The sequence below is a fragment of the Coffea arabica genome, chromosome 7c, assembly GCF_036785885.1.
Source record: "Coffea arabica cultivar ET-39 chromosome 7c, Coffea Arabica ET-39 HiFi, whole genome shotgun sequence".
Taxonomy (NCBI): Eukaryota; Viridiplantae; Streptophyta; class Magnoliopsida; order Gentianales; family Rubiaceae; genus Coffea; species Coffea arabica.
The window spans coordinates 23976284-24037231 of NC_092322.1; the positions used below are offsets into that span (position 1 = coordinate 23976284).

General features: G+C 37.2%; 2 protein-coding genes across 4 annotated transcripts; both read left to right on the plus strand.

The window, feature by feature from the left end:
* The first annotated feature begins 48315 nt into the window (after window positions 1-48315).
* On the plus strand, window positions 48316-49464 carry LOC113699756 (zinc finger BED domain-containing protein RICESLEEPER 2-like). The gene has a single exon (XM_027220104.1). The coding sequence runs from the start codon at window positions 48316-48318 to the stop codon at window positions 49462-49464; it is 1149 nt and encodes a 382-aa protein (XP_027075905.1).
* A 1492-nt stretch (window positions 49465-50956) lies between these two features.
* On the plus strand, window positions 50957-60433 carry LOC113698863 (lysine--tRNA ligase-like). Of its 3 annotated transcripts, none has more exons than XM_027218812.2 (18): window positions 50957-51091; window positions 52102-52145; window positions 53275-53343; window positions 53433-53598; window positions 53690-53783; window positions 54572-54657; window positions 55350-55462; window positions 55539-55601; window positions 55691-55816; window positions 55916-56198; window positions 56307-56403; window positions 56495-56651; window positions 57357-57500; window positions 57606-57674; window positions 57765-57908; window positions 58959-59014; window positions 59805-59896; window positions 60108-60433. In XM_027218812.2, the coding sequence occupies exons 2-17, from the start codon at window positions 52125-52127 to the stop codon at window positions 59860-59862; spliced, it is 1746 nt and encodes a 581-aa protein (XP_027074613.1). In that variant the 5' UTR covers window positions 50957-51091; window positions 52102-52124; the 3' UTR covers window positions 59863-59896; window positions 60108-60433. The 3 variants fall into 3 exon arrangements, 2 of the variants coding, with proteins under 2 accessions (XP_027074613.1, XP_027074612.1); XM_027218811.2 differs by lacking the exon at window positions 50957-51091 and adding an exon at window positions 51181-51542; XR_011817423.1 differs by lacking the exons at window positions 50957-51091; window positions 58959-59014; window positions 59805-59896; window positions 60108-60433 and adding an exon at window positions 51271-51542 and having other exon boundaries at window positions 57357-57504; window positions 57765-57901.
* Window positions 60434-60948: the final 515 nt, after the last annotated feature.

Here is a 60948-nt window from a genome sequence, read left to right on the forward strand (position 1 = left end):
TGCTCATATATTGATGCTAATAAATTTTTTTAGATATATTTCTGAATTGATTAGTTGGGAAGTTGACACTGCTCATCATGTGAAAACCCGCAAGGGCACCTTTGAAGAAAAAAAGAAGGAAAAGAAAAGGAAAAGAAGAAAGCAAGAAAATAAATGCAAAGGAAATGAAAAAGATTTGATGGTGAAGTCCTCGTTAAGTGATGGTGAAAGTCACCAAATTTAAGATCTTTGAATTCAAAATAAGGGCAATTTTGGAAAAATGTGATCTTTGGTGCAATGTCCTTGAAAGTCTTATTTTTTAACTATCGTTTTCAAGCCACATTACAAGCTCATAAAGTCCATCGCTGACTTATCCTTCATGACAACCCAAAGTAGGGATTATGTTTCTAAGGAATCCATCAATCATTTGTGATCTTAAGGCTATAACCTATTTCTACATGTTTAACTATCGTTTCTACCCATATGTTGCAAGTTTAAATCTTACATGTTGACTAAGTTTTCTTAAGAAATGAGGGTGACAAACTATTTGCTTTCACTAAGATGTGATATTGAACGGATTACATACAATTTGGGCACAAGAATAAGACAGATCCTAACCTCTCATTTTTCCTCAGCCATCTCAAAAGCAGAAATAACACCCACTTGATTGGTCCTGAAAGACGTACTAACAAGAAGTGGTAACCCATTACTCTAAGCGTCGATGCTAAGGTGAGGAAAAAATCTTCTGTAATGTGGTCTTATTTCGAGAGATTCATCATGAAATTTTCTGTTAGGAAACATAGTTTCTTACATTGTTCAAATAAATGGAGAGTCATCGAAATAAATTTTTGCAATTAAATGGACCCAACTGGGGCAAATTTTCATTTGAAGGATTTTGAAAATGGGCCCATACTGGGGCAGGTTTTTATTTGTGAGATTTCACAAAATAAACCCATGCTGGGGTAAATTTTTGTAACACGTTTGAGGATTTTGCCCAAGAGTCAAGCAAGACATTTTTGAATCAATCACGCTGCTCTTTTCATGAGTAGTAGTTGCATTAATTTTCAAAATAAGAAATTTAAGTGCATATTGTACTTTGGTAATCTCCCTGTGCACGTATTCATGGCTGAAATCGATGAAGAAACATCTAGTGATGTGGAAGGCCGATACCAGAAAAAGAGAAAAAAGAAGAAAGAAAAAGACCCTACACTGGGGCAAATTTTTGTTGAAAAATTCTCTCGAAAGAATCAAAAGACAAAAAAAAATCAAAAATCAAGTTTAATTTCTTATTTATTTTTGAAACATCACGTTGGGACCGGGTTTTATCCTGTCAACCTCTACAGGACCGGATTTAATCCCGCTGACCGCTTATATCACGTTGGGACCGAGTTCAACCTCGCCAACCTCGGTAGGACCGGGTTTAATCCCGCTGACCGTTTATACCTCGGCAGAACTGGATTTTATCCCGCTGACCCAATGAGTGGCAGGACCGGATGTAATCCCGCTGACCAATGAATGGCAGGACCGGGTCTAATCCCGTTGACCAATGAATGGCAGGACCCGGTGTAATCCTGCTGACCAAATGAATGGCAGGATCGGGTCTAATCTGGCTGACCAATGAATGGCAGGACCGAGTGTAATCCCGCTGACCAAAGGAATGGCAGGACCGGGTCTAATCCCGCTGACCAAATGAAAGGCAGGCTCGAGTGTTATCCCACTGACTGATTATCATGGCAGGCTCGGGTTTAATCCCACTAATCAATTCTCACTGCAGGTTCGGGTGTTATCCCACTGACCAATTCTCAAGGCAGGTTCAAGTTTAATCCCACTGACCAATTCATCACACTGGGCAAATTTTTGGATAGCTTTCCAAGCAAGTCTTATACAGTTTCTTCACACATACTAGCATTTCATTTTGCACTGCCACTAGCCGTGGGTCAGTCCCACTAGTGAGCATTTCATTTTTGCACCGCCACTAGCCGTGGGTCAGTCCCACTAGTAATTATTTCATCTTCATTGACCGCTAAACATGAGTCAGTCCCACTAGCGTGCATTTCATCTTTATTGCCACTAAACATGGGACAGTCCCACTAGTGTGCATCCTGTTTAAATTTCTGTTCGGATCAGTCCCATGATTTTAAATTTTGTTCTCAGTCCCATGATTTTAAATTTTGTTCGAGTCAGTCCCATGATTTAAATTTTATTCGAGTCAGTCTCATGATTTAAAGTTTTGTTCGGGTCAGTCCCATGATTTAAATTTTCTGTTCGGGTCAGTCTCGATTTAAATTTTTTATTCGGATCAATCCCGATTTCAAAGTCCTGTTGGGGTCAGTCCCCCCTTAAATTTCTTGTTGGGGTCAGTCCTATTTTAAATTTTTTTTCATTAACGGGGTCAGTCCTCATTTCAAAACGTCAGTCATTTGAGTAATTTGCAACCGGATAACACAGGTAAGTATTTGGTGTCTATTTTTTTGTCTCAAGTTTTTCCAAAACTCAGACAAAGAGGGGCAAACTGTAGACACCAAATTTTTTATTTTTTAACTTTATTTGTTTGATTAATTTAATCTTAGTTTTATTTGTTACAATTCTACGGTTTTTATTTTATTTTGTTTTATTTTATTTTTATTTTGTTCTAGTTTATTTTATTTTATTGTTTATTTTGGTCTTCCTACTAAATTTCAGGAAAAAAAAAGAAAAGAAAAATTGACAAGTGGAAACTTGCATGTGGGACAAGTGTCCCTTCTTGTTTTTTAACAACACATCACCTATGTGGCAGGGTGTAGACACTTGGTAGGTTTTAAGATTTTTTGGGGAAAAGAAAAAGAGGGGACAGACCAAAAAAAAAGAAAGGAAAGAGGGGCTAGGTGAAAGGGAGTTGGACGGAGCAAAAGGAGAGAGCAAAAAAAAGGGGGGGCTAGGGTTCTTGGAAAGAAGCTTCGAGAACAGCAGATGGGAAAAAGGGAAGAGGTGACGGCGGAACAAGGCAGAGGAGAAAAGGGAAAACAAGGGAGAGAATAGAGTGGACGGCGAGAGGGCTGAGCACAAGAAAACCAGAAGAGAGAAAATCTGGTGGTGACGAGCAAAATAACAAAAGAAAATTGGAGGGAGGCTGATAGCGAAGGAGCTGGAAAAGCTACGAAGAAAACCGAGAGAGCTCTTGGACGGAGGACTAAGTAGGGAACGGCAGCAGCAGCACCGCCACCGCCTTCATCCCCTGCTGCCATTCCCAAGACCATCGTTCCAGAAACCGCCATCGCTCGCCGAGCCATTGCCACCTCATCAGACATCCATCACCATCGTCTGCAAATCTTCAACCGAACAGATGCGGTAAGTCATCTTTCCCCCTTTTAAATAAAAAATTTTTCTGTCTTCTCTCCAAGCTTAGACCCATAAGAATCTCAAAACAGAGATTAGCCTATTGCGATTTTTATGTTGATTGTGCGCAATTTTGAGCATACATGCTTCCTGTGTTGATTGGGATTGAATGGGATTGAATGTTGTCGCGCCCCATTTTTTGTTGAAATAAATAAATGGTTTAAAAATGTATTTTGATTCAATTTTTTATTGGAAAATGAATTTTGATTTAAAAGAAAAATGGGTCTAAATGGGGGTTTGAGAATGCGACGATTTGACCCAAAATATAGTTTAAAAAGGGTTTTTGAAACAATTGGAGTCGCCACTTGGTAATGAATTAACGTGTACCAAGTCACCTAAAAAAAATGAATTTTTAGAAAAAATAGGAAAAAGTAGTAAGAAACCCCTTTTAAACGACTCTTAGTCCACGTAAACCAACGAAAAAGGTTCGAGAGTCACATTTGACGAAGGGGAAGGCAAGGATAAAAATCCAAGGCACCCCTTCGACCTAGCCAAGGCTAGTTGCGTTGATTTAATCAAAGATTTTCTTGTTTTAACCAAAGAATTTATTACATTTGGATGTACTACATGAATGCAAACCCTAGACCTAGGGGTATTGGGAAAATTTCTCTTCAAAGGTTGAGTGGTACCAATCACATCAATTGTGAAGCCCAATAACGATCCTTTGAAGAAGTCACGAATAATGCGAGTGGGATGCAAATGAATGGAATGTATGTATGCAATGTGAGGACATGAGTTTGAAAAAGTAATAAAAGACAATAAATATGTAAATGAAAATGTGCACGTGAGTGGGTAAGGTACGGTATGTGAAATGATAATATGAAGTGCATGTGTGCAAGTGATGATAAAAAGTGTTCGTGTGCAAGTGAAGAAACATAAAGGTGCACGTGTGCAAAATGGGAGGAAAAATGAAAGTGTGATGAGGGTATAAAATAGTAGAGTGGATTAAAAAATGCATGAGCCTAGGGAATTCATGCATATTGGGTATGGGGAGACCTAAATCGTGACTCAATTTGCCCTTTTATAGAGGAAATACAAGCGTGCTAAGGCTTAGAAAAAGCCACACTCGTCTATATCCCGTATTTAAGGGGACTCTCAAGCAAATGAACCCTATAACTAGCATGAAATGCAAAAATCCTAAAATGGAGGGAAAAGGGGTTCGAGGGGCATGCAAAATGATAAAACTAAAAAAAGAATGCATGACATGTAATGAACATGCAAACATGTACTAACGAGGGGAAATTCCTAAGGGTCTAGCGTTAGACTAGCCCATTCTATGAATTCCTACTAGCGTTGGACTAGCGGAAACGAACATTCATCCGTCCCATTCATTCATGGCTATGGAAAGCGAGTAGACATGCCAAACACTCATAAACACATAGCACGTAACATTTAGCATGCTCGACTAGATGCAAGGCCCTAACAAAGCAAATTAACACGTAGCACGTAAGCATGCAAGTCACACAAAGCGATTAAGGCCCTAACTATTACATTATTGGGGGGAGAAGGCCTACTACAATCTAAAAAGGGGGAATAAGATGGAATAAAACAATTAAATCCCTAACTATTACAAGCCAAGAGGTGTACACATACCCCATAAAAGAATAACTTAATGAAAACAAAAGTAAATGACATAAGTAAAAAGAATTAAGGAAAAGCTAGGAAAGCAAAGTAGGCATGCAATTCACTTAACACGTTGGGTCACATAGGAGAGAAACAAAAGGGATAAAAGAAATTATACCGCCCCTTTGAATGGTGTCCAAATGAAAGAAAAATGGCTTCAAAACAATAAAAAGGTCAAGGTACCTCAAATAGTAAAGTATAACAAAGTCACCAAATCTCTCCTAATTGCAATTTAAATGAAATCAAATAATGCATAAGTTTCAAGAAAAGGACCCACCAAGGACCCAATTACCAACTAAAGACCCAATTGCAAACCTTAGTCAACCATTCGAATTCAATCGAAACATTTAAGCACTCCAAAGGTCCCAAGAGCCAAGAAAAGGTCAAACAACCAATTTATTTAGGGAAATTAAAGAAAATAGGCAAACGTGAGCTCATTCGGTCATAAAACCCCTAAAGTCATGACTTAAGTGCAATTGACAAAGCATGGTAGTTAATTGAAACAAAACAAGCCATGAAGTTGTAGAGTTAAAACTTCCAAGGACCAGATTGAGGAAATTATTCAATTGGTTGGGTCATAGCGGCATTAGTTAGAAGCCAAGGGGTCAAATTGATTAAGTATTCCAATTACTTGGGCCATAGTGAGTCAAAAGGGGACTTGGGGGCCGAAGTGCAATTTTTCTTTTGATTTTTCATGCAGCTCATGCAACTCACGTAAGAAAATCGATTTCTGCAACATTTTCTCTCATGCTTGCTCAAACGAAACCCAACTCAAACTCACATCTTATTTCCAAAAAATCAGATTTCAAGTTCACATACATAGAAGCTGCAAACTATGTCATTACCATCACCTCAACAGGTAGAAAACTTAGAAGGAAAAAACATGCAAGTTCTATGCAATAGCCATGAAACAAGTTTCTACAATTACTTCACATACTCTAGCAACCGAAGACTGCTGCACTTTCTTCTCAAGCTCAAGCTTCTTAATCACAACCGTGATCAAATTTTCCAAACCAACCAATTTCATTCAGACCCAACAAACAGAAAACTTAGCAACTTTATTCAGACAAACAGAAAAATTAGCAACTTCATTCAAACAGAAAAATTAGCAAAACATCAAAGGTTTGAAACTTCAGCAAACAAATCTTTTGAGCTTAGGCAGTTCGCATGGAAGCTGCACTCAAGCATTTCAAATCACAAACCCATGCTCAAAATCCTGTTAAGCTTCTCATGCATACAAACTACAACTTTCGGTCAAGGCTGGAATTTCTTTTGCTTATGTGAAATGCTGCTACAACTTTAGAGTTCGGAAAGATGGCAATCCGGAGAGATGGCAGTCATCATCGATATAAAGTTAAGTGTGCTAACAGTGAGGAAACCCAATTCATAAACTATGGAGGGAATCAAAACATGAGAACTACGCGGCTTTATGCAACACAAAAAAAACAATCATGAGAAAAGTTCATACAATCTGGGAGATAGAGCCTGCTGCAATAAATCGGAAGACTTAATCTTGTTGCAATAGAAAAATCGATCTAAGGATTCTAGCAAACTGTCTACGAATCAAAACAAAGGGTCGCACTCCCATGGAAGGAAAGAAAAACACATTCGGCCACCAAAACTCTGGACAAACCCATGATTCTCACGGACCCATCATTCATCAGTAGAAGCTACTGGTAAAAAAAAAAAAATGCTTACAGTACCGTTTCTGATGAAGCTTGCGGCAAGAATGGTGGCGGCGGGTCCCTTTTCTATGGTCGCAATCAGTTCCAAACTCCCTCCTTTGGTGGCTTCTACCTTTTCCTTCAGATTCTCCATCCCATCCGCCAAATAGATTTTCCCTTTCTTTTCTGGTTTCCTCTCCAACAAATCCAGCCCAAAGCTTCCTTCTTTTTCTGTTTTTCCTCAGTCCCGACACTCTATCTCTCTTGACTTCCGCCCCTTTTTGATGTCTCCCTTTCCTTTTCTTTATCTCACGGTGGTTCTTACCCTAACCTAGCCGTCACTTTCCTCTTCCAAAAACTCCTCCGCTATCTTCGCCGCTCTCTTTTTCTTTTCTTTCAGTTTGCCGCTGCCAACCCTCTCTCTTGCGGCTGTTGTTCTTTTCCTTCCCTCTCACTCTCTCTTTGCCTTTCTTTCACTCAGCCACCAACTCCAGCCCTCTCTGGTTTTCTCTTCCCAGCCCCCCTTAGCCGTCACTTTTCATCTCCTGCCGTTCCCACTCTCCATCTTTCTCCCTCCGCTGTTTTTTTTCTTTTTCTGCTCATCCCCCCAACTCCTTCTCTCTCTAGTTCTAGCCGTCAATCCAAAAACTTCCCCCTAACTCCCCGTTGCGGCTCCCTTTTCTTTTCTATTTATATGGGACATTCAACCCTAAAACCCCCAGCCACTTCCTCTGAAATTACAGCCAAAGGGCTGCCAAGTCCTTCTTTGCAAGCTGCGGCAACACGCAGCTTTTGGCATGCGTGACCTTTTTTTTTTTTTTTAGATTAATTAAAACAATATAATAATAAATAATAATAATAATAACAAAAACAACTTAATTAATATTAAATAAAAATAAACTAGAAACAACAAAAATGCAACTTTCCATCTTTCCCTTTTTCATTTTTCTCATTTTGCATCATTTTCCATTTTCCCTTTTTCCATTTTTCATTTTTTTGCTTTTTTTTTTCTTTTTCCTTTTTTTCTTTTTTTTTATGATTTTTTCCTTTTTTTCTCTTTTTTCAAGAAATTCTATGCTAAAACTTAAAAATAAAAATAAAACTAGAAACTAAAAACTAACAATCGAATAAAACTAACACGATAAATAAAAAACTAAAAATAAACAGTAAATGAAATTAAACCAAAAATTTGGTGTCTACAAATGTCTTTATGTTTCTTACCAATTCTTGGGCTGATTAACTTCAAATTGAACAAAGAATCGGTGAAATTTCTTATGCTCATTTGGTATTTAACGAAATACCTAACCGAAAGTCTTGCTTGAAGATGATTTTTGCTTGCGTTTTGCGTGTTCTTATACTAGAAATTTTGTTTACCAGAGTTGGGTAGTTGATGTTTTTGGCAATTATGCTAGAGGTTGGGTTTTGATTACGTTCTATGTCATGCATATTTTTTCATTTTTTAGGATTCTTATCATTTTTACATAATATTTTCCCTAATAAAATATCCCTTACCCCTATGTATATATAACATTTGGATTTGCATTTCATTTAGGAAATTAGGGGGTAGATTAGTGCATTTCGCTTGATTAGCTTAGAGATAACCCCTTGGGTATGGGATATGGACGAGTTTGGCTCTTTACCCTTAGCACGCTCGTATTCCCTCTATTAAAGGGAACATTGGAGTCACGAATATTAGTTCCCCGCACCCGACATGATGCATTCCTTTAGGTCATACACATTTGTATATTATTATTATTTTCTTTCTTTCGAGTCTCATGACTTACATTATTCGTGACTTCTTCGAAGAGTCTTTATTGTGTGTCACAACTAATGTGATTGGTACTAAGTAAGCTTTGAAGAGAAATTTTGACCCTCCGATACTCTCTTAGGTCTAGGGTTTGCATTCATATAGTACATCCAAATGTGATAAATCTCAAGATTAAAATAAGAAAATATTTGACTAAATCGCGCAACTAACCTTAGTTAGATTGAAAGGGTGCTTTGGATTCTTATCTTTGCCTTCCCTTTCTTCAAATGTGACTCCCGAATCTTTTTCTCTGATTTTTGTAGATTTGGAGTCATTTAAAAAGGGTTTTCCACTTTTTTTTCTTTAAAAATTCATTTTTAGGTGATTTGGTACATCTTAACTCTATATCAAGTGGCGACTCCATTTTTCATTCAAAAACCCTTTTTAAACTATATTTTGGGTCAAATCGTCGTATTTTCAAGTCCCATTTAGACCCATATTTTTCATTCTCTTTTTAAATCAAAAATTAATTTTCCAATCAAAAATTGAATCAAAAGCCATTTTTCCTAAACTCGTCTTTTATTTTCTTATTTAAAAAATGGGGCGCGACAGCTGGCGACTCCACTGGGGACTTAGAGAGTCCGAGCAAATTTGATTTAGTCAATCTTTTTCTTCTTTCTAATCTTTTTATATATCGCATTTGGATGTTTAGGGTTGCATTTTCCTTTTTTTAGGATTTTTGCATTTCGCGCGTATCAACTCACTCCCTCACACATTTACGTACGATTGATTTGATGGATGAATGGTTTATTCATGTGATCTCGCGCTTTGCATTGCATTTGGGTGGGAGAATATTACCCTAGAGTCTCGTATTGGTTTTCGATCCCTCCCCTCAAAACGAAGTATTTCATACGTGTATGTATAGTTTTATTTACCCTATTTTTTTCCTTTATCGTGGGCGCTATCCCACATCTCCTTGTAGGATTAGGATTGATTTCCTTAGGTAGGTGGATGATGTGCACTGCGCCCATAGCGATGCCTAAGGGATCACTCGAGCCACCGACCGAAGGCCCTGGGAGTGATGACCCTTCGCCTTTAGGTCTGAAGGCTTGGGAGCCGAAGCCTTATCGAGTTTAAATGCATTAGTGAGCCAAACCTCATGCATCCATACTAGAATTGCCTTAGGGCAGAGTCGACCTTACCCTAGTAAGGACACTATTCACGAGGGGAGGGATCCAACCCCTCTATTTCTTTTATTGCTTATATCTCTTTGTATTGCTTCGCTATAATGTGTTATGTGTATTTGTCTAATTGAACTAACTTTTCTTGGGTTTTGTCTTCATTGCATTCATAAGCTTAGATAATAAGAGTCCTGGCATGGTACTCTTTAGGAGCCTATCTTATTTGATGTGACACGTTTAAATTTAATGCTTCGTATTTTCAGCATAAATACATGTCATTTTAGGCTCACCCCGACATACAAAAGGGGGTTCCCTTTAGGTCATGTTTTCATTTGTATACTACATGTTTACGCGCTTTAATAAACTGGCATCATGAATAAACCCTAGAAAGGGAATGCCATATAGGGGATCCCGTGTTAGGAATAAACCACCTCATGTCTCGGATACCAAGGAGACTTGCACGTTCACATTTTGTACCATCCAAAGGGGTAGTGCACGAGGTAAGGTAGGATCCGATCATTTTCAAGAGCGATCTTTGGAATATGAGCATCTAATAATCACTTTTTGGCCATTTTATCAAAGGTGGTAAAAATCCCTTGCTTAAATGGCATTGACTTGAAGAAATTCACAAATAATTCCTCATTGTTACGACGATAAATGTATTAAGGCCAAATTTTGATTTTAGGAGACTCATAGACTAATGCATCGCAATGATTTTCTTGAAACTACCAATGGGTAGACAATTCAATCAATTTTTGGAATAAACCATCAATTTCATTGGACCATTTTATTCATCAATTTCATCCAGTCCGTTTTATCAATTTGTTCATTTTTAGGGCAATCTAGTCGATTTTAAATAGATCATCAATTTCCTTCAATTCATTTGATTAGTTTACCCATTCTTAGGGCAATCTTATCGATTTTGAATAAATCATCAATTTTGTCCGCTCCATTTGACCAGTTTACCTATTTTTAGGGCAATTCGGTCAATTTTGAATAAATCATTATTTCACTCGATCTGTTTAGGGCAATTTGGTCAATTGATTTCATTCAATTCATTTGATTAGTTTAATTCATTTTTAGGGTTATCCATTCAATTTTGAATAAATAATCAAATTTCATTCAATGCATTTGACCATTTTACTTTTTATAAGGTAATCTAGTCAATTTTGAATAAATTATCAATTTCATCCTATCCATTTGACTTGTTTATTCCCTTTAGGGTTTAAGTTTAAGGTTCACTGAATAAATTGGTCAAGACATTGCCATCCTTTCAAGAGTAAGCTCTCTTTCACATATCATATGTTAATCAAAGCAAGCAATTCATTCGGACTTTGTCCTCATTTTTTAGACAAATGTCTCTTCTCACTCCAATTGGCCAAAATTTTCAAATCATTTGATCGGATTCATCAGGTATTGTATGGTGTCTACCCTAGAGGATTGTATTTTCATACTAGGCCTACCCTTGGCATAAAAGGGCTCCCCCATAGGACATGCATACCGATTTTATAGTCTTACTTACTAACTCAGGGTGTTTTTTTTTCTTTTTCTTTTTCCCCCTTCCCCTGCATTCATAAAAATGTTTCAATAAGGTGAAAATATTTTTTTATATCTGATAACAATTTTGATCCGATAAAATTTAAAAAGTATTACTTGATTCTTGGACAGATCCTACAATGTAAAGTATGAAGGATCAATTTGGAAGCGTTAGGAGACTTCATAATTGTTTGTCAAAGAAAATTTTGTTTGTTAATACATTTTTGTTCCAAAAGAAAAGGAGACAAAAAGTGTATATGTGGAGCTTTTTAGAGATTTTTCTCATTTGTATTGTAATTGAACAAGAAATTTTGTTTCAAACTTTTCAGCAATAAAGTTTGTATATAATCATGTACATTTCATTCTTTATTGCGCTCATTAGAGATTTCATGATGAATTTTAAGAAATAACACCAAATTGAGATTTTTTCAACCTCTTGCTTGGAAATTCATAGATGTATGCTTTCTAAAATCCTTACGTACACTAGATTGGTGATCCAAACTGTACAATAAGAGTGTCCGGAATTAAAAGAACCCACTCAAACTGATCGGTCACTCAAAATGCCCAAAGAGATACCTTTTTTCCTTCACAAGAGCACCCCAAAATAAAATTAGTCGCATTGATTGATAAATTACAAATTGGGGCAATCTTTGCTTGAGAAATGCCCACTGTGCCTAATTATATTCAATTCACATCTAAGTGAAAGTAAAAATGGTGCATTATCCTGGTTTATTTTGAAAATTTGGAATGATATTTCGAGCGTTCATTTCTCTACCCATACAGATTTTATCATTTGCTCTTCCATTTGAACCTTTAAAAGAATAATTTCGTTTCAAATGAGAGCCTTAATGATCAATACCCTGTATCGGAAGATTTTCAAATATCAAAAGGGAGTGGATTCTCAATGAGCGTTTCGTTACTTTGGTTGTCATAAAGCGTAAGAAAGATGCTTTGGCCATCGCTTCTACAACCTAAACACTATTTACCTCTTGCATCCTCCTTTGAGCTAAAAATGGATGGTTCTTTTCACTGCACCTATGATCGCACCCCACGTTGGGGAAGGGAATGAGGAAATTTTGCAAGAGAAAGAGAAAAGGCAAAAATTAAAAGAAAATAGGGAATTGCAAATTGGGGAAATTTGATTATATCTGGACTTCAATTTTGAAAAAGGAGAAAAAGAAAAGGAAGAGTTTTGTCCGGCGGATCACATATGTTTCACAGATATGGATGAACAAGAGTCTTTCTCAGTCAGTTAATTCAGATACATGCAACAAAATTCGCATTAATGAAAGTTTCCTTTCAGGGTTAATGTAAGGAACGGAAAAAAGTCAGGCCCTCTTCTTTTTCAGTCAAACATTCTATCACTAATTATCCCTTTTGAGCTTTCAGAATCAACTACTTCATTTGGCAACCCCTGAGACTCGCAAACCCCACACTGCGGCAAATTTGAGTTGAAAAAAGAGAAAAGTCGCAAGAGGTGAAAAGTGATAAAGCAACAAAATCAAAAGAGAAAAAGAAAAGAGAACATCGGTTAAGTATAAACTGGGGCAAATTTTGGAAAAATTCAAAAGAATGGCAAAAGGCCGAAAAGAGAACAAAATGAAAGAGAAAAGAGCCTCAATTGAGAATAAACTGGGGCAAGTTCTGATTTAACCCTAAAAGAGGGTTGATACAATAATCCGATCTCAAGTCATTCAAACCGCTTTTGAAATCCGCTTTCAAGCATTAACCTTTCTAAGCACCCCACCAGACCCCAGTACAAAAATCGAAAGTCCTGACTTCTGTTCTTTGCAATATTTCTGTCAGGAAATTTTCTAATTAATTGGCAAGTGATGCTCATATATTGATGCCAAGAAATTTTTTTAGATGCATTTCTGAATTGATTAGCTGGGAAGTTGACACTGCTCATCATGTGAAAACCCGCAAGGGCACCTTTGAAGAAAAAAAGAAGAAAAAGAAAAGGAAAAGAAGAAAGCAAGAAAATAAATGCAAAGGAAATGAAAAAGATTTGATGGTGAAGTCCTCGTTAAGTGATGGTGAAAGTCACCAAATTTAAGATCTTTGAATTCAAAATTGGGGCAATTTTGGAAAAATACGATCTTTGGTGCAGTGTCCTTGAAAGTCTTATTCTTTAACTATCGTTTTCAAGCCACATTACAAGCTCATAAAGTCCATCGCTGACTTATCATTCATGACAACCCAAAGTAGGGATTATGTTTCTAAGTAATCCATCAATCATTTGTGATCTTAAGGCTATAACCTATTTCTACATGTTTAACTATCGTTTCTACCCATATGTTGCGAGTTTAAATCTTACATGTTGACTAAGTTTTCTTAAGAAATGAGGATGACAAACTATTTGCTTTCACTAAAATGTGATATTGAATGGATTACATACAATTTGGGCACAAGAATAAGACAGATCCTAACCCCTCATTTTTCCTTAGCTATCTCAAAAGTAGAAATAACACCCACTTAATTGGTCCTGAAAGACGTACTAACAAGAAGTGGTGACCCATTACTCTAAGCGTCGATGCTAAGGTGAGGAAGAAATCTTCTGTAATGTGGTCTTATTTCAAGAGATTCATCATGAAATTTTCTGTTAGGAAACATAGTTTCTTACATTGTTCAAATAAATGGAGAGTCATCGAAATAAATTTTTGCAATTAAATGGACCCAACTGGGGCAAATTTTCAATTGAAGGATTTTGAAAATGGGCCCATACTGTGGCAGGTTTTTATTTGTGAGATTTCACAAAATAACCCCATGCCGGGGGAAAATTTTGTAACACGTTTGAGGATTTTGCCCAAGAGTCAAGCAGGACATTTTCGAATCAATCACGCTACTCTTTTCATGAGTAGTAGTTGCATTAATTTTTAAAATAAAAAATTTAAGTGCATATTGTACTTTGGTAATCCCCTGTGCAGGTATTCATGGCTGAAATCGATGAAGAAGCATCTAGTGATGTAGAAGGCCGATACCAGAAAAAGAGAAGAAAGAAGACAGAAAAAGGCCCTACACTGAGGCAAATTTTTGTTGAAAAATTCTCTCGAAAGAATCAAAAGAAAAAAAATGAAAAATCAAGTTTAATTTCTTGTTTCTTGACAAATCAAATTTAATTTCTTATTTGTTTTTGAAACATCACGTTGAGACCGGATTTTATCCCGCCAACCTCGGCAGGTGGGGTTTAATCCCGCTGACCGCTTATATCACATTGGGATTGGGTTCTACCCCGCCAACTTCGGCAGGACCGGGTTTAATCCCGCTGACCTTTTATGCCTCGGCAGGACCGGGTTTAAGGACCAGGTTTAATCCCGCTGACCGTTTATACCTCGGCAGGATCGGATTTTATCTTGCTGACCAATGAATGGCAGGACCGGATCTAATCCCGCTGACCAATGAATGGCAGGATCGGGTCAAATCCCGTTGACCAATGAATGGAAGGACCCGATGCAATCCCGTTGACCAAATGAATGGCAGGACCGGGTCTAATCCCGCTGACCAATGAATGGCAGAATCGGATATAATCCCGCTGACCAAAGGAATGGTAGGACCGGATCTAATCCCGATGATCGAACGAAAGGCAGGCTCGGGTTTAATCTCACTGACTGATTATCATGGCAGACTCGGGTTTAATCCCACTAACCAATTCTCACGGCAAGTTCGGGTGTTATCCCGCTGACCAATTCTCATGGCAGGTTTGGGTTTAATCCCACTAACCAATTCATCATACTGGGGCAAATTTTTGGACAGTTTTCCAAGCAAGTCTTATACAATTTCTTCACACAAACTAGCATTTTATTTTGCGCTGCCACTAGCCGTGGGTCAGTCCCACTGGTGAGCATTTCATTTTGCATTCCGCTAGCCGTGGGTCAGTCCCACTAGTGAGCATTTCATCTTCATTGACCGCTAAACATGAGTCAGTCCCACTAGCGTGCATTTCATCTTTATTGCCACTAAACATGGGACAGTCCCACTAGTGTGCATCCTGTTTAAATTTCTGTTCGGATCAGTCCCATGATTTTAAATTTTGTTCGGGTCAGTCCCATGATTTAAATTTTCTGTTCGGGTCAGTCCCGATTTAAATTTCTTATTCCGATCAATCCCGATTTCAATGTCCTGTTGGGGTCAGTTCCCCCTTAAATTTCTTGTTGGGGTCAGTCCTATTTTAAATTTTTTTTCATTAACGGGGTCAGTCCTCATTTCAAAACGTCAGTCATTTGAGTAATTTGCAGCCGGATAACACAGGTGAGTATTTGGTGTCTACTTCTTTGTCTCAAGTTTTTTCAAAACTCAGACAAAGAGGGGCAAACTGTAGACACCAAATTTTTTATTTTTTAACTTTATTTGTTTGATTAATTTAATCTTAGTTTTATTTGTTACAATTCTAGGGTTTTTATTTTATTTTGTTTTATTTTATTTTTATTTTGTTCTAGTTTATTTTATTTTATTGTTTATTTTGGTCTTCCTACTAAATTTCAGGAAAAAAAAAGAAAAAAAGAAAAGAAAAATTGACAAGTGGAAACTTGCATGTGGGACAAGTGTCCCATCTTGTTTTTTAACAACACATCACCTAGGTGACAAGGTGTAGAAACTTGGTAGGTTTTCAGATTTTTTGGGGAAAAGAAAAAGGGGGGACGGACCAAAAAAAAAGAAAGGAAGGAGGGGCTAGGTGAAAGGGAGTTGGACGGAGCAAAAGGAGAGAGCAAAAAAAAGGGGGGCTAGGGTTCTTGGAAGGAAGCTTCGAGAACAGCAGATGGGAAAAAGGGAAGAGGTGACGGCGGAACAAGACAGAGGAGAAAAGGGAAAACAAGGGAGAGAATAGAGTGGACGGCGAGAGGGCTGAGCACAAGAAAACCAGAAGAGAGAAAATCTGGTGGTGACGAGCAAAATAACAAAAGAAAATTGGAGGGAGGTTGACAGAGAAGGAGCTGGAAAAGCTACGAAGAAAACCGAGAGAGCTCTCGGACGGAAGACTAAGTAGGGAACGGCAGCAGCAGAGCCGCCACCGCCTTCATCCCCTGCTGCCATTCCCGAGACCATCGTTCCAGAAACCGCCGTCGCTCGTAGAGCCATTGCCGCGTCATCAGACATCCATCACCATCGTCTGCAAATCTTCAACCGAACAGATGCGGTAAGTCATCTTTCCCCCTTTTAAATAAAAATTTTTCTGTCTTCTCTCCAAGCTTAGACCCATAAGAATCTCAAAACAGAGATTAGCCTATTGCGATTTTTATGTTGATTGTGCGCAATTTTGAGCATACATGCTTCCTGTGTTGATTGGGATTGAATGGGATTGAATGTCTTTATGTTTCTTACCAATTCTTGGGCTGATTAACTTCAGATTGAACAAAGAATCGGTGAAATTTCTTATGCTCATTTGGTATTTAACGAAATACCTAACCGAAAGTCTTGCTTGAAGATGATTTTTGCTTGCGTTTTGCGTGTTCTTATCCCAGAAATTTTGTTTACCAGAGTTGGGTAGTTGATGTTTTTGGCAATTATGCTAGAGGTTGGGTTTTGTTTTTTTGCTAAGATGGCATGCTGTAGCTCCCTGCTTTTCCCTTCTGGTTGTGCAATAGATTTGAAATGATGAATTAGAAGAAAGCCACGGTTGGAAATAAAATTATTGCAGAGAATAGTTGTTGTTCAAAAGAAAAGTTCATCATGGCTTTGTACGTTCTTTTCAAAGGATTCTTCACTTGGCATGTGAACAATTTGACCCATATCAGCTCTCCTCTAGTAGAATGTGTTTTCAGCTTTGCCGTTGTCGTTTAATTTGTGCCATTTTGGATGAAAGCTGTCAGTTTCCTCCATCCGATGACCTGGGGGGCTGTTTTGCTGTGAATGCTGAAGTTTTATTTGCAAGATTATGGTTGGACCTTAGATTCTTATCTTGTGAATTTGTTTGAAGTTCCGGCAGAACTTAAACTATCTTGGTTGCCCTTTGATGGGCTGCAAGAACTTGCAGCAGAACAAAAGCTTTTGCATTATCTTTGCTTTTTCTTCTCTGCAACTGCTCATTAAGTTTCGGCCATCCCATTTGTCCACTGATCTTATGTTGGAAAGAAGAAATTGGATGAGTAAAGTTGAGTTCGCATGATAAGGTCTAAAACACTTGAATCAAGTTAGAATGCTTGTTGGAAAAAAAACAACCAGTTTTGCCGAACCTTTGTTGCATGTTTTTCCAGATTTTTGCACTAGATCTTGCGAAGTTTTTTGTTTGTTTGAATGGTGATGACTACAAAGTTGGTTGCTTAGTCTGAATTTGTGATGTTGGTTGTAATTAAGAAATCTGGGTTTGAGGAAAAGTGCAGTAGATTTTCTTTTCGGTTGCTAGAGCATCTGGAGTTGCAGAAGCTTTCCTTCAGTCACATTGAAGAAGAAAGATTCAGCGAACCATTTGTTTGCAAAAATCTGGAAATTTGTAAATTGACCCCTGGACTTTACTTTTCTTTAATTTTGACCCTAAAACATTCATATTTCATTCAGTTAAGTCCCTATTTGGTTGCATTTGAACCCCTCAAGTGTTCCCTTATTCTGATTTGACTCAAAGATTGGAAAACTTGGCCTTACTTCACCTTTTTAGATTTTATAATCTTTCTTTTTATGTTTTTAAGTAGTCTTTTGGGTACATTGATTTTTGATTTTATGACATTATTAGGATTAAATTTTTTTAGTTGATTTTATGGTTTGCATGGTTGGGCTTGAATATAAGATGTGGTTCATTCTTGTTGGGTTATAGAAAGTGGGTCTTGGATTATTTTTATGGGCTTCAGCATGGGCTTGGGAGTGGAAGCCCACTCTTTTTCGTTAGGCTTGTTTGGGTACAAGAGATAGGCTGGCTTGCTGGTGTTCTTAGGATTTTTGGTTGGGCTTAGGGGGTTTTGGCCCAGCCAAAATGTAAAAATGGCCCAAGTGGCCCGTTTGGTCAAAAGTCTGGTGATGATTTTTCATTCCAGTTCCCCAACTTTTGAGTATCTTCACTACAGCCCTAAAATTTTAAGCTTCTTTCCATTGGGTCCCTGATTTAATTGCAAATAGGTCCTTGAACTTTATTTTTCTTTAATTGTGACCCCGGATTTTTGTGATAATTATAAATGTCCCCCCAAAATTTTGTTGATTCTTGCAATTAGGTCCTTTCTTGTTTTAATTGCTTGAATGCAGGTGGTTTACATGATTTAGTGGATTCAATTTCATGTTTATTTTTATTCTTTGGTGATTATTTGTTAATTAAAGTGATGCCTTTACCTTTTCTTTTATTTTGGAGGGCAAATAAGTCATTTCACTTTGTTAGGGACCCCAACTCAAGGGCAGTACACTCTATCCCTTACTTCTTACTTTATTTGACCCTACGTGCCCTATGTGACTTTACGTGTTTAATTGCATGCCTCTTGGATGTTTATTTATTTATTTGCTTTATTGGCTTTAACTTTGTATATCTATCATTTGAAAGGCACTTGAACGCCAAATTTGTAATAGTTAGGAATTTATTTTTTTATTTATTTTATTTCCCCTTTTAGATTGTAGTAGGGTTCCCTGAATGTAATAGTTAGGGCTTTATTTGCTTTATTTGCCTTGTGTGTTTTTGCATGCCTATGTGTTATGTGTTACTCGCTTTCCAAGGGTCTTGCATCTAGATATCATGCTTACGTGTTATGTGTTTTATGTGATTTATGTGAGACCCCGGTTGTCCTAAAATATGATTATATGTGAAAATAATGAATTTTAGGGTAATTTTTATACCAAATAATTCGAAAATCCCTAATTGGGAATTTGTGAAACCCTAATTGTGCAAAAATTGAAAATTTTTAAGCGAAGCCCTAGTTAGCTATTTCTAATGCAATTGCATGTTCGGATGTGTATTAGATATGTGTATGTATGTTTTCGTATAGTATTATATAGGGTTAAGTGGGTTTAAAAAGGTTAGAAAGCCCTAATCGAGGAAAAACCCTAGTTAAGTGGTGAATTAGAATGAGTAAGTTGGAATTATACCCTAATTTTAGATGTGACATGAAAGTGTTTACTTGTTGGATTTTAAGTGTGATAAGGATTGGTATAGACTAGGTAAGTAAGGTTTAAGGGTGATTAGTGCAATTGCTAAGTGTGATTAGGAATTGTAGACTAGATTAATTATATGCTCTATGGAGTAATTTGAAAGAAATGGAAAGTGAGTTGGGCAAGAGTTGAGGAAGTAAGAAATCATGGAAGCAAGGACTTAAAGGCAATTGGCATACTTTCTTGTGATTGGCCAAGACTTCAAAATATCTATAGTTGTTAGGAGTTGTTATGTCTTATAATCTTAAGACATAAGAAACCATAGAAGCATAAGTCTTAGAGTTAAAAACAACAAAGGAAAGAAAAGAGCAAAGGAACCGTGAGAGAGAGAGAGAAAAGAGAAGAGAACCGTGAAGAGAAGAAGGAGAAGAAGAAGAGCCGTGACTTGTTTCTTGCTTCCCCCTTGCATTTGAAGCTTCCATCTTGAAGTTTGAGGCTTGCTAGCCCTACTTGAGGCTTGGTAGAGGTTGTCTTGACCTTATCCTTCTTCCTTGTTCAAGGTAAGAACCTCTCATGAAACCCTCTTGGATGATCAAGGCTTGTAGCCTTTGAATTTGTTGTGGCTTGATGTTATTGTCTTGGTTAATGTATTGGAGATGATTCTTGGTGGTTGTATATGAAGTTTCATGGTTTAATTTGAAGGAAATGTGTACCTCTAAGTTTCGGCCATGGCTATGGAACTTAGGGTTCCTTGTGGCTTTGATTATCTTGTTGGTTGTGCTTGGTTATTGGCTTGATTATGGAGTAATTTTATGGTTTAAATTTGCTTAAATTTGATTGCATGATAACCGGCCAAGAGGAAGAGAAATTAGGGTTGTTGGAGTTTGATGTTGGTTCATGTTTGATTGATATTATTGGCTTACAAATGGGTTGTGTGAGATGTTAATTTGGTTGGTTAGGTTGAGGAGGTAAGGTACGAGATTTTGGGTGAGAAACCCTAGTGTGAGGGACTGCTAAGTTGGGTTTAATTAAGGCTTAGATAGTTAGGTTATGGTTAGTGAGATTTTAGATTAAGTTCATTGGATTAAGGAAAGGGGAATTTGAGATTTGGTTGGTTTGGATTGGGGTTAGGGGCTGTTCGTGTGAGGGCATTTCGGGAGTCTTGATAGGGCAGTCAGAGAGTGTTGTGTATGTGTTAGAATGGTATAAATTTGCCTTAGAAACTTGCATGTGTTATGTGAATTCGTTCCACGCGATTGCGCGCGTTGTTCTTGCGAAACAGCAAAACAGGACAGTTTAGAACTGGAACTTTGCCTTCGAATTTTGACCAAGTTACAAGCTGATTGAGCTTGTGACTAAAACACAAAACTTGTAGCTCTATAAGTGTTTTGTGTACCTGCAAAGTTTCAGACCTAACCGATTCATGTGGCCTGAGATATGGTCAGTGCAAGTTTGCTGTGCACAACTCTCTGATTCCAATTCAATTCTGGTAGGCATTCTGACCGTATCTGGTTCGTCTAGATGCCATGCGAACTGGGTCTTGTTGCCTTCATAAAAAAATGTAGCACTTGGTTTCAGCATCGAAACGGTGTAAAGTACACCTCAAACGGAGTGGTGTAGCCTGAGTTATAGCCGTTCAAAGTTGGTTTGTCCGAGGAAATGACCATATTCTGGTCAAATCTGTTTTGATCTTGATGACCAGCTTCCGTTCAGAATTTGGGTTTCCGGCCTTCATGAAAGTTGTTCCATTTGGAATGAACTACCTAACTGCCAATTTTCAGCTCATTTGACCTTGTGCAGCATAGAAAACAGTTTGCGCCCCAAAACTGACCATTTGTGCATTGGCCAGATTCCGTGGGTGACTTTGTTTGGTTCTTTTGGGACTGAAGCTTCTAGTTTCAGTTCTGGATGTCTTCATAACAATTGTTGTTCATCCTTTAAGCTTCGAAATGGCATCTCATACGCCTTAATCCGATATTCGTAGCTCAACTTATGATCAAAATGGGAACAAGTGTCAAATCTACCTTTTCTCACAAACGGCCGTTTCCGTTTTCGCCGGCCGTTTCCATCTACGTTTGGTCGTTTGCGCGCGCGCATGCCATTTTTTTTTGCCGTTTTGCTTGTGATTTGCTAGATGTTAGCCGTTTTTAGTCTAATGTGATGCAATTTACTATTGCAGACAGCGGCGAGCTTGACGGAGCAGCTGGGACCTACTAGCGGACCCCACGACGTCTAGTTCCTTGTTTTGCTCATTTTTGTACTTTAGTAAGTATCTGGACTATGTGTATAAGTTAAGGGCCTTATGTGATACATTTTAAATGAAAGGGACCTTAGGCGAGAGTGTACTTTATCACGCTCGACCTAAACCCTCATTTGTACTGGAATGGGTACATGAAATGTGTGAATGACATGTTGTTGGGCTGAACCCCTAGAGCTTGTAGCTCGGGGTGACATTTGTGATATGCATGATATAAGATAATTGTGGGGCCCGATCTCAGGACCTAGTTAGACCATTCGAGCCGGCAGGGGCTTGGTCGGAGTTAGTCTAACCTAGGCATGAGATCACTGTAATATTTAGACATGCAAAATTAGTTATATGAGAACCAAACATGTAAGCCTCAGAGCATGAACCCTATTGCTCGAGCCATTATCTGTCTGTGGTGACTGGCCAGTGTGGGTGTTAAGGTGGTTAGCGGTTGACGAGTGGAGTTCTACGGACCATAAATTGTGGTCGACGGAGTGTCGGCAGGCGGTCAACAGTGGCAAACTATTTGGCTTTAAAGCCAATCTGTATCCTACACTTATGTTATATCCTGCCTTTAACTTGGCAATCTGTGATCATATTTGCTCCGACTCTGTGAAATTTACGCTTTTACACCTGCATACTTACTAAGCGTTTAGCTTACCCCTCCCTCTGTTTTCCTTACAGGGGTTCGACGCGGGGACCACTTTTGGACGCCGAACTAGCTTAGTTAGGTTTTAATACTTTGATTTGGACTTCTCGAATGAGTGTAATAGTAATAGTAGTTCGAGTTCGGACCCACCTTAGGGTCCACCTTTTGGTTGTAATTATCATAATAGGATAATGCAGTAAGCTGAGCTGCTACTTTTGAATTGTACATGGGGCACTTTTGCTGCTGTATATGAGGTACATAGTAAACTTTTGGGCGTGTGTATAATGTGTATAGCAACTGTTTGGGTGTGATTAGTATTGCGTAGTTTTAGTTTTTTTTGTTATTTCGAGTCCTGGCGCGAGTTAGGCAGACGGCCTGCTAAGCCCTTTGGTACGCCTCTGGGTACGGTGGGATCGTCACAGTTTATATGTTTATTTGCTTTATTATATTTTACATGATTTATTTGACTGTAATGAACGTGTGACGTCACCACACTAGTCCAATGCTAGTTGTGGTCCTTTTTCCGTCACCACACTAGTCCAATGCTAGTTGTGGCCCGTTTGTTCCGATTTTCCACTAGCCCAATGCTAGTAGGAATTCATAGACATGGGTTAGTCCAACGCTAGACCCTTAGGGACCATCCTAGCTAGATCATGTTTGTATGATTACATTCTATGTCATGCATATTTTTTCATTTTTTAGGATTCTTATCATTTTTACATAATATTTTCCCTAATAAAATATCCCTTACCCCTATGTATATAAAACATTTAGATTTGCATCTCAATTAGGAAATTAGGGGGTAGATTAGTGCATTTCGCCTGATCAGATTAGAGATAACCCCTTGGGCATGGGATATAGACGAGTTTGGCTCTTTAGCTTTAGCACGCTCGTATTCCCTCTATTAAAGGGAGCATTGGAGTCACGAATATTAGTTCCTCACACCCGACATGATGCATTCCTTTAGGTCATACACATTTGTATATTATTATTATTTTCTTTCTTTCGAGTCTCATGACTTGCATTATTCGTGACTTCTTCGAAGAGTCTTTATTGTGTGTCACAACTAATGTGATTGGTACTAAGTAAGTTTTGAAGAGAAATTTTGACCCCCCGATACCCTCTTAGGTCTAGGGTTTGCATTCATATAGTACATCCAAATGTGATAAATCTCAAGATTAAAATAAGAAAATCTTTGACTAAATCGCGCAACTAGACATAGTTAGGTTGAAAGGGTACTTTGGATTCTTATCCTTGCCTTCCTTTTCTTCAAATGTGACTCCCGAATCTTTTTCTCTAATTTTTGTAGATTTGGAGTCGTTTAAAAAGGGTTTTCTACTTTTTTTCTTTAAAAATTTATTTTTAGGTGATTTGGTACATCTTAACTCTATACCAAGTGGCGACTCCATTTTTCATTCAAAAACCCTTTTTAAACTATATTTTGGGTCAAATCGTCGCATTTTCAAGTCCCATTTAGGCCCATGTTTTTCATTCTCTTTTTAAATCAAAAATTCATTTTCCAATCAAAAATTGAATCAAAAGCCATTTTTCCTAAACTCGTCTTTTATTTTCTTATTTAAAAAATGGGGCGCAACAGCTGGCGACTCCACTGGGGACTTAGAGAGTTCGAGCAAATTTGATTTAGTCAATCTTTTTCTTCTTTCTAACCTTTTTATATATCACATTTGGATGTTTAGGGTTGCATTTTCCTTTTTTTAGGATTTTTGCATTTCGCGCGTATCAACTCACTCCCTCACACATTTGCGCACGATTGATTTGATGGATGAATGGTTTATTCATGTGATCTCGCGCTTTGCATTGCATTTGGGTGGGGGAATATTACCCTAGAGCCTCGCATTGGTTCACGATCCCTCCCCTCAAAACGAAACATTTCATACGTGCATGTATAGTTTTATTTACCCTATTTTTTTCCTTTATCGTGGGCGCTATCCCACATCTCCTTGTAGGATTAGGATTGATTTCCTTAGGTAGGTGGATGGTGTGCACTGCACCCATAGCGATGCCTAAGGGATCACTCGAGCTACCGACCGAAGGCCCTGGGAGTGATGACCCTTCGCCTTTAGGTCTGAAGGCTTGGTAGCCGAAACCTTATCGAGTCTAAATGTATTAGTGAGTCAAATCTCATGCATTCATATTAGAATTGCCTTAGGGCAGAGTCGACCTTACCCTAGTAAGGACACTATTCACGAGGGGAGGGATCCAACCCCTCAATTTCTTTTATTGCTTATATCTCTTTGTATTGCTTCGCTATAATGTGTTATGTGTATTTGTTTAATTGAACTAACTTTTCTTGGGTTTTGTATTCATTGCATTCATAAGCTTAGATAATAAGAGTACTGGCATGGTACTCTTTAGGATCCTACCTTATTTGATGTGACACATTTAAATTTAATGCTTCGCATTTTCAGCATAAATACATGTCATTTTAGGTTCACCCCGACATACAAAAGGGGTTCCCTTTAGGTTATGTTTTCATTTGTATACTACATGTTTACGCGCTTTAATAAACTGGTATCATGAATAAACCCTAGAAAGGGAATGCCATATAGGGGATCCCGTGTTAGGAATAAACCACCTCATGTCTCGGATACCAAGGAGACTTGCACGTTCACATTTTGTACCATCCAAAGGGGTAGTGCACGAGGTAAGGTAGGATCCGATCATTTTCAAGAGCGATATTTGGAATATGAGCGTCTAATAATCACTTTTTGGCCATTTTATCAAAGTTGGTAAAAATTCCTTGCTTAAATGGCATTGACTTGAAGAAATTCACAAATAATTCCTCATTGTTAAGACGATAAATGTATTAAGGCCAAATTTTGATTTTAGGAGGCTCATAAACTAATGCATCGCAATGATTTTCTTGAAACTACCAATGAGTTGACAATTCAATCAATTTTTGGAATAAACCATCAATTTCATTGGACCATTTTATTCATCAATTTCATCCAGTCCGTTTTATCAATTTGTTCATTTTTAGGGCAATCTAGTCGATATTAAATAGATCATCAATTTCCTTCAATTCATTTGATTAGTTTACCTATTCTTAGGGCAATCTTATCGATTTTGAATAAATCATCAATTTTGTCCGCTCCATTTGACCAGTTTACCTATTTTTAGGGCAATTCGGTCAATTTTGAATAAATCATTATTTCACTCTATCTGTTTAGGTCAATTTGGTCAATTTATTTCATTCAATTCATTTGATTAGTTTAATTCATTTTTAGGGTTATCCATTCAATTTTGAATAAATAATCAAATTTCATTCAATGCATTTGACCATTTTACTTTTTTTTAAGATAATCTAGTCAATTTTGAATAAATCATCAATTTTGTCCGCTCCATTTGACCAGTTTACCTATTTTTAGGGCAATTCGGTCAATTTTGAATAAATCATTATTTCACTCTATCTGTTTAGGGCAATTTGGTCAATTTATTTCATTCAATTCATTTGATTAGTTTAATTCATTTTTAGGGTTATCCATTCAATTTTGAATAAATAATCAAATTTCATTCAATGCATTTGACCATTTTACTTTTTTTTAAGGTAATCTAGTCAATTTTGAATAAATCATCAATTTCATCCTATCCATTTGACTTGTTTATTCCCTTTAGGGTTTAAATTTAAGATTCACTGAATAAATTGGTCAAGACATTGCCATCCTTTCAAGAGTAAGCTCTCTCTTTCACATATCATATGTTGATCAAAGCAAGCAATTCATTCGGACTTTGTCCTCATTTTTTAGACAAATGTCTCTTCTCACTCCAATTGGCCAAAATTTTCAAATCATTTGATCGGATTCATCAGGTATTGTGTGGTGCCTACCCTAGAGGATTGCATTTTCATACTAGGCCTACCCTTGGCATAAAAGGGCTCCCCCATAGGACATGCATACCGATTTTATAGTCTTCCTTACTAACTCAGGGTGTTTTTTTTTTCTTTTTCTTTTTCCCCCTTCCCCTGCATTCATAAAAATGTTTCAATAAGGTGAAAATATTTTTTTATATCTGATAACAATTTTGATCCGATAAAGTTTAAAAAGTATTACTTGATTCTTGGGCAGATCCTACAATGTAAAGCATGAAGGATCAATTTGGAAGCGTTCGGAGACTTCATAATTGTTTGTCAAAGAAAATTTTGTTTGTTAATACATTTTTGTTCCAAAAGGAAAGGAGACAAAAAGTGTATATGTGGAGCTTTTTAGAGATTTTTCTCATTTGTATTGTAATTGAACAAGAAATTTTGTTTCAAACTTTTTAGCAATAAAGTTTGAATATAATCATGTACATTTCATTCTTTATTGCGCTCACTAGAGATTTCATGATTAATTTTAACAAATAAGACCAAATTGAGATTTTTTCAACCTCTTGCTTGGAAATTCACAGATGTAAGCTTTCTAAAATCCTTACGTACACTAGATTGGTGATCCAAACTGTACAATAAGAGTGCCCGGAATTAAAAGAACCCACTCAAACTGATAGGTCATTCAAAAGGCCCAATGTGATACCTTTTCTCCTTCACAAAAGCACCCCAAAATAAAATTATTCGCATTTATTGATAAATTACAAATTGGAGCAATCTTTGCTTGAGAAATGCCCACTGTGCCTAATTATATTCAATTCACATCTAAGTGAAAGTAAAAATGGTGCGTTATCCTGGTTTATTTTGAAAATTTGGAATGATATTTCGAGCGTTCGTTTCTCTACCCATACAGATTTTATCATTTACTCTCCCATTTGAACCTTTAAAAGAATAATTTCGTTTCAAATGAGAGCCTTAATGATCATTACCCTGCATCAGAAGATTTTCAAATATCAAAAGGGAGTGGATTTTCAATGAGCATTTCGTTACTTTGATTGTCATGAAGCGTAAGAATAATGCTTTGGCCATCGTTTCTACAACCTAAACACTATTTACCCCTTGCATCCTCCTTTGAGCTAAAAATGGATGGGTCTTTTCACTGCACCTATGATCGCACCCCACGTTGAGGAAGGAGATGCGGAAATTTTGCAAGAGAAAGAGAAAAGGCAAAAATTAAAAGAAAATAAGGAATTGTAAATTGGGGAAATTTGATTATATCTGGGTTTCAAAATAATCTGGGCTTCAATTTTGAAAAAGAAGAAAAAGAAAAGGAAGAGTTTTGTCCAGCGGATCACCTATGTTTCACAGATATGGATGAACAAGAGTCTTCCTCAGTCAGTTAATTTAGATACATGCAAGAAAATTCGCATTAATGAAAGTTTCCTTTCAGGGTTAACGTAAGGAACGGAAAAAAGTCAGGCCCTCTTCTTTTTCAGTCAAACATTCTATCCCTAGTTATCCCTTTTGAGCTTTCAGAATCAACTACTTCATTTGGCAACCCCTGAGAATCGCAAACCCCTCACTGGGGCAAATTTGAGTTGAAAAAAGAAAAAAGTCCCAAGAGGTGAAAAGTGATAAAGCAACAAAATCAAAAAAGAAAAAGAAAAGAGAACCTCGATTAAGTATAAACAGGGGCAAATTTTGGAAAAATTTAAAAGAATGGCAAAAGGCCGAAAAGAAAACAAAATGAAAGAGAAAAGAGCCTCAATTGAGAATAAACTGGGGCAAGTTCTGATTTAACCCTAAAAGAGGGTTGATACAATAATCCGATCTCAGGTCATTAAAATCGCTTTTGAAATCCGCTTTCAAACCTTAACCTTTCTAAGCACCCCCACCAGACCCCATTACAAAAATCGAAAGTCCTGACTTCTGTTCTTTGCAATATCTCTGTCAGGAAATTTTCTAAATAATTGGCAAGTGATGCTCATATATTGATGCCAAGAAATTTTTTTAGATGTATTTCTGAATTGATTAGCTGGGAAGTTGACACTGCTCATCATGTGAAAACCCGCAAGGGCACCTTTGAAGAAAAAAAGAAGAAAAAGAAAAGGAAAAGAAGAAAGCAAGAAAATAAATGCAAAGGAAATGAAAAAGATTTGATGGTGAAGTCCTCGTTAAGTGATGGTGAAAGTCACCAAATTTAAGATCTTTGAATTCAAAATAGGGGCAATTTTGAAAAAATACGATCTTTGGTGCAATATCCTTGAAAGTCTTATTCTTTAACTATCGTTTTCAAGCCACATTACAAGCTCATAAAGTCCATCGCTAACTTATCCTTCATGACAACCCAAAGTAGGGATTATGTTTCTAAGGAATCCATCAATCATTTGTGATCTTAAGGCTATAACCTACTTCTACATGTTTAACTATCGTTTCTACCCATATGTTGCGAGCTTAAATCTTACATGTTGACTAAGTTTTTTTAAGAAATGAAGGTGACAAACTATTTGCTTTCACTAAGATGTGATATTGAATGGGTTACATACAATTTGGGCGCAAGAATAAGACAGATCCTAACCTCTCATTTTTCCTTAGCCATCTCAAAAGCAGAAATAACACCCACTTGATTGGTCCTGAAAGACGTACTAACAAGAAGTGGTGACCCATTAATCTAAGCGTCGATGCTAAGGTGAGGAAGAAATCTTCTGTAATGTGGTCTTATTTCGAGAGATTCATCATGAAATTTTCTGTTAGAAAACATAGTTTCTTACATTGCTCAAATAAATGGAGAGTCATAGAAATAAATTTTTGCAATTAAATAGACCCAACTGGGGCAAATTTTCATTTGAAGGATTTTGAAAATGGGCTCATACTGGGGCAGGTTTTTATTTGTGAGATTTCACAAAATAAGCCCATGCTGGGGCAAATTTTTGTAACACGTTTGAGGATTTTGCCCAAGAGTCAAACAAGACATTTTCGAATCAATCACGCTGCTCTTTTCATGAGTTGTAGTTGCATTAATTTTCAAAATAAGAAATTTAAGTGCATATTGTACTTTGGTAATCCCCCTGTGCACGTATTCATGGCTGAAATCGATGAAGAAGCATCTAGTGATGTGGAAGGTCGATACCAGAAAAAGAGAAGAAAGAAAAAGGCCCTACACTGAGGTAAATTTTTGTTGAAAAATTCTCTCGAAAGAATCAAAAGAAAAAAAAAACCAAAAATCAAGTTTAATTTCTTGTTTCTTGACAAATCAAATTTAATTTCTTATTTGTTTTTGAAATATCACGTTGGGACCAGATTTTATCCCGCCAATCTCGGCAGGTGGGGTTTAATCCCACTGACCGCTTATATCACGTTGGGACCGGGTTCTACCCCGCCAACCTCGGCAGGACCGGGTTTAATCCCGCTGACCATTTATGCCTCGGCAGGACCGGGTTTAAAGACTGGATGTAATCCCGCTGACCGTTTATACCTCGGCAGGACCGTATTTTATCCCGCTGACCCAATGAATGGCAGGACCGGGTTTCATTCCACTGACCAATAAGTGGCAAGACCGGGTGTAATCCCGCTGACCAATGAATGGCAGGATCGGATCTAATCCCGCTGACCAATGAATGGCAAGACCGGGTATAATCCCGCTGACCAAAGGAATGGCAGGACCGGGTCTAATCCCGCTGACCAAATGAAAGGCAGGCTCGGGTGTTATCCCACTGACTGATTATCATGGCAGGCTCGGGTTTAATCCCACTGACCAATTCATCACACTGGGGCAAATGTTTGGATAGTTTTTCAAGCAAGTCTTATACAGTTTCTTCACACATACTAGCATTTCATTTTGCATTCCACTAGCCGTGGGTCAGTCCCACTAGTGAGCATTTCATTTTGCACTGCCACTAGCCGTGGGTCAGTCCCACTAGTGAGCATTTCATCTTCATTGACCGCTAAACATGAGTCAGTCCCACTAGCGTGCATTTCATCTTTATTGCCACTAAACATGAGAAAATCCCACTAGTGTGCATCCTGTTTAAATTTCTGTTCGGGTCAGTACCATGATTTTAAATTTTGTTCGGGTCATTCCCATGATTTAAATTTTATTCGAGTCAGTCTCATGATTTAAAGTTTTGTTCGGGTCAGTCCCATGATTTAAATTTTCTGTTCGGGTCAGTCCCGATTTAAATTTCTTATTCGGATCAATCCCGATTTCAATGTCCTGTTGGGGTCAGTCCCCCCTTAAATTTCTTGTTGGGATCAGTCCTATTTTAAATTTTTTTTCATTAACGGGGTTAGTCCTCATTTCAAAACGTCAGTCATTTGAGTAATTTGCAGCCGGATAACACAGGTGAGTATTTGGTGTCTACTTCTTTGTTTCAAGTTTTTCCAAAACTCAGACAAAGAGGGGCAAACTGTAGACACCAAATTTTTGATTTTTTAACTTTATTTGTTTGATTAATTTAATCTTAGTTTTATTTGTCACAATTCTAGGGTTTTTATTTTATTTTGTTTTATTTTATTTTTATTTTGTTCTAGTTTATTTTATTTTATTGTTTATTTTGGTCTTCCTACTAAATTTCAGGAAAAAAAAGAAAAAAAGAAAAGAAAAATTGACAAGTGGAAACTTGCATGTGGTACAAGTGTCCCATCTTGTTTTTTAACAACACATCACCTAGGTGGCAAGGTGTAGACACTTGGTAGGTTTTCAGATTTTTTGGGGAAAAGAAAAAGGGGGGATGGACCAAAAAAAAAGAAAGGAAGGAGGGGCTAGGTGAAAGGGAGTTAGACGGAGCAAAAGGAGAGAGCAAAAAAAATGGGGGCTAGGGTTCTTGGAAGGAAGCTTCGAGAACAGCAGATGGGAAAAAGGGAAGAGGTGACGGCGGAACAAGGCAGAGGAGAAAAGGGAAAACAAGGGAGAGAATAGAGTGGATGGTGAGGGAGCTGAGCACAAGAAAACCAGAAGAGAGAAAATCTGGTGGTGACGAGCAAAATAACAAAAGAAAATTGGAGGAAGGCTAACAGCGAAGGAGCTGGAAAAGCTACGAAGAAAACCGAGAGAGCTCTCGGACGGAAGACTAAGTAGGGAACGGCAGCAGCAGCGCCGCCACCGCCTTCATCCCCTGCTGCCATTCCCGAGACCATCGTTCCAGAAACCGCCGTCGCTCGTAGAGCCATTGCCGCCTCATCAGACATCCATCACCATCGTCTGCAAATCTTCAACCGAACAGATGCGGTAAGTCATCTTTCCCCCTTTTAAATAAAAATTTTTCTGTCTTCTCTCCAAGCTTAGACCCATAAGAATCTCAAAACAGAGATTAGCCTATTGCGATTTTTATGTTGATTGTGCGCAATTTTGAGCATACATGCTTCCTGTGTTGATTGGGATTGAATGGGATTGAATGTCTTTATGTTTCTTACCAATTCTTGGGCTGATTAACTTCAGATTGAACAAAGAATCGGTGAAATTTCTTATGCTCATTTGGTATTTAACGAAATACCTAACCGAAAGTCTTGCTTGAAGATGATTTTTGCTTGCGTTTTGCGTGTTCTTATCCCAGAAATTTTGTTTACCAGAGTTGGGTAGTTGATGTTTTTGGCAATTATGCTAGAGGTTGGGTTTTGTTTTTTTGCTAAGATGGCATGCTGTAGCTCCCTGCTTTTCCCTTCTGGTTGTGCAATAGATTTGAAATGATGAATTAGAAGAAAGCCACGGTTGGAAATAAAATTATTGCAGAGAATAGTTGTTGTTCAAAAGAAAAGTTCATCATGGCTTTGTACGTTCTTTTCAAAGGATTCTTCACTTGGCATGTGAACAATTTGACCCATATCAGCTCTCCTCTAGTAGAATGTGTTTTCAGCTTTGCCGTTGTCGTTTAATTTGTGCCATTTTGGATGAAAGCTGTCAGTTTCCTCCATCCGATGACCTGGGGGGCTGTTTTGCTGTGAATGCTGAAGTTTTATTTGCAAGATTATGGTTGGACCTTAGATTCTTATCTTGTGAATTTGTTTGAAGTTCCGGCAGAACTTAAACTATCTTGGTTGCCCTTTGATGGGCTGCAAGAACTTGCAGCAGAACAAAAGCTTTTGCATTATCTTTGCTTTTTCTTCTCTGCAACTGCTCATTAAGTTTCGGCCATCCCATTTGTCCACTGATCTTATGTTGGAAAGAAGAAATTGGATGAGTAAAGTTGAGTTCGCATGATAAGGTCTAAAACACTTGAATCAAGTTAGAATGCTTGTTGGAAAAAAAACAACCAGTTTTGCCGAACCTTTGTTGCATGTTTTTCCAGATTTTTGCACTAGATCTTGCGAAGTTTTTTGTTTGTTTGAATGGTGATGACTACAAAGTTGGTTGCTTAGTCTGAATTTGTGATGTTGGTTGTAATTAAGAAATCTGGGTTTGAGGAAAAGTGCAGTAGATTTTCTTTTCGGTTGCTAGAGCATCTGGAGTTGCAGAAGCTTTCCTTCAGTCACATTGAAGAAGAAAGATTCAGCGAACCATTTGTTTGCAAAAATCTGGAAATTTGTAAATTGACCCCTGGACTTTACTTTTCTTTAATTTTGACCCTAAAACATTCATATTTCATTCAGTTAAGTCCCTATTTGGTTGCATTTGAACCCCTCAAGTGTTCCCTTATTCTGATTTGACTCAAAGATTGGAAAACTTGGCCTTACTTCACCTTTTTAGATTTTATAATCTTTCTTTTTATGTTTTTAAGTAGTCTTTTGGGTACATTGATTTTTGATTTTATGACATTATTAGGATTAAATTTTTTTAGTTGATTTTATGGTTTGCATGGTTGGGCTTGAATATAAGATGTGGTTCATTCTTGTTGGGTTATAGAAAGTGGGTCTTGGATTATTTTTATGGGCTTCAGCATGGGCTTGGGAGTGGAAGCCCACTCTTTTTCGTTAGGCTTGTTTGGGTACAAGAGATAGGCTGGCTTGCTGGTGTTCTTAGGATTTTTGGTTGGGCTTAGGGGGTTTTGGCCCAGCCAAAATGTAAAAATGGCCCAAGTGGCCCGTTTGGTCAAAAGTCTGGTGATGATTTTTCATTCCAGTTCCCCAACTTTTGAGTATCTTCACTACAGCCCTAAAATTTTAAGCTTCTTTCCATTGGGTCCCTGATTTAATTGCAAATAGGTCCTTGAACTTTATTTTTCTTTAATTGTGACCCCGGATTTTTGTGATAATTATAAATGTCCCCCCAAAATTTTGTTGATTCTTGCAATTAGGTCCTTTCTTGTTTTAATTGCTTGAATGCAGGTGGTTTACATGATTTAGTGGATTCAATTTCATGTTTATTTTTATTCTTTGGTGATTATTTGTTAATTAAAGTGATGCCTTGACCTTTTCTTTTATTTTGGAGGGCAAATAAGTCATTTCACTTTGTTAGGGACCCCAACTCAAGGGCGGAACACTCTATCCCTTACTTCTTACTTTATTTGACCCTACGTGCCCTATGTGACTTTACGTGTTTAATTGCATGCCTCTTGGATGTTTATTTATTTATTTCATTTATTTATTTATTTGCTTTATTGGCTTTAGTTTTGTATATCTATCATTTGAAAGGCACTTGAACGCCAAATTTGTAATAGTTAGGAATTTATTTTTTTATTTATTTTATTTCCCCTTTTAGATTGTAGTAGGGTTCCCTGAATGTAATAGTTAGGGCTTTATTTGTTTTATTTGCCTTGTGTGTTTTTGCATGCCTATGTGTTATGTGTTACTCGCTTTCCTAAGGTCTTGCATCTAGATATCATGCTTACGTGTTATGTGTTTTATGTGGTTTATGTGTTTATTTGCTTTATTATATTTTACATGATTTATTTGACTGTAATGAATGTGTGACGTCACCACACTAGTCCAATGTTAGTTGTGGTCCTTTTCCCGTCACCACACTAGTCCAATGCTAGTTGTGGCCCATTTGTTCTGATTTTCCACTAGCCCAATGCTAGTAGGAATTCATAGACATGGGTTAGTCCAACGCTAGACCCTTAGGGACCATCCTAGCTAGATCATGTTTGTATGATTACATTCTATGTCATGCATATTTTTTCATTTTTTAGGATTCTTATCATTTTTACATAATATTTTCCCTAATAAAATATCCCTTACCCCTATGTATATAAAACATTTAGATTTGCATCTCAATTAGGAAATTAGGGGGTAGATTAGTGCATTTCGCCTGATTAGATTAGAGATAACCCCTTGGGCATGGGATATAGACGAGTTTGGCTCTTTAGCTTTAGCACGCTCGTATTCCCTCTATTAAAGGGAACATTGGAGTCACGAATATTAGTTCCCCCGCACCCGACATGATGCATTCCTTTAGATCATACACATTTGTATATTATTATTATTTTCTTTCTTTCGAGTCTCATGACTTGCATTATTCGTGACTTCTTCGAAGAGTCTTTATTGTGTGTCACAACTAATGTGATTGGTACTAAGTAAGCTTTGAAGAGAAATTTTGACCCCCTGATACCCTCTTGGGTCTAGGGTTTGCATTCATATAGTACATTCAAATGTGATAAATCTCAAGGTTAAAATAAGAAAATTTTTGACTAAATCGCGCAACTAGCCTTAGTTAGGTTGAAAGGGTGCATTGGATTCTTATTCTTGCCTTCCCTTTCTTCAAATGTGACTCCCGAATCTTTTTCTCTGATTTTTGTAGATTTGGAGTCGTTTAAAAAGGGTTTTCTACTTTTTTTCTTTAAAAATTCATTTTTAGGTGATTTGGTAAACCTTAACTCTATACCAAGTGGCGACTCCATTTTTCATTCAAAAAACTTTTTAAACTATATTTTGGGTCAAATCATCGCATTTTCAAGTCCTATTTAGACCCATGTTTTTCATTCTCTTTTTAAATCAAAAATTCATTTTTCAATCAAAAATTGAATCAAAAGCCATTTTTCCTAAACTCGTCTTTTATTTTCTTATTTAACAAATGGGGCGCGACAGCTGGCGACTCCCCTGAGGATTTAGAGAGTCCGAGCAAATTTGATTTAGTCAATTTTTTTCTTCTTTCTAACCTTTTTATATATCGCATTTGAATGTTTAGGGTTGCATTTTCCTTTTTTTTGGATTTTTGCATTTCGCGCGTATCAACTCGCTCCCTCACACATTTACGTACGATTGATTTGATGGATGAATGGTTTATTCATGTGATCTCGCGCTTTGCATTGCATTTGGGTGGGGGAATATTACCCTAGAGGCTCGCATTGGTTCTCGATCCCTCCCCTCAAAACGAAGCATTTCATACGTGCATGTATAGTTTTATTTACCCTATTTTTTTCCTTTATCATGGGCGCTATCCCACATCTCCTTATAGGATTAGGATTGATTTCCTTAGGTAGGTGGATGGTGTGCACTGCGCCCATAGCGTTGCCTAAGGGATCACTCGAGCCACCGACCGAAGGCCCTGGGAGTAATGACCCTTCGCCTTTAGGTCTGAATGCTTGGGAGCCGAAGCTTTATCGAGTCTAAATGCATTAGTGAGCCAAACCTCATGCATCCATACTAGAATTGCCTTAGGGCAGAGTCGACCTTACCCTAGTAAGGATACTATTCACGAGGGGAGGGATCCAACCCCTCAATTTCTTTTATTGCTTATATCTCTTTGTATTGCTTCGCTATAATGTGTTATGTGTATTTGTCTAATTGAACTAATTTTTCTTAGGTTTTATCTTCATTGCACTCATAAGTTTAGATAATAAGAGTCCTGGCATGGTATTCTCTAGGAACCTACCTTATTTGATGTGACACGTTTAAATTTAATGTTTCGCATTTTCAGCATAAATACATGTCATTTTAGGCTCACCCCGACATACAAAAGGGGGTTCCCTTTAACTCATGTTTTCATTTGTATACTACATGTTTACGCACTTTAATAAACTGGCATCATGAATAAACCCTAGAAAGGGAATGCCATATAGAGGATCCCGTGTTAGGAATAAGCCACCTCATGTCTCGGAGACTTAATCCAAGGAGACTTGCACGTTCACATTTTGTACCATCCAATGAGGTAGTGCACGAGGTAAGGTAGGATCCGATCATTTTCAAGAACGATCATTGGAATATGAGCGTTTAATAATCACTTTTTGGTCATTTTATCAAAGTTGGTAAAAATCCCTTGCTTAAAGGGCATTGACTTGAAGAAATTCACAAATAATTCCTCATTGTTAAGACGATAAATGTATTAAGGCCAAATTTTGATTTTAGGAGGCTCATAGACTAATACATCGCAATGATTTTCTTGAAACTACCGATGGGTAGACAATTCAATCAATTTTTGGAATAAACCATCAATTTCATTGGACCATTTTATTCATCAATTTCATCCAGTCCGTTTTATCAATTTGTTCATTTTTAGGGCAATCTAGTCGATATTAAATAGATCATCAATTCCTTCAATTCATTTGATTAGTTTACCCATTCTTAGGGCAATCTTATCGATTTTGAATAAATCATCAATTTTGTCCGCTCCATTTGACCAGTTTACCTATTTCTAGGGCAATTCAGTCAATTTTGAATAAATCATTATTTCACTCGATCTGTTTAGGGCAATTTGGTCAATTGATTTCATTCAATTCATTTGATTAGTTTAATTCATTTTTAGGGTTATCCATTCAATTTTGAATAAATAATCAAATTTCATTCAATGCATTTGACCATTTTACTTTTTTTTAAGGTAATCTAGTCAATTTTGAATAAATCATCAATTTCATCCTATCCATTTGACTTGTTTATTCCCTTTAGGGTTTAAATTTAAGATTCACTGAATAAATTGGTCAAGACATTGCCATCCTTTCAAGAGTAAGCTCTCTCTTTCACATATCATATGTTGATCAAAACAAGCAATTCATTCGGACTTTGTCCTCATTTTTTAGACAAATATCTCTTCTCACTCCAATTGGCCAAAATTTTCAAACTATTTGATCGGATTCATCAGGTATTGTATTGTGCCTACCCTAGAGGATTGCATTTTCATACTAGGCCTACCCTTGGTATAAAAGGGCTCCCCCATAGGACATGCATACCGATTTTATAGTCTTCCTTACTAACTCAGGGTGTTTTTTTTTTCTTTTTCTTTTTCCCCCTTCCCCTGCATTCATAAAAATGTTTCAATAAGGTGAAAATATTTTTTTATATCTGATAACAATTTTGATCCGATAAAGTTTAAAAAGTATTACTTGATTCTTGGGCAGATCCTATAATGTAAAGCATGAAGGATCTATTTGGAAGCGTTAGGAGACTTTATAATTGTTTGTCAAAGAAAATTTTGTTTTTTAATACATTTTTGTTCCAAAAGAAAAGGAGACAAAAAGTGTATATGTGGAGTTTTTTAGAGATTTTTCTCATTTGTATTGTAATTGAACAAGAAATTTTGTTTCAAACTTTTCAGCAATAAAGTTTGTATATAATCATGTACATTTCATTCTTTATTGTACTCATTAGAGATTTCATGATGAATTTTAAGAAATAAGACCAAATTGAGATTTTTTCAACCTCTTGCTTGGAAATTCACAGATGTATGCTTTCTAAAATCCTTACGTACACTAGATTGGTGATCCAAACTGTACAATAAGAGTGTCCGGAATTAAAAGAACCCACTCAAACTAATCGGTCACTCAAAAGACCCAATGAGATACCTTTTCTCCTTCACAAGAGCACCCCAAAATAAAATCAGTCGCATTGATTGATAAATTACAAATTGGAGCAATCTTTGCTTGAGAAATGCTCACTGTGCCTAATTATATTCAATTCACATCTAAGTGAAAGTAAAAATGGTGCATTATCCTGGTTTATTTTGAAAATTTGGAATGATATTTCGAGCGTTCGTTTCTCTACCCATATAGATTTTATCATTTGCTCTCCCATTTGAACCTTTAAAAGAATAATTTCGTTTCAAATGAGAGTCTTAATGATCATTACCCTGCATCAGAAGATTTTCAAATATCAAAAGGGAGTGGATTCTCAATGAGCGTTTCGTTACTTTGGTTGTCATTAAGCATAAGAATGATGCTTTGGCCATCGTTTCTACAACCTAAACACTATTTACCCCTTGCATCCTCATTTGAGCTAAAAATGGGTGGTTCTTTTCACTGCACCTATGATCGCACCCCACATTGGGGAAGGAGATGAGGAAATTTTGCAAGAGAAAGAGAAAAGACAAAAAATTAAAAGAAAATAGGGAATTGCAAATTGGGGAAATTTGATTATATCTGGGCTTCAATTTTGAAAAAGGAGAAAAAGGAAAGGAAGAGTTTTGTCCGGCGGATCACATATGTTTCACAGATATGGATGAACAAGAGTCTTCCTCAGTCAGTTAATTCAGATACATGCAAGAAAATTCGCATTAATGAAAGTTTTCTTTCAGGGTTAATGTAAGGAACGGAAAAAAGTCAGGCCCTCTTCTTTTTCAGTCAAACATTCTATCCCTAGTTATCCCTTTTGAGTTTTCAGAATCAACTACTTCATTTGGCAACCCCTGAGAATCGCAAACCACATACTTGGGCAAATTTGAGTTGAAAAAAGAGAAAAGTCCCAAGAGGTGAAAAGTGATAAAGTAACAAAATCAAAATAGAAAAAGAAAAGAGAATCTCGGTTAAGTATAAACTGGGGCAAATTTTGAAAAAATTCAAAAGAATGGCAAAAGGCCGAAAAGAAAACAAAATGAAAGAGAAAAGAGCCTCAATTGAGAATAAACTAGGGCAAGTTCTGATTTAACCCTAAAAGAGGGTTGATACAATAATCCGATCTCAGATCATTCAAACCGCTTTTGAAATCCGCTTTCAAGTCTTAACCTTTCTAAGCACCCCACCAGACCACATTACAAAAATCGAAAGTCCTGACTTCTGTTCTTTGCAATATCTCTGACAGGAAATTTTCTAATTAATTGGCAAGTGATGCTCATATATTGATGCCAAGAAATTTTTTTAGATGTATTTCTGAATTGATTAGTTGGGAAGTTGACACTGCTCATCATGTGAAAACCCACAAGGGCACCTTTGAAGAAAAAAAGAAGAAAAAGAAAAGGAAAAGAAGAAAGCAAGAAAATAAATGCAAAGGAAATGAAAAAGATTTGATGGTGAAGTCCTCGTTAAGTGATGGTGAAAGTCACCAAATTTAAGATCTTTGAAATCAAAATAGGGCAATTTTGGAAAAATGCGATCTTTGGTGCAATATCCTTGAAAGTCTTATTCTTTAACTATCGTTTTCAAGTCACATTACAAGCTCATAAAGTTCATCGCTGACTTATCCTTCATGACAACCCAAAGTAGGGATTATGTTTCTAAAAAATCCATCAATCATTTGTGATCTTAAGGCTATAACCTATTTCTACGTGTTTAACTATCGTTTCTACCCATATGTTGCGAGCTTAAATCTTACATGTTGACTAAGTTTTTTTAAGAAATGAGGTGACAAACTATTTGCTTTCACTAAGATGTGATATTGAATGGATTACATACAATTTGGGCACAAGAATAAGACAGATCCTAACCTCTCATTTTTCCTTAGCCATCTCAAAAGTAGAAATAACACCCACTTGATTGGTCCTGAAAGACGTACTAACAAGAAGTGGTGACTCATTACTCTAAACGTCGATGCTAAGGTGAGGAAGAAATCTTCTGTAATGTGGTCTTATTTCGAGAGATTCATCATGAAATTTTCTGTTAGGAAACATAGTTTCTTACATTGTTCAAATAAATGAAGAGTCATCGAAATAAATTTTTGCAATTAAATGGACCCAACTGGGGCAAATTTTCATTTAAAGGATTTTGAAAATGGGCCCATATTGTGGCAGGTTTTTATTTGTGAGATTTCACAAAATAAGCCCATGCTGGGGCAAATTTTTGTAACACGTTTGAGAATTTTGCCGAAGAGTCAAGCAAGACATTTTCGAATCAATCACGCTGCTCTTTTCATGAGTAGTAGTTGCATTAATTTTCAAAATAAGAAATTTAAGTGCATATTGTACTTTGGTAATCCCCCTGTGCACGTATTTATGGCTGAAATCGATGAAAAAGCATCTAGTGATGTAGAAGGCCGATACCAGAAAAAGAGAAGAAAGAAGAAAGAAAAAGACCCTACACTGAGGCAAATTTTTGTTGAAAAATTCTCTCGAAAGAATCAAAAGAAAAAAAAACCAAAAATCAAGTTTAATTTCTTGTTTCTTGACAAATCAAATTTAATTTCTTATTTGTTTTTGAAACATCACGTTGGGACCGAATTTTATCCCGCCAACCTCGGCAGGTGGGGTTTAATCCCGCTGACCGCTTATATCACGTTGGAACTGGGTTCTACCCCGCCAGCCTCGGCAGGACCGGGTTTAATCCCGCTGGCCGTTTATGCCTCGGCAGGACCGGATTTAAGGACCGGATTTAATCCCGCTGACCGTTTATATCTCGGCAGGACCGGATTTTATCCCGCTGACCCAATAAATGGCAGGACCGAGTTTCATCCCGCTAGCCAATAAGTGGCAGGACTGGGTGTAATCCCGCTGACCAATGAATGGCAGGACCCGGTTTAATTTCGCTGACCAAATGAATGGTAGGACCGGGTCTAATCCCGCTGACCAATGAATGGCAGGACCGGGTCTAATGGCAAGACCGAGTCTAATCCCGCTGACCAATGAATGGCAGGACCGGGTATAATCCCGCTGACCAAAGGAATGGCAGGATCGGGTCTAATCCCGCTGACCAAATGAAAGGCAGGCTCGGGTGTTATCCCACTGACTGATTATCATGGCAAGCTCGGGTTTAATCCCACTGACCAATTCATCACACTGGGGCAAATTTTTGGATAGTTTTCCAGACAAGTCTTATACAGTTTTTTCGCACATACTCGCATTTCATTTTGCATTCCACTAGCCGTGGGTCAATCCCACTAGTGAGCATTTCATTTTTGCACCGCCACTAGCCGTGGGTCAGTCCCACTAGTGAGCATTTCATCTTCATTGACCGCTAAATATGAGTCAGTCCCACTAGCGTGCATTTCATCTTTATTGCCACTAAACATGGGACAGTCCCACTAGTGTGCATCCTGTTTAAATTTCTGTGCGGGTCAGTCCCATGATTTTAAATTTTGTTCGGGTCAGCCCCATGATTTAAATTTTATTCGAGTCAGTCTCATGATTTAAAGTTTTGTTCGGGTCAGTCCCATGATTTAAATTTTCTGTTCGGGTCAATCCCGATTTAAATTTTTTATTCGGATCAATCCCGATTTCAATGTCCTGTTGAGGTCAGTCCCCCCTTAAATTTCTTGTTGAGGTCAGTCCTATTTTAAATTTTTTTAGTTGATTTTATGATTTGCATGGTTGGGCTTGAATATAAGATGTGGTTCATTCTTGTTGGGTTATAGGAAGTGGGTCTTGGATTATTTTTATGGGCTTCAGCATGGTTTTGGAAGTGGAAGCCCACTCTTTTTCGTTAGGCTTGTTTGGGTACAAGAGATAGGCTGGCTTGCTGGTGTTCTTAGGATTTTTGGTTGGGTTTAGGGGGTTTTCGCCCAGCCAAAATGCAAAAATGGCCCAAGTGGCCCGTTTGGTCAAAAGTCTGGTGATGATTTTTCATTTCAGTTCCCCAACTTTTGAGTATCTTCACTACAGCCCTAAAATTTTAAGCTTCTTTTCATTGGGTCCCTGATTTAATTGCAAATAGGTCATTGAACTTTATTTTTCTTTAATTGCGACCCCGAATTTTTGTGAAATTATAAGTGTACCCCCAAAATTTTGTTGATTCTTGCAATTAGGTCCTTTCTTGTTTTAATTGCTTGAATGCAGGTGGTTTACATGATTTAGTGGATTCAATTTCATGTTTATTTTTATTCTTTGGTGATTATTTGTTAATTAAAGTGATGCCTTGACCTTTTCTTTTATTTTGAAGGGCAAATAAGTCATTTCACTTTGTTAGGGACCCCAACTCAAGGGCGGTACACTCTACCCCTTATTTCTTACTTTATTTGACCCTACGTGCCCTATGTGACTTTACGTGTTTAATTGCATGCCTCTTGGATATTTATTTATTTATTTCATTTATTTGCTTTATTGGTTTTAGCTTTGTATATCTATCATTTGAAAGGCACTTGAACGCCAAATTTGTAATAGTTAGGAATTTATTTTTTTATTTATTTTATTTCCCCTTTCAGATTGTAGTAGGGTCCCCTGAATGCAATAGTTAGGGCTTTATTTGCTTTATTTGCCTTGTGTATTTTTGCATGCCTATGTGTTATGTGTTACTCGCTTTCCTAGGGTCTTGCATCTAGATATCATACTTACGTGTTATGTGTTTTATGTGATTTATGTGTTTATTTGTTTTATTACATTTTACATGATTTATTTGACTGTAATGAATGTGTGACGTCACCACACTTGTCCAATGTTAGTTGTGGTCCTTTTCCCGTCACCACACTAGTCCAATGCTAGTTGTGGCCCGTTTGTTCCGATTTTTCACTAGCCCAATGCTAGTAGGAATTCATAGACATGGGCTAGTCCAACGCTAGACCCTTAGGGACCATCCTAGCTAGATCATGTTTGTATGATTACGTTCTATGTCATGCATATTTTTTCATTTTTTAGGATTCTTATCATTTTTACATAATATTTTCCCTAATAAAATATCCCTTACCCCTATGTATATATAACATTTAGATTTGCATCTCATTTAGGAAATTAGGGGGTAGATTAGTGCATTTCGCCTGATTAGTTTAGAGATAACCCCTTGGGTATGGGATATGGACAAGTTTGGCTCTTTAGCTTTAGCACGCTCGTATTCCCTCTATTAAAGGGAACATTGGAGTCACGAATATTAGTTCCCCGCACCCGACATGATGCATTCCTTTAGGTCATACACATTTGTATATTATTATTATTTTCTTTCTTTCGAGTCTCATAACTTGCATTATTCGTGACTTCTTCGAAGAGTCTTTATTGTGTGTCACAACTAATGAGATTGGTACTAAGTAAGCTTTGAAGAGAAATTTTGACCCCCCGATACCCTCTTAGGTCTAGGGTTTGCATTCATATAGTACATTCAAATGTGATAAATCTCAAGGTTAAAATAAGAAAATTTTTGACTAAATCACGCAACTAGCCTTAGTTAGGTTGAAAGGGTGCCTTGGATTCTTATCCTTGCCTTCCCTTTTTTCAAATGTGACTCCCGAATCTTTTTCTCTGATTTTTGTAGATTTGGAGTCGTTTAAAAAGGATTTTCTATTTTTTTCTTTAAAAATTCATTTTTAGGTGACATGGTACACCTTAACTCTATACCAAGTGGCGACTCCATTTTTCATTCAAAAACCCTTTTTAAACTATATTTTGGGTCAAATCGTCGCATTTTCAAGTCCCATTTAGACCCATGTTTTTCATTCTCTTTTTAAATCAAAAATTCATTTTCCAATCAAAAATTGAATCAAAAGCCATTTTTCCTAAACTCGTCTTTTATTTTCTTATTTAAAAAATGGGGCGCGACAGCGAAAAAGCTTGCAAACCCAGATTCATTCATGAAACCTTTTACAGATGCGATGGGTTCGTTGCCAACTAAAAAATACGTGGGATAATCTCTACACAAAAGGTCTCATGACCCACAATAACACAGGACCCAAGTGCAATGGTATAGGGGAAAGATCTGAACCAACAACTTGCATGGAAACAGAAGAATTGAAGAAAGAAAAGAAAGAACATGAAACCAGAAAAACTAAATACCGTAGCATAAATTTTTACATATTAACGTCAATCTGAGTATGTGTAGGCAAAAAAAATGGAAAGAAAAAGTTACCTTGAAGATTTTAACACCAGATGTATGGAGACACGTGAGCTTTGCACGATCAAAGGTTGAAAGTATGCTTCTTTGAATTCGACTGCGGGAGTTTAATGGTTGATGGGTTCGTCACTTTGAGCTTGGATTTGTCTAACCTAGAGCGGTTTTTTCTGAGAGATTCCTGAACGAAATTTCTTCTACTATCTCCCAAGAGAGCGCAGAAGCCAAGAAATCTCACAAAAACCCATAATCGAAGCAAAAATCTGGCCCTGAAACAGGCTTTGCCGTCAGCCTGGTTAAGGTTTTTGCAAAAAAATTTTCTTCACTTTTTCTGAATTTCCCCTCTCTTTTCTTTCTGTTTTTCTTTTCCTTTTGATCTCTCCGCCACCCCTCTCTCTTTCAGACTCTCTCCTCATTTTTTCTGGTTTCTCTTCTCCCTTTCTCTCTTCTTTTCTTTCTCCCTTTTTCTCTTCTCCTTCCCCGAAACTCTCTTCCTTTTTCTTTTTCTCCTTTCTTTCAGTTCCTTTCGGTTTTCTCCTCTCTCTACAATCTCTCCCTTCCTTCCTTGCTTCCTAGATCCTTTCTTGCTTCCTTCCCCAGTTTTTCCTTTTCTCTTCTTTTCTCCCTCAACTGAAAACCCTTTTTCTTTCTTTTCTCTTGCCTTTCTTCCTCTGATTTCTTGCCTGCAGCCCCCTTTCCAGATTTTTCTCTTCTTTTTCCAGATTTCTCTTGAATTCCACCTGTCCTAGCCACCTATCCCCTTGCATGTGTTGTGGTGTAAAAAAAAATAAAATCAGACACATGGCTCATTTGCATGTATTCCACCTAGTTAATATGCATGGCCTCCACCTATTTTCTTTGTCCCTTATTATTATTATTTTTTGTTTTTAAAACAAATTTATGATAAACAAAATGTTAATTCCTAATTGAGATTGCCTTGCAAAAATGTCATTTTATTTGGAAGAAATTGAATTAAAAAAAATTAAAACAAATTTTTGTGAGAATTTTCTTTTCACAAATTTAATGCAAAAATGCTTTAAAAAGAGAAAGGGTTAAATACCAAAAACCCCCCTGTGGTTTGTCTAATGTTCACTTTAACTCCCTATGATTTGGAAACCTACAATTTGACTCCCTGTCGTTTCAACTAAAGTGTATTTAACGGAATTTCTGTTAGATTTTCACTTTAGGTGAAAAGACAGAGAGTTAAATTGTATGTTTTCAAACCATAGGGAGGTAAAATGTACATTTGACAAACCACAGGAAGGTTTTTGGTATTTAACCCAAAACCCTTATAGATGGGCAATTTTGACATTTTCCTTTCAGACGTTAGTTTAGATGTTTTCTGTCAGACTTTTACTTTAGTTGAAACGACGGGGAGTCAAATTGTAGGTTTCCAAACTATAGGGAGGTAAAGTGAACATTAGTCAAACCACAGGGGAGTTTTTGGTATTTAACCCAAAGAGAAATGATGAACCTAATTTACTACAATAAATAAATAAACAAGCATAAATAAATAAAATAGAGCTAAAATTGAATTAAATAAACTTGAAATTTTGGTGTCTACAGTACATTCATACCACACAATTAAATACCATCTAAGTTCTTTACATTATATTCACTAATACATTACCTAATAGCCATTATATTAGAGGCACCCAAATCACAACCCAAACAAATATATGCAACTAGTGCCAAATTACTCCATCTACAGCCATTGATAGATTACAGTAACAATAACCATGAATAAATAACATTGCAGTCATTCTTCTCTCTTTATGCTTTCTTTCCTCTAGATCGACCTCCAAATCTTTCACCTTCTTTGTTAACCTCCATGTGTACCTCAATAGTTTATCACACCTCTCATAGCTGCTTGTTTCATACCACTTGAAGTAACCATAGTCGCCTCCACCATTATTATGCTGTTCATGGTAAAATAATTCTCTTAGGAGCTCTGATTGTCCAAAAAAGAAAAGAAAAGAAAATAATCAAACGCAAAGACTTACTTGATAATGGGCACAACCATAGAACTTCTTTCCTGAATTCTCAATCGTTCATGAAGCTTTCATTGTGGCTGGTATATGGCAACCACATATTGGTAGTTCTCCCATGGCAATTTCAATTAGATTTAGGGATTCAATGAATAGTTAAAGAAGATTGAAAAATAAAAGCATTTGGTCTCTTATATTTTGGTCAACATCTGAGTGATTTGCCATTTTTAACCTTGAAAAAATTAGTCACGTGATGTTTCTATTATCGAGTCCATTAAAAATTGAACGAAAAAGTTAGCAGGAACTAAAATTGATCATTTTTTATTTTTGAGGAATTGAAAATGCTTCTTTTCGCTTGAGATATTAAATTTTTATTTTGCTAATATGTAAGAGACGATTGGTGCAATTTTTCAAGAAAAAACTTATACTGTATAAATGTTTGTATGATTTGGTTTTCGACTTGATATATCTGGATGCCCAATGAAAATCCCAATTCACCCAAATATTTCCTGCATTTCTCGTCCCTTATTCAAAACTCAACTGACTCAATGTTTCAAATAATGGGTGCATTGGGCTGATTGTTGAATTTGGATTTAAATTGTGGGATGTTCTTGTGTTTATTATTGGCATTATTTTTCAAGTAAGACAAAAAGACGTGATTTTATGGTCGTGGTCGTAGTTTTTATTTTCAAATTTGGACTGGTCGAATCTAAAATCGGCCAAAGACACTGAAAACTAGGGGTGGGCAAAAATACCCGCTGACCCGAAAACCCGAGAGATCCAACCCGATCCGCACCGAAAAATAGGATATCCGATCCGATTTCTCTTAGCGGATCAGATAGGGCCGAGTATCCGGAACATTCGGATACGGGTACGGATCGTAAAAGCAAAAACCCGCAGGTACCCGACCCGGGGGTATAATATATACATATTAAAAAATATAAGGGCAATTTTATAATTTTTTAAGTTATTAACCCTAAGTTCCTAACCTAAATCAATCCGTTGGTCAACCATTCAGATTTCATCCTCTGCTTCAGCCGTCGACGCTCTTCACTCTTCACCTTCACTCTTCACTCTTCAGTGGCCGATGCTCTTGTCTCTCAAACCTAGGGCCGAAAACTACCGTTAAAACTCCTCAAACTGCCTGAATCGAATCCCTTTCTCTTCAACCCTGTTTCTCCGTTGTCGTCCTTTTCTACCTTCGACTTCGAGTAAAGGGACGCTGCCAAAAGGTCGCCTGACGCAGCCGACGCCGGAGCCGGGTGGTTTAGCTATCAAGGTTTTTCAATAACTCTTTTCTTTTAAGTTCAATTCTTTCTGCAAAACTATTCTGCATCTATGTGTATTGTGTACGTCTATGCATTTGTCGAATTGGCTACATGAATTCTGATCTTTCGTCCAAATCGAAACTGGGTTGTACAATTAAGATTAGGAATTGCTGGACCCATACAGAAAAAAGAAAAAAAAAACCAAAAAGGGGGTTAGCATAAATGGTACAGGTACGGAAACAAATTCTGGCCATAATTTTCCATGGAGATACTCTTCATGATAGGGGAAAAATGAAGCTGCCCTTTTCTTTCTAATTCATCTTTAGAAATCATTGGAGTGTTGATCATAGCTTTTCATTTCTTCTAATTTTCTTGTGAAACTGTTGGTATTTGTTTTGGAAATGGGCTTCTTATAGCTAAAACAAATTTACTCCTCCTTTAAACTAGTTGCATATGAGGAAAGCCTAACAAAAGATGCTAACTGTATTAAACTCAGAGAGGATTTCTGATTTAATCAGTGCAACAGTTGATGCTAACTTTTGCTCATTCGAGTAGTATTACCATGCTATGTGACTGAACAAGTTCCCTAGTTGTTGGACAAGAAAACAAATAAAATTACAGATGACGATGTCTAATGTAATATGTTGTGTTTCTTTTCCTCCAGTGCAATGTAGCTGCATAATTACTTTAGCTTTTTTGTCTAACATAATTCAATTCAATGTGCAAATTCTAAGATAATACCTCTATACCTGCTGAAGTTGTAGTAGTGTAAAACTCTTTTTTTTTTTTAGATTATTGGTTTGCCTTTTCTTTTCATACATTGGACATTTTTCCCCTTTTGGGTTTATCTACACTTTGCACTCAATATTTAAATTAGCAGGCCAAGCAACTGAGGATTGTGAGATATTTTTTGTTATTGTTCTTAAGATTATTCCAACTGCCCTTTTCTTTCTAAAATGAATCTGGACATGGTTTTATGGGAGTTTCTGAGCTATGTATTAGCTGCGCATATGGTAGAGAAGTGGGATTTTCATTTGATTTGTTTTTTTGAATTTTTCAGATGTCAAGTACAGGGGATAATACAGCTACTACAGCTGCAAGCCCAAATGTTGATCATTCATCATCAATGGATCCAAAAATTGTTGCTAGAGCTTCTGAAACTGAGACAAGTCAAGTACCACCTCCTCCAACATTCGAGACAAAAGTGTCTACCAAGAGCAGTAGGTCTTGGGTTTGGGAGCATTATGCAGTTGTTACAGGTACGGAAACAAAAGACAAGAAAGCTGCTTGTAAATATTGTCAACAATTGATTGCCTGTGCAAGCAAAAATGGTACTACTTCTTTGAGTAATCACCTTCATAGGTGTAAAAAATATCCGTATAATAATACGGATAAGAGGCAAAAGACGCTGGAGTTTAAAGCAAAAGAGGGAGGGGGAAAAGCATTAACAACCCATATGTTTGATTAAGAATCATGTAGGAGAATGTTGGCTAGGATGGTGATTATAGATGAACTACCTTTTAAATTTGTGGAAAGGGAGGGATTTTTGGATTTTTGTCAGTTTATGCAGCCACGGTTTGAAATGCCATCACGTAGAACTTTAACTAGAGACTGCCATAAGCTTTTTTCAGATGAGAAGAAAAGTTTGAAGGCATACTTTGAAACTTTATCCTCACGAATTTGTCTCACCACTGATGCTTGGACATCCATTCAAAATCTGAATTATTTGTGTTTGACAGCTCACTTTATTGATGATAAATGGAAATTGCACAAAAAGATTTTAAGTTTCTGTCCTATTACAAGTCATGCGGGTGAAGTTATTGGTCGGACAGTAGAAAAATGCTTGCTTGATTGGAAAATTAGTAAAGTTTTGACTGTTACGGTAGACAATGCTAGCTCAAATGACACTTGTTTGCAATATTTGAGAAGAAGGCTTATTAATTGGAAAGGTACTGTCTTAAATGGAGAATACTTGCATATGAGATGTGCTACCCATGTTTTGAATTTGACGGTTAGGGAGGGATTGAAAGACTTGGAAGACTCTATTGTTAGAATTCGATCAGCTGTGAGATATGTTAGGTCTTCACCTGCTAGAGCTCAAAGATTCAAATCTTGCATAGAAAAAGAAAGAATCGAAAGTAAAAGTCTTGTATGCCTTGATGTTGAAACTAGGTGGAACTCCACATTTTTAATGTTAGAGGCTGCTCTAAAATTTCAAAAGGCATTTGAGTTGCTAGAAACTGTGGATAGCAAATATGTCGAAGAGTTAACTCCACAAAGTGAGAATGATACTCGTAGGAGTTCTAAGGTGAGGGGTGTGCCAACTGAAATGGATTGGGAGTATGCAAAAGATTTGTTGCCTTTTCTTCAAATTTTTTATGATTCCACTGTGAAAATGTCAGTCTCACGTTATGTGACAGGAAATGTATATATGAATGAAATTTTTGGCATTGGTGGTCTTCTTAATTCATTTCAAGAAAGTGATGACTTTGGTTTGTCAACTATGGCTGGGAATATGAAGAAAAAATATGATAAATATTGGGGTAATGTGGAAAGGATTAACATATTGATTCTGATTGCTGTTGTTCTTGATCCCCAGCATAAACTAAGTTATGTTCAATGGGGCAATTGATGAGGCATATGATCCTAAGAATGCTGAAATGTTAAAAGTTAAGGTGGAAAAAGTGTTACATTCCCTATTTGACTTTTATTCTGCTAAAAAATCACCTCATAAGGAAGTAATAAGTCAAAATCAGTTGAGGGAAATGGATAAAATGGATGTTGATGCAATTACAGTTAAAGGGGCATCAGATTACATGCATGCAAAGTATTCTCAAAAGGCTGATACATTGGGTAGCACTCACAATAAAACGGAATTGGACATCTATTTGATGGAAATGAAGGAAGATTTTCACTGTCCAAACTTTCACATATTGGATTGGTGGAGAGATAATGCTCATAGGTTCCAAATTCTTGCTGCGATTGCTAGAGATGTATTAGCTATTCCGGTGTCTACTGTTGCCTCCGAGTCTGCTTTTAGTACGGGAGGGTGTGTGTTGGATTCTTTTCGAAGCTCTTTAACTCCAAGAATGGTGGAGGCTATAATTTGTGGACAAGATTGGCTTCGCAAGGGTATTCAACCAATTGATTTGGAAGAAAGTATAACTGAACTTGAAGAAATGGAATCGGGTAATACTTTTCATATCTTGTCAATTGTTATCATTGCATTGCAAATTTTCTTATTCATTTGAGTTTCAACTTGTGCTAATATATTTCTTGGTTGCTTTTATTTTTGGAAATTTTTTTTTCAGGTTTGACAATGGAGCATTCTATTATTAATATTGAAGATTGATGATTCTTGAAGATTGTGCTCCTTCATGTGTTGTAGAAGGTTGAGATTGTTGAAACATTTGAGGTTGTTGAAACTGTCATGGCATGGCTAGGGGAGGAAAATGAAGACAGCTTCTTGATTTATGCCTAGTCAATGCATTATGCCATGTTTGCTGGATTTGAGAATGTCTATATAGTGTACATTTTTCTCATTTATATGCCCTTTTTGGAAGTTATGTATCAGAGTAGATATTTCTAACTTTATGATTTAGTGTGGAACTACTGCTACTGATCATTTTTGAGATTTGAATATGCTTTGTCTTTGTCTAGTTTGAATGATGTTGTTGCCTTTGTTTTTTTTTTGTTGAATGATGCTATCGTCCAGCAGGTTCATCTTATGTCTTATGAGTTTGCAAAATTTGCATTCTTTAAATAGGGGCGGATACCCTATGACTCGCCTCTATTTTTCGGGTATCCGAGGATTGGGTACCTGAGAAAGTTCGGAGCGGATTAGGGTCAAAAAAATAGTGACCCGATATGTTAGGGTCGGATCAATCAATTAGCATTCGGGGCGGGTACCCGACCCGTGCCCACCCCTACTGAAAACCGGTTTTTTCTTCTTTTCTTTTCTTTTTTTTTTTAAAAAGACCGACGAAGTCCCTGAAAACCTTAAGTTCCCTAGGTCACTTCTCCTCTCATTTCTCCCCTCATAGCCGTGCGCCAAAACAACAGAGCCGCCCATCGAAGTTAAGCCAACGACCATCGCAGTCGGCCTCCACTCCATTAGCGTTCAAGCTTTAAGGACAACACCGGCTCTGTCCAAGGAGAAGAAATTAGCGACCTCTCCACCATTCAGGCTTCAACGACAGCCTCCGGCGAATCTCCTGTCTCCACTCCGTCAAACGAAGCCAACATCTACTCTTCCTTAGGTAAGTTCTTTTATAATGACAAAGGACTGCTCCAAATCGGTTTAAGAGGCAACATATTTTGGAGTTCTATTGCTCTTGTTTTCCTGTAGAAGAGGAGGTGGAGATAGTGGCGGCGGCGTGGCGGTGTGGGGGTAAAGGGAATGGAGTTGGTGGGAGGAGAAAATTTTGAATTTTATAAATTCCATACACGATTTCAGGAAATTAGCTCCATTTTTCTTGGCCAATTCAGCTTTTTTTTTTGAGGTTTTCTTACCTTAATTTGTGAAATTGCCTATTCTGAAAATTATGCTACGACGTCATCTCCACAACTTGTACCATGTCATAAGACGAAAACCCTGTTGCTGTTGGCATTCTTCAAAACCCCTTCACCCAACTCAATTTCGCCTTCGCTTCTCACTGTCTCCCCATTCTCGCTCTCTCTGCTCCTCCTCTGCCGCCGCGGGCGCCGCTGGTTAGCCTTCTCTTTCTTTTAACCGCCGCACTTTGGCTTTGTTCATTTGAACTGAAGATATTTTTCAGAAAATATGTTTGTCAATTTTCTTGTTTTGATTGGATACTAGGCTAAGAAAATGTTTAAGTTGCTGTTGCCTTCTTTTTCTCCACTAGTCTCAGAATTTGTATTTTTTTCTAATTTTTTAAAAAATATTTTATTTTTACCTTCTCAAACTCTGTTGGGGCTAGGATTGCTTAGGCAATGTGGACAGCGACCTGCAATCTTCTTCAAATTTACGTGAATGTTTCTGTGGCAATATTATTATTTGTTGTTTTTACCCCAACTTGAATATCAGTTTTCCTTTTTTCCTCTTATACTCCAATTTCGCTTCAGCCATCGACCTGTCTCATTGCTAAATTTTATTGTTTTTGTTCCATTAACTACCCCCCTAAATGGTTTTCCTACTTGTCCCAGTTAAGTATTTTTTTGCAAGTCTGAACTTGAATGGCATGGTTTTATTAATTGAATATCTCTAATATTGCCGCCAGTTTTAATTTTCTGATTAATTTTGCTGCAGAAATCAAACTTACATTGCAAAACATGAAGGACAAAGCTAACAAGGTAAGAGGATAAGTTTTTTCATTGCCTTGAATAATCGCATTTGTGTCTTATAACTTTTATGCTTTTATTGTTTGACCGTGGTGTTTTCTGTGCTGCTGTCCTTGTTTATAGCCTCTAGATTCCATGTTCATAATAGTGAGTTGTGATATATAAGCCCTTTTTAAAAAGGGGACTGCAAAAGGTCGTAAAATTTGCCAGGGAAGGTAAGAAAATGTTCAACTATCTCAAAAGGGCTTACAATGCCCATGCTCTATTTACAGTAGCCTGTTTGGCAATATGTGCAAGTTTTAATGATCAGAGATTTAATCTCATACAATTAGAGCTAAATTGCAGCAAATCACCGAGGGAAAACTAATAATAGGGAGCAAGTGATGACTACGATTTCATTCATAAAAGAAACAAATCCAACTGGGAAATTGGATGGAAAATATTCAAGAGTTAGGAATTACTTGGAGAAGAAGAATGAAAAGCAAGAGCTCATCAGCGCAGCTCACTGTTCTCACAAAATCAGAAAAATCTTCAGAATGCCTTAAGGGATTAACACAGTGTCTATATAAGCAAATCCTAGCTAACTATGCATCATTGCTTATTACCAGCTACCAAGTGGAATGCTACAAGTCTGCCTTCTACCCTCCTAACCATCCATCACTTGGGACCTTAAAATGAAAACTGAGCTTCCTTAGCTGCCAACTCCACTTGAGGCGTGCTCCTTTGCTCTTTGCTCTATGCCTTCACATTTCCTCAATGAAAGACAAAATTAACTTGCTTTGTTACTGAAATTATCTAGCCTGCAGTGAAGGGAGCCCTTGGAGAGTGTCCAAATGGCTTATTGCTAAGTAATATAATCAAGTTGATGACACATATTTCTGATTTTTATATGCTTTGAAATTTATTTGGTGGATGTAGTTTTATCTTTGTGCTTTATTTTCTGTTCATAATGCGGAGATATGAAAATTTGAAACCCAAGTTTTTCTCTCATGCTATGTCACGGTTTTCGAGGATCTGAGTTTTCATCAAGCAAATAGCATGTGAATATTTGTAAATGTTAAATATTTGCAGTGCAGTGCTTAAATTTTGTATTTTTTTTTCACGATATTATGGGTATGATGATTGTGATGGCACCTTTCAGGCTGCTCAAAAGACGAGCTCACGTGCTCAGCAGGCCCAGGGCGGAGAAGATGAGGGATTGGATCCAACGGTTGCTATTTCTTTGCTTTTCCTTTTTTTTTAGTTGTCTTTGTTTAAGTAGTTGTAAGATTTATACTTATATTTATTCGTGCTTTGCAGCAATACTATGAAAATAGGCTGAAAGCACTTGAAGCTGAAAAGGAAGCTGGAAAGAACCCATATCCTCACAAATTTTTTGCCTCAATGTCAATTCCTGAATTTGTGAATAAATATGGAAGCTTGGAAAGTGGGGAGCATCTTGAAGATGTTGAAGTGTCATTAGCAGGTAATGGAGATATTATAAGATATTGGTGTTACTGATGGTCAGTCTTTTTTCATTTTTTTGAATGTTGATAAAATATAGTTGGCATTGGCAGGACGAATCATGAACAAACGATCGTCATCGGCAAAATTACTTTTTTATGATCTCCATGGTGGTGGTGCTAAAGTTCAAGTTATGGCTGATGCAAGGTACTCATGTCCATGGTTTTTTTTATCTTCTGGGAGGAAAATGTCCGGGTAGATTCAAAGATTTATGTTTATAGACCTTCTAGCTTGAATTGAACATCAGATATTTAAGCCTTAATGCATGAGTGGTTGCTTTGAACAACATACTCAAAACTTGTATTTATGTGACACCATTGACTTTCCAAATCTCAATTGGGATGAAAAACATATGATATTATCTTTGTTTCTGATGCTTTCTACATGCTGTAAATTTCATATAATTATTCTTATATCTGGCTGGATCGTTATGAAACAAGGAAAACATAAATTCAGTCTCCTGTTTGAGTTCCTGTGGTTGTTGAATACATGAATGTCAACTTTTGTCATGCTTTTCATTACATGCTTCTAAATATCTAGCAGAAGGTGATTTGTGAATGATAGAGTACAGTTAGCCTGAATTAGCCTTTTGTAATTTTTAAATCGTAAATTTTTATTGGTTTTTAAGGTTGGTAAGGGCTCTTATAGTAAAAGGAAAAGCTGATTGTTTCTGCTTTGCTTACTTAAGCAAGTGACTAATAGCGTCAGGGAATAGTTAACTTGTTCAGTACTTTGTGTTTGTAGATATAGTGAATTGACTAGAGCAAGTGGATATTGGGGTTAGAAGATAGTTAATTTCATGGCTTAAGTGAATACATTCTTGCTGCTTGCCTGGTTCCTTTTGTTTATTTTTCTTTATTTCACCGTATATGACTACTTGTGCTATTAGACTTTCCTGTGTCTTATTTTTCACTTGACCATGGTTACATATGCAGGAAATCGGATTTGGGTGAAGATAATTTTCCCACATTTCACTCTGGTGTTAAGCGTGGAGATATTGTTGGTATTGTTGGATTTCCAGGTTCGAGACAATCTCCACTGTTAGTGGTTACACTTTCATGAATAAAAATTGTTTTTCTCTCTTCTTCTCATCAAAGTATTTTGTAAACTCATTCCCCACCCCCAAAAGAAAAATAAAAAGGTCATCATTTTAGGAATGTTTGGATTTCTGAGCATTTTTTAACAAGGTATTTTTAGCTGTTTATGTCATAGTTATCTTCAGTGGAGTCTATATGTTATTTCTGTCGAATCATTCCTGAGGAAGACCTGGGATGTTTACAAAGTTTTAATCATTACAATTGTCTCCAGAAAGCCCAGATCCTGTTTTCACCTATATTACTGAGTACCTTTCTGATAGAATGTTACAATTTAAGACTATAATTGACACCATCTTGCTGGTTTCCTTGATGAAAAACATTTAGTATTGTGGCTTATCTTAGAAATGGAGTTACAATGTCGAAAGTGCATGTTTTTGAGGTCTTTCAACAGTACAAACTCAAACCATAAAAATGTACTTGAACTTGGTATATGTGTTGCGGTGAATGTTTTTCTTTAGGCATCAGTCTTTTTAATTGAAACACTTAATGCTGTGTGGATGACATCATTGTGATGTGGGGTAGGGTGGGATTGAAAAGTCATTGTTTTGTATTTTCTAAACTTCGTCTGATTTGAAAGTTCCATGATCTAAGTTGTGGTTCCTCTTTGCTTTATTAGGCAAAACTAAAAGGGGAGAGTTGAGTATTTTCCCAAAAAGATTTGTAGTTTTGTCCCATTGTCTTCATATGATGCCACGGCAAAAGCTTGCTTCTGGGTCGGATAACACTAAGGTAAAGGCATATGCTTCTTGTAGCTATCGAGTTCTATTGCTGTGTCTTGTTAACAATTGAATTTGTTTAATCTCAGAAAACTGATCTGTGGGTCCCAGGAAGTGGGAGGAATCTCGAGTCATATATATTAAAAGATCAGGTCCGCAATATTTTTGCAACTGTTTAAAGTTGATGTATCCCCTCTTCTGGTTCTATCTTCTCCAACATAACTATGCTCTTTGATACTAGGAAACACGATACAGACAGCGTTATCTGGATTTGATGTTGAACTTGGAAATTCGTCAAATATTTAAGATTCGAGCTAAGATAATCTCCTATATCAGAAGTTTTCTTGATAATCTTGATTTCTTGGAGGTAATTTGGGTGCAGTTGTGCCAAAATTTACCTTGTTTGATCTTATAATCTTGGCTCTGATCCCTTAATTCCATTACAATGCACTATTCTCCACATAAGGTTGAGACACCCATGATGAACATGATTGCTGGGGGAGCTGCAGCACGTCCTTTTGTGACTCATCATAATGAACTGAACATGAAGCTGTTCATGCGTATTGCACCTGAACTTTATCTCAAGGAGCTGGTTGTTGGTGGACTTGATCGTGTTTATGAGATAGGAAAGCAATTCAGGAATGAGGGAATTGACTTGACACACAATCCCGAATTTACTACATGTGAATTCTATATGGCATATGCTGATTACAATGACCTGATGGAGCTGACTGAAAAAATGCTCAGTGGTATCTACCATTTCATTACTTTCATTCTTCTTTTAGAAATTTGCTCACTTTCTGAAATTTTTCTGGATCAAAATTCGTTTTCTTGCTAAACAATAATGTGTTGCTTAGGAATGGTGAAAGAGCTCACTGGGGGGTACAAAATTAAGTATCACGCAAATGGACAGGAGAACGATCCAATTGAGATTGATTTTACCCCTCCTTTCAGGTCTCTTGACTTGTTTGTTCTTTTTCTGTTAAGGCTAGGCCTGTCCATCCATATATTATTATTTAATTCAACCCTTTTTTAACTTCTTCAGAAGGATTGACATGATAGATGAGTTGGAGAAGATGGCAAATCTGAATATACCCAAGGATCTCTCAAGTGTTGAAGCTAACAAATATCTGTTAGATGCATGTGCAAAGTTTGACATCAAATGTCCCCCTCCCCAAACAACTGCTAGATTATTGGATAAGGTAAATACTGTTTCTTTGTGTATACATTATGCCGCAACAGATTTTCAGTTGTCTTGTCAAAAAACAAGTGGCATGTACGCATTCCATCTTTTAGGCCATTTAACTCATCTTTTAGGCCATTTAACTTATCTTTTACATGCTCTCAATGTTTATAGTGAATAATGGATTCTTTGTATCTTTACATGGGAACCTGAGATGGTAATTGATTGTTTGAAAGAGGAAATGAATGTTAACATTAAGCACCCTGACATTGGAAGGGGAGGTTTCTGTTTGTTGACAACTTGTATTACAGTTAAATACTGCTTTTGTTCTTTTACTGTTAATTGTTTCTCTTTTAGATGGTTGTGTTTCAGCATTCTCTTTATATCAAACTCATCATATTCCTTGAGGGCATGTGAATGACTGTTTTCAAATACGTAGCATCGTTCCAAAATTTGCCACTGGAAGCAATGTTAATTTGGAACTATAGAGTGATTTAAATCCTGCATGTGTTATGTCTCAGGCAGAAATGACAGTTTTAAAATGTGTATCATTCTCCCCAAATTGTCGCTTGAAGCAATTTTTATTTTGAAGTCAAGAATGATTTAGATTCTGCATGTGTTACATTTTAGATAGATCTCCCCCTCCCCCCTCTCTCTCCACACACACTACACACAGACATGCACACCACCCACCCATGTTCATTTCTAACTTCTTGGATTGCAGCTCGTCGGACACTTTCTGGAAGAGACTTGTGTCGACCCTGCTTTCATAATCAACCATCCGGAGATAATGAGTCCATTGGCTAAGTGGCATAGGTCAAGCCCAGGCCTGACAGAACGGTTTGAGTTGTTCATTAACAAGCGTGAAGTATGTAATTAGCTTGACCTTCCAATTTGAGATTGTTCTGTAGTAGTAAAGGTAGTGACTATTTCACTATCTCAGTATTTTAGTCTAATATTTGGAAATTTACAGCTTTGTAATGCATACACTGAATTGAATGATCCCGTTGTACAACGGCAGCGCTTCGCTGACCAACTCAAGGTACACGAACCTATTATGGAGTTGGCTATAATGGTTTTTCAATTAGACATCATATGACAGCACTTTGCCGCCATTTGCACTTGAATTTAGGACCGACAATCTGGTGATGATGAGGCAATGGCTTTGGATGAGACCTTCTGCACAGCTCTCGAGTATGGGCTACCCCCAACTGGTGGATGGGGGCTCGGCATTGATCGGCTTGCTATGCTACTGACAGATTCACAGAATATCAAGGTCTGTTCCTGTTTACTCACATGACTCTGCATGTCACGTGTACCTGCTTTTGTTTATAGCTTAGCTTTCAATCTTGCTATCTTTTTGAATCTGCTTTCCTGGCTCTCTTTTGTATCCTTTTGTTGGGTCAGGAGAGAGAGGATTTGAGGGTTTTCCTCTTTTTTGGGAAGGATATCTGTGGTTCTTGTTCAGACAGAAGCTCTTTTTCTCGAAAGATAGGCACTTGGACTGGGCTTAGTGTATGGATGGTTATTTTCTCAGGTTGGGATTTGATATTCCATGATGCTTTTGGAGGCTCCAGCAAACTGAAATTCACAGGGACTAGCCCATTATGTTTAGACATGTTTGCTCTGCACCAAAATGTAGAAAATAAAAGTAAAAATAACTAGGCATATCTTCTTGGAGATGTAGGTTGTGAATAGTTGAAGGACCGAGACACGACTTTTTCACCAATGAGAGGGTTATTCTTGGTATGTTTGGGCTGTGGTTTAGGAAGTGCAGTATACGTTGGTGGTTGTTTAGAGAACCTAGTGTCTGATTTGGGGTGGGGTGGTGCTTAAGGCATATTTGTGCTGTAAATTGATAAGCATTTGGGCGGAATGAAGGAATTGTAGCTGACAGAGATGTTTAAATAAGCATCCATTTTCTTATTATTGGCTAATTTATCATTAGACCCGTAGATTCACTAAATTCCAGAGGCCTCCCTCATTTTTATACTGACAATCAACCATGTAAATATTATTGTGCTTTCGTCTGGCTTAAGACTTTAGGTTGTAATTGCTTTGGTTGAATTGAGTTGCAAATGGATAAGAGTAAAATTGATTTTAGTGGAGGCAAAATAGCAGGTTCCTGCTGAAGCAGAGGCAAAATAAACTTTCACATTTTTTTCCCCTAGCGTGACATAAGATCGTCACTATGGCTTTTCTTTTTTTGGTTGTGTCAGCATACTTTTATATTTCAATGGCCCATAGGCATCAGCCTATTTAATTATGTACTCTCACATTCTTTTATTACCTACAATAATCAGCCTTGTTTTGGGTTTTTAAACAGGAAGTCTTGCTCTTTCCAGCTATGAAACCACAGGATGAGCCTTCCTCTAAAGAAAGGTGCTTTGTCTATTAACTCAGCCCTGGCTTTGCTATTTTTTCCATTTCCTCTCTGGTGCTTCTTGTGTGGTTCGGCTTTGATGATGACACTGAATATTAGCTTAGATGTAAGATTTTCTTCGTACCTTAAGAGGAAACTGAGATTTTGACACAATTTGTGTTTTGTATATTTATTTTTCTTCAAAATCTTGGTAGGTCTCTATACTGTTGAGTACTTAGCTGATAATAACACATGACAATGGCAGGGCTTCCATTCCCACTGATTTTAATCACATAGATAGTCTTCATCGTTTGATTCCTATAGTACTAGTTTTCCTTGTACTTGTTTTCAGTCGTTGAGGTTTGTCAAAGCAATGCAGTAAGATTCTCAGTCAAAGCTGTGCATGAAATTGTGTTATCAAAGGTACCCTTTTGCAGCACAGTATTGACTTCACCCATGCACTAACCAATGTAGTAGCTTTTTACCTTTTCCTTGCCATTGAAGATGGCAGGACTTTGATTCCAAATGCAGAGTCTGTTTTTGTGAAAGAGATGGCCACATGTTCTGCAATTATAATATACCTGGAAGAGCAGGGGTTGGAAAACTTGTGGCCAGGAAAGTTTCGGTGTTGTTGCTAAAATAAACGATATGATATTTATCTTGACTCCTTTTGGTGTTTCAGTTCAAGTGCCTCCACCTTGTTGAGACGTGTTTCTTTTGGTTAATTTTTAATTGATGTTGGTCCAAGTTTATGCTGCTTGCCTTTTGTGCTGTTTTGATAATTTATGCTGTGTCATATTCCTAAAACAGTCAAAAGAAGGCTCAGGATGATTCAATTGTGGCTGCGGACGGATCTGCTAAGGCTTAGGATGGACCGACTAAGGATGGGCCAGCTACAGAAGGTAAGCGTTCTCTCACGCCAAGCTTTATCATGAATTACATTGTGCCTAGGGCATAAGCTTCTTGTTAGCTAGGAGTATCAGAGACAATGTGAAGCTTTGCCTAGATGACTTATTTGTTGAATTCCATGATTCTTGTTGCGCCCTTTTTCTTGTCTTTAAATTGTGGAATGTGGAATATTTGCATTTTCAACACGTCTTCTTTCCAATGCAGCTGCCTAGTGATTCGAACTCCATTCTTCCATTCAATGCCACCGAATCTGGATCACTATTTTCAAGAAATGGCAAACTCATTTTTGGTGCCAATCGTGACAAGACTATGACTATGCAATGTTGTAACTCCATATAGTTAGTTTGGTGATTCACTTTCTTTTCTTTTTTTTTTTTTTTTTTTTTTTCCAAACGATAACAATTGCATTACTTGAAAACAGAAGAAACAAGGTTTGGAGCAAAGGCCCCTACATCCATTTTGGCTATACTACTCAGCCAACTTGGAAAAGACTCCTTCCAAGCAATCTCAGAAACTAATTTTAAGGCAAACTTTGCCAATTGATGGGAAACATTATTCCCTTCTCTTTTGACAAACGAAAACAGGCAAGAACTGAAGTCCTTGCTGAGTGCCATAATATCAAAAAGGACAGCACCTGCTAAATGGTCATTCAACTTTCCGTCTCTAATCTGATCCACAATTCTCTTGCAATCAGTTTGAATAATAATGTTTCTCCACCCATTCTGCTTGGCCAACACAAGCGCATGCCGGATAGCTCTTGCCTCCTCAACAATTGGAATGCCCCTCCTGTCTTCACACCCAGCCCAAGCTCCTCTTAACTTCCCTTCCATGCATCTAGCCACAACTCCCCAACTGGTCTTTGCACCAATTTGTTTGATAGCTGCATCAGTATTTAAACATATAACATTTTCTGGAGGTGGCTCCCATTTCACAGGTCCTCTTTCAATTCCCCTACCCTTTTCGTCATCCTCCATCTTTACTATGGAAATATTCTGGAATTCTAACCATTCTTGAACAGCTTTATTACTTGTCAAGCCTGGACATC

Coding starts and splice junctions, on each gene's coding strand:
- LOC113699756 (XM_027220104.1), top strand. CDS start 48,316: ATGTTGGCTAGGATGGTGATTATAGATGAACTACCTTTTAAATTTGTG.
- LOC113698863 (XM_027218811.2), top strand. CDS start 51,377: ATGCTACGACGTCATCTCCACAACTTGTACCATGTCATAAGACGAAAA. Junction 55,817..55,915: donor ATAATCTTGATTTCTTGGAG/GTAATTTGGGTG, acceptor TCTCCACATAAG/GTTGAGACACCCATGATGAA. Junction 57,675..57,764: donor GCTTCGCTGACCAACTCAAG/GTACACGAACCT, acceptor ACTTGAATTTAG/GACCGACAATCTGGTGATGA.